This window comes from Eschrichtius robustus, chromosome 3, assembly GCF_028021215.1.
Source record: "Eschrichtius robustus isolate mEscRob2 chromosome 3, mEscRob2.pri, whole genome shotgun sequence".
Taxonomy (NCBI): domain Eukaryota; kingdom Metazoa; phylum Chordata; class Mammalia; order Artiodactyla; family Eschrichtiidae; genus Eschrichtius; species Eschrichtius robustus.
Genome location: NC_090826.1, coordinates 165,496,942 through 165,568,506, shown reverse-complemented (window position 1 = coordinate 165,568,506; position 71,565 = coordinate 165,496,942). Strand labels below are relative to the sequence as shown.

At 47.5% G+C, this 71,565-nt stretch overlaps 1 protein-coding gene and 1 pseudogene across 1 annotated transcript; both read right to left on the bottom strand.

Annotated features, from left to right (window-relative positions):
• Window positions 1-16,234: 16,234 nt before the first annotated feature.
• PARP1 (poly(ADP-ribose) polymerase 1) lies at window positions 16,235-58,323 on the bottom strand. The gene is made up of 23 exons (XM_068541737.1): window positions 58,024-58,323; window positions 53,417-53,582; window positions 45,640-45,755; window positions 44,114-44,328; window positions 42,412-42,511; window positions 40,441-40,557; window positions 39,635-39,811; window positions 37,091-37,235; window positions 35,290-35,430; window positions 34,358-34,600; window positions 33,985-34,053; window positions 33,664-33,796; window positions 31,588-31,783; window positions 27,380-27,508; window positions 24,278-24,361; window positions 22,679-22,801; window positions 21,992-22,120; window positions 20,398-20,496; window positions 19,747-19,899; window positions 18,648-18,775; window positions 17,803-17,864; window positions 17,101-17,215; window positions 16,235-16,800 (listed from the first exon to the last, which is right to left on the bottom strand). The coding sequence occupies exons 1-23, from the start codon at window positions 58,141-58,143 to the stop codon at window positions 16,719-16,721; spliced, it is 3,042 nt and encodes a 1,013-aa protein (XP_068397838.1). The 5' UTR covers window positions 58,144-58,323; the 3' UTR covers window positions 16,235-16,718.
• Window positions 58,324-60,382: 2,059 nt separating this feature from the next.
• On the bottom strand, window positions 60,383-60,940 carry LOC137761596 (putative high mobility group protein B1-like 1; annotated as a pseudogene).
• Window positions 60,941-71,565: the final 10,625 nt, after the last annotated feature.

Here is a 71,565-nt window from a genome sequence, read left to right as displayed (position 1 = left end):
TTCTTAACAGCGAGGACCTCTTTTCCAAAAGCTCTTGGCAGACTTCTTATGCCTCATTGGCCCGAATTGGGTCACATGCTCCTTCCTTGATGTGCCAGCAAGGGGAATGGGACCCCCGTAGTTGGCTTAGACCAGTGGCGTCAGTTATCAGCCAGGTGCCACGTGTATGTGGAATACCCTGGGGAGCTTTAAAAATCACTGATCCCTGATGCCCAGCCCCTCACCGTCCACTTTAATTGGTCTGGGCTGTATCCTTGGCATAGGGATTTTTAAACATCTTCCGAGGTGGTACTAATGTGTAGCCAAGATTGAGGACCACTGTCTTAGGCTCCTCAGGATTTACCCTGAGCTAAGTGGGGAGAGTTGGGGAGAAGTAGATATCAGAAAAAAAAAATGGGTCAGGAAGGAGGGGAATGATTGTTGGGCTGGCAAAGAAATAGTGTCTGCCTTGCCCATTCACCTCCTTTGAAAGCAAAGTATGTCCATTCATTCTTTCATTGATTTATTTCTTCTTTCAACAAACATTTATTGGGCTCCCACAATGATCAGGAGATGAGAAATCAAAGGGCACTGTTGAGGAATGAGAAAAAGTTATATATCAAATAAAATAGGAAAAGTATACCTCCTCTGGGTGGATACAACCCCACAAGGCATGGAGCTTGATTCAGGAAGAGCAGGCTGGATTTCAGCCCTCCATTACCTGCTTGGCTGGGCATCCTTGTGCAGTGTACAAACTCATTAACTGCACATGGAGGACTGAAGAAGCCAAAGATAAACCAGGCTTAGGTCCTACCTGCCAGGACCTCAGACTAGAAGAGCGAAACACACAAGTAAATATACCAACTGCTTTTGATAGTTTATCAAGTTTATAAGGGGTGGCCAAAGAAGGTAGAAGGCATCTAAAAGTTCTATCATTAGATTACATTTTTATGGCTTTTCAGGAGATGCATGCTTTTAATTTGGTCTATTTTCTTTAATTTTTAAATTTGTTATTTTATTTATTTTTGGCTGTGTTGGGTCTTCATTGCTGCATGCGGGCTTTCTCTAGTTGCGGCGAGCGGGGCTACTCTTCGTTGAGGTGCACGGGCTTCTCATTGTGGTGGCTTCTCTTGTTGCGGAGCATGGGCTCTAGGCACGCGGGCTTCAGTAGTTGTGGTTTGCGGGCTCTAGAGCACAGGCTCAGTAGTTGTGGCGCACGGGCTTAGTTGCTCCGCGGCACGTGGGATCTTCCCGGACCAGGGCTTGAACCCGTGTCCCCTGCATTGGCAGGCGGATTCTTATCCACTGCGCCACCAGGGAAGCCCTGGTCTATTTTCTAAGTAGAAGAGTGACTATAGGTGCACACCCTAATATAAGGCCATCTTGCATGGCAGTAATTCATTATGAGGTTATTTGTCTTTAGAAACATTTCTCTTAAAAAAAAAAAAATAAAGCCAGCACAATTCTTCACATAACTTTCCTCTGTTCTGAGAGTACCGTGCATGCATTTTTGGCCAATGAGAGCAGGCTGTGCTGTGCACCCTGAGCCTATGAGCACGAGCCTCCTATAGCACAAGCTCTCAGCAGTGAGTATCTCTGCATTCTCTTTGGTTGGGTGAGTTCTGCAAAGGGTGATGTCATTCCTCTGTGGCCTTTCTTTTTGCATCAATTTTGTTTCTGGCAAGTAATCCTGACCCACAATGGCTGGCTTTAGGAGTAATAAGGCTGGACCCGTTTCAAAGTAGCAAAGGAAAAGTGTCATATTGGATTTCAGTAAGGACTAAAGGGGCATTCAAGGCAGCAGTCCAGGAAAGGAGGACCAACAGGTGAGAAAGGATTGGTGGGAGTCCTCTGACTTGATGAAGGAAACCATAAACATCGCTGCAGACCAAGGCGATTGGCCGACAGGAGGAAACTATGGCTGAAGAAAGTCCATGATGTCAGGGAATTTGGAGAGAAAGGACCAGCAATTCACAGTTGCTAATGCCCTAAACGCAAGCGGGGACTTCCACCAGCAGGGACCACTCTTAGAACTGATTTGCCTGGCATTCTTTTTTTTTTTTTTTTTTTTTAATTTTATTTATTTATTTATTTATGGCTGTGTTGGGTCTTCGTTTCTGTGCGAGGGCTTTCTCCAGTTGCGGCAAGCGGGGGCCACTCTTCATCGTGGTGCGCGGGCCTCTCTTGTTGCGGAGCACAGGCTCAAGACGTGCAGGCTCAGTAATTGTGGCTCATGGGCCCAGTTGCTCCGCGGCATGTGGGATCCTCCCAGACCAGGGCCCGAACCCGTGTCCCCTGCATTGGCAGGCAGATTCTCAACCACTGTGCCACCAGGGAAGCCCCCTTGCCTGGCATTCTTATTTCCAGAAGTGCTACACGTAATATACACTGGAGCTGATACTTTCAGCGCAGCAAGAAATAGTTCACTAGTTAACAGGGGTCTTAAAAAAAAAAAAAAAAAGAAAAGAGGCAGGGCATAGACAAGCTAAGTTTTGATAGGGACTGAGGAGCTGGGAAGGAAATCTGAAAAAACGCAGGCCACCAGCCACATAGGCGGAAGCTCAGGTAGCAGATTTTGGCTCAGTGCAAGTCAATGTTTAAAAAAATGAACTGAGTGAGCTTATGAGGTAGGAATACTGGAAGTATTCAAGTAGTGTTGGTTTGACCAACACTCAAGGATGTTGTGGAAAGGATTTCTACATCGGTTAGGAGGCTGGGCTAGATCCGGGGTTCTTAAACCTTTTATGGTCAGGTGCCTCCGAGAACCTGAAGAAAGGTAAGGACCTTTGTTTTCCTCTGAAAATTCACATGTCCATTGAACTGATTATGTACAGCTGCATTATAAATCACTCCCAAGAACTTAGTGGCTTATTATCTCACAGTTTCTGTGGGTCAGGGATTCAGAAGCAGCTTAGCTGGGTGATTCTGGCTCATGAGGTTAAAGTCGAGAGGTCGACCAGAGCTGCAATCATCTAACACAGTGGCTCTCACCTGGGGGTGACTTTGCCCCCCGGGGACATTTGGCAATGTCTGGAGACATCTTTGATTATCACCAAGAGCGTGTTGTGTGTGCTATTGGCATCTAGTGAGCGGAGGTCAGAGATGTTGTTAAACCTCGCGTAGCACACAAGGGAGCTCTCCACACAGAAATGATCCCCAAATGTCAATAGTGTTGAAGCTGAGAAGCCCTGGTCCACAGGCCTGACTGGGTTTGGAGGAGCCCCTTCTGAGGTTGTGTCACTCTTGTGTCTGGTGAGGGCTGCGCTGTCCTCACGACATGGCGGCTGGCTTCCCCCAGGCGAACAGAGAGATGTCAAGGAGGGCCTGTATGAAGCGCCTTTTTGACTGTTTTTCTGGAAGTCTCTGAATACAGCCCACAAGGAAGGGGAGAGTAGTTAACTTTCACTGTTTGAGGGGAGAATTATCAAAGAATTTGTGGACATATCTTAAAATCAACACGCCCACATACAACAAAATTTTACATGTCAAAGTTGAGGTTTCACAGATTCCGCAGCCCCTGCATGGAATCCCTAAGTTAAAAACCCCTCAGACTCCTTCCAACTCCTACAGATACAATCTAACAACCCGTGATCAGGAAATCTGCAAGGACAGGTGAAACTGGCAAAACAACAAAACAAAACAAAACAAAAAAACCCTCAGTATTCTACACCCCCCAGCCATAGTTCAAGCTCCTGTTTTCACATTATGCCTTTTCTTACCTCCTTCTGGGCTTTCAGTCCAAGGTCCTTAAAATTTACTGTGTTACATTCCATTTCATTCTAAATATACTGTCACTCGATTTCATTCTAAAGCAGAACAGAGGTGCTGGGCCACTGGCATTTACAGATAGGAGAGTTGAGACTCCATTTCAAGAGAAAGCTGGGCTGGGATTTCAAGACCTTCCTCCCATGAGACATAAAACAAGTAGGACTATTAACGTTGCAAGTAAAGGTAGCTCTCATTGTCTATCAGAGAAAATGAAGGACAGTGGGTTAAGTGACACACTCAGGTCCATTCACGGATTTCCTGACACCTCAATTCCAGTCCATTAATTTATTTGCTTTCCATTAAATATGAGCAACTTCCAAGAGAGTGGTTCCAAGAGAATAATAAAGATTCCTTCGAATAAGAAAGAACAGAATATATTTTTTTTTACTAGATTTTTAAAAGATTTTCTGCAAAATCATTTCTTGGTAACAATTTTCTGTTTTCAGAACAGAGAGGCTTACAGGCTTCTGGATATAAAATGGCATTCTCAACCCAGTGCTTTGATAGATCAAAGGGGGGAAAACTCTAATATACTTGGTTGCCTGCCCTTGAAATACCTCAGCTGAGCCCCTTGGGGCAAAACATTAGTGGAGCAAAGGGGTTTTAACAACAGGGTCCAGGTGTTTTTCCTGGCCTGGAAATGCTGCCGATTTTGCTTCTTGCTGCCCCTTTGATCACCTTTGACCAGAACAGTCAGGCTCAGGCACTGCGGTTTCCTCAGAGATCTGAGTTTTAATGGGAGGTACTGGCAAAACCAGGTCTGTGGGAGGGGGCCTCCCTTTGTTGCAGGAAGGGGACCCCTTCCAGGGCCCGAGAGTTGGCTCTTGTCTAACGCTCGGAAATGAATTGTCCAAGGAGACACTCGTGCTGACAAAGCGAGAGACTTTATTGGGAAGGGGCGCCCGGGCGGAGAGCAGCAGGGTGAGGGACCGCAGGAGACCTGCTCTGCCACGCGGCTCGCAGCCTTGGGTTTCATGGTGATGCGATTAGTTTCGGGTTGTCTCTGGCCAATCACTCTGACTCAGGGTCCTTTCTGGTGGTGCGCACAACCGCTCAGCCAAGATGGATTCCAGCGAGGAGGATTCTGGGAGGCTGGTAAGACATGTGGACAGGTGTCTCCTCTCTCCTTTTGACCTTTCCCGATTCTTCTGGTTGGTAGTGGCTTGTTAGTTCTGCGTTCCTAACCAGGATCTCCTGTCGTAAAATAACTCATGCAAATTGTTGCTGTCTTTGCCTGGCCCGGGTGGGCGGTTTCAGTCAGTGTTTCCCCTAACACCTTCACAGGCCCTCTTGGGATGGAAGTGGACGGCGTTTGTGGCATGAAGGCACCATGGAAAATGGACAAGGAGCCCACTCCTCGGGCACCAGATCCCACCTGTTGATCTCTTGTACACGGGAAGTTAAGCCTCTGTGTGTCCTCGCCACGGGGGCACCCGCTGCTCCCCAACTGAATTGCGGGCACAATTCATCACCAAGCCCTGCAGGGCCCGGCAGGTTAACCGGACACACAGCATGGTAAAGGGGGCGGTCCCCATTGTTTCATATACTTCCTGAAATCTGTAGGATGATTGATAGATAAGTTGGCAGTGTTTCATGCATGCTGTAAAGAAATGACAACTACAAAGAGACACTGTCAACCTAGTTGAAAGTACCTATGGTCTTGAGTTTTGTATAAAAGCCAATCAGAAAGAAATATTTAGTTTTTTCTCTTAAAAATTACAAAAAAAAATGGAGTGAGATTTTAAAAAGTTAATTCTTTTCCTCTATTTTTAAACGAAATATAGTTGTTTCAATGTGTTGATTTTTTCTTTGAAGCACTTAGAATAGAACCAGGCAGATAAAACATACTATATCGTGTTTGTTAAATAAATGAGTAAACAATGAAGGCAACATAGACAAAAGATGACGTACTAGGAAGAAGTATCTTTGACCTCTAAAAATTCAACAAGTTACTATCTGGGTTTTAAACCAGCCTTCCTGAGCTTCACTTAGGACGTGGGATTTATAATGTGAAGGGGAGTTTTGCTGGGGACTCCACTCTGGACTTGCCGCTGCTCAGGCACAGAGTCCTCTGGGTCAGGACCACCGGCCCCCCCACCCGGCAGTCTTCCCCCCTCTGCAGGAGGCCTTGACCGGCCGCCCCCTTCTACCCCTTAGAGGGCTGAGGAGGGCCATCCAGACCTCCCTGCTTCCCTCTTTCTTGCTGCTATCAAAGGCAAGCATGCAGACCCGTTTCCATTTCAAGAGCTTTCCTGCTAATCATTATGGGAGCAGGTAACTGCTAATAGTCAGGGCCGATGTGGGGAAGTTCCCGAGGTTCTAGAACCTTACCAAGGGCTTACCTCCCCTCCACAGTTCCTCTCTCCCTTATCCTTTTTTTTTTTTTTTTAATTTATTTATTTTATTTATTTATTTTTGGCTGTGTTGGGTCTTTGTTGCTGCGTGCAGGCTTTCTCTAGTTGTGGCGAGCGGGGGCTACTCTTTGTTGTGGTGCGTGGGCTTCTCATTGCGGTGGATTCTGTTGTGGAGCATGGTCTCTAGGTGTGCGGGCTTCAGTAGTTGTGGCATGCGGGCTTCAGGAGCTGTGGCTCGTGGGCTGTAGAGCGCAGGCTCGGTAGTTGTGGCGCACGGGCTTAGTTGCTCCGCGGCGTGTGGGATCTTCCCCGACCAGGGCTCGAACCCGTGTCCCCTGCATTGGCAGGAGGATTCTTAACCACCGCGCCACCAGGGAAGCCCTCTCCCTTATCCTTAATCAGCCGGCAGAGCTCACCGATCCTCTCCCCTTGGAGTCCACCTTTGACCACGTGGACCTTTTCCTCTGTAAAACGCAACTTCCCAGCCAGAAAAGTGCAGAAAAAGGAGTGCCCCTTTGTCTCTCCCCAGTGGGCAGTTTTAACCCACCCGGGGGGGTGAGGCCTGGACAACGTTTTCTTAGAAAACAAGCCCTGCAGCAGTCCTGCAGGCCTGTGCTCTGGGAGTGAAGGCCCGAGCATCTTGGAGGTGAACAGCCCTGGCTGGGTGCCTGAGGAGCTGGCCTTGGAGGGGAGGCACCAGAAAGCCACCCACAGGTGCCCGCACACCTCAGCCACAGTGCCTGCTGTCTCGGGCTGAGGGCACCCAGGGTCTGTCAAGGGGAAAACGCAGAAAAGACTTAGGGGAACCAGGACCAGTGCTTATCTGTGGTAAAGAGCAGGGATAATGAGAGTGTGTCAGGAAGGTTGACTTCCCAAATATATTAAAAAAGTTTATTGTTTTTATTACCTGATTATAAAGGCTTATTTTGGGAAAATGTGAAAAACCCTGAAGATAAAAATTACCTGTAAGTCTACCACGTAGAGACTGCTACTTTTACATTTTGGGGTTTTCTTCTCAATCCTTTTTTTTCTAGGCATGTATATTTTCATTTTTTCTTATAGAACTGCATCATGTTGTAGAATATAGCTTTTAAAAATTTAATTTGTGAATTAAATTTTAAATCTAATTTCAATTTTAATGAGATGAATATATGTAGATAGTGTGATAAGCAAGTGAAATGTTTAAAGGCAAGTTTGTTTTAAAGTGAAATGTCTTTAAGCAAGTTGAAATGTTTAAAATTGGCAGAGGTGGCTGAGAGGAGGGAGTGTTGGGGGCTGGGGGGATGGGAAGTGCTCACTGTTGACTCTCAGGGGACTTTCCGAAGCCATGTGGTCCCTGCTGCTGTGGTTACACAAGTCACAACTATATCAGGCACTGATGTAAGTACACCACACCTCTAACTCGTGGAAACTAAAGAGATAAAAATTACCCCAAGCCCTGAGAACAACTCCATGAGTAGGTACCGTGATCCCTACCTACAGATGAGGAATATGAGGCCCAGAGAGGTTTAGTAACCTGTCTGAGGTCACTTCAAGCCCAGGCAGTGTGGCTGGAGACCATGCTCTCCTCCCCTGGGCTTGGGCTGTGGGCTCACCACGCCAGGCCCCCTGCCCTTCAAGCTACAGGGGTTCAGAACAGTCACAGTAACCTCCTACGTTTGGGCAAATCCAGTGCTTGCTTCATTTCAGGCATCAGTGGCTCCATCCCTCTTGTCCCCTCATGCAGAGAGCAGGCTCAGATGCTCCCTTTGCCTAACCTGCTTCGTTAGTCTCTATGGCTTCTCTCTGCCTCATTTCTCCAAGCAGGAGCCACACCAGCAGGGAGCAGACTGTGTCTGGCCTCACACAGTCATCATACATTTCACTGTTCATTGGCCCTTTTCCCAGAGAGGCCCTGGTGGCACTCTGTAGGGATGTGAGGGTGAGCTTGTCAGATATCAGGGTACCTGGATGAGTACGCAAGCCCCAGAAGGAGAGGGCCAGCCCAGCAGGAACGTGACAGTCGGGAACACAGGCAGGGAATTCGGGCCCAAGAGCCTGCACTTGGGTCCCCTTGGTGCACATGCTGGGGTGGGGAACAGTCGTCCACTTGTCCGGCTCAAGAAAAGAGGAAGGCTTACGATAAAGTTACAGAGGCCTTGGGAGTCCAAAGGAAGGAAACAGAGGGGATCTGGATCTGTGGGAAACAGGAAGTGGGAAGTAGAAAGTCAGGAGCTGAGGTCTTCTCTTCCCTTTTAGGTGTGGGTCCTGTGACTTCTCTGGAACTCTGCTGGGCACCTACCTTTCTTTTCATGACTTCCACTAGCTCTTCATGCAGAGTCCAAGTTGGTTCCCAGATCCACGTCTGCATAATGACATCTCAGCTCTAGTTTTCACCACTGAGGGGCAAGAGGTTATTATTATTATTTAATCGACTGCTATTTCAAAATCAACTTCACTGAGGTGTAACTTAATAACAATAAGATACATCTGTTTAAAGTGTGCAACTCAGTGGCTTTGACACCGCAGTCACGATACATAGCATTTCCATCACCTGAAAAGGATCCCGTGGAGGAGCAATCATTTTTTCCTTTGTACAAATTACTGAACACATTGGGCATCAGTTGCTGGCCTTGGGTTAGGTGAAGGGGGTTGTCACTTGGTCCACCCATTCAGCAGGATTTGTGTAGGGGTCAGGCAATGAAAGGCATGTGTAGAATAGTCATCTACTAGCTGTATGACCTTGGACAAGTCACTTAGCCTCACTCTGCCTGTTTCCCATCTGTAGACCATGGATAATATCTACCTCACAGGGTTGGTATGAGGATGAAATTAAACAGTGTGCAAGAGGATGTTAGGATTGAAGTTCAGGTGGAGGTTCCAAAATACAAAGTGCAAAGGAAACAGTCTGAGAAGAGTTTTATGACTCTTAGAACCTTCAGCCAGGTCGGGGATATAAAGGAAATCAGCGTGTGGAACGGGAGCATCTTGTAAGAAGGCTATCTTAGAAGAAAGCTGTGCTGAGAGCCCATCCTCCTCCCCCAGGAAGGGGAAGTGGGTGGTTTGTCTCCTCGGAAGGTTTATCTGGAACCCCTCTGCTGGGGGCTTGGTGGACTGGGGTCCGTCTCCCACCAGGTAAAGGTAAGACAGATTGAGTGCTTTGCAGGAGAGGTTGGGGAGTGCCACTGCAGTGGGATTGGCCAAGCTCCTAGAGACGGTCAGGGCAGGGGATGGTGGGGGACCGGGGGAGTGCAGTGGGGGGTCCTCTCGGGGCCTGTCCAGTGGGGCTGCCTGTGTGCGGGGAGGAGGCTGGCAGCAGGAAGCTGGAGGTGAGCGTCTGATTGCTAAGCCTGCCCAGGCGACCACAATAGACACGCACCCGGGGACCCCCTGCAAAGACAAAGAACGCACCCTAAGAAAGAGCCAGTGTCACATACCTGCCAGAGCCAGATTAAGCAGGTGCCAGCTTAGGGGAGACCTTTCCCAGCCCTCAGCCTTTGCTCCCCTTCACCTCCCTGGGGCCCTGAAACTGGCCAGAAACTCAGACAGGAAGAGGAGAGGCCGACAAATAGAGAACAACTGTGTCCCTTTCCCGCCACAGGCCTCCAGCCTGAAGTAGGCCCAACGGAGCCAAGGAAGGGAGAAATGGTAATGCGAAACCAAGTCCGGAGATTTGATTCTTATCTTGGACTCAGCATTCCAATTGCTGAGTTGAAACGGTTTGAATCTTGGAGTCACCATGGGGTGTAAAAGACCATCTGTCTTTATAGAGGGAAGCGTCAGAGGGCCTGCCTGCAGAATTTTCTTCTGGTGGCAGCAGAAAGCTTCCTTCACTGAACAATTTTAAAAGGGCAGTGGGAGAAAAAGAAATGGTTCTGATCACAAGCTGTGCTTGTTCAGTGTAATGTAGATAAGGTGTGTTTTGTTTGGCAGGGGCGTTAGGTGTGTTTTTGCAGTAGTTGCCACAAGCCAGGGCCTGCCAGGAGAAGGTCCCTGCACTGGGGATAATTTGGGGGTTAACCAAGGAGACCAGGCTGCAGTTCACCAGGTTCAATGCAGCTCTTGGTGCCTGTGGCCCACAGGCCCTTGTCCCTAGGGAGTCACTAACCCTGCCCTGAGAGATCTCCTCAGATTGTCACAGCCAGTTGGAGCTGTTTCCAGTGGCTGCCCCACCCCAAGAAGGAATGGAATCACCACTAGTACAATTGAAATCCAGTATCTGCTCAGATGAAGGATTTCAGCTCCAGACAAGCAGGGCAGGACCATCCTCTGGGCAAGGACACTGGGGTTCACAGCAAAAACAAAAATAAAGCTAAGGAGGAAAAGAAAAACTTGGTGGTCCCAGGGGTTTCTAACCATGACCTCCGTAGTGTCATCGAAGCCTGTCTTTGTCTGTGAGATGAACACTAAGTACTGCCATTTAAACTATTCTGGGCAACTGTGTCTATTTTCATGATGGTCTGCATCTTTCTTCACGAAAGTCACAGAATGTTAGAGCAGCTGAGTGAGCCTTAGTGATTCTCCACAGCTGCAGTTCTGGAAAAGCCTTGCGTTCACAGACTGCTGAGAATCTGGTGGGTTCTATGGACCCGCTGCCCAGAAAAAAGTGTGCCTGGGCCTCAACTCCCTTCCCATATACTTCCCAGGGACGGACATGCACTCGGCCACCATTCTTGACCCCCTTGGTCCTTGCTGGTAGAGCCCACTTCCCTCTAAACAGGCTGAAAATACCAGATATTCCGTGTCTAACCTCCCTTATAGCTGTGTCCCAACCCTTGCCAGTGAGACTGGTCTACTAGGAGCAATGGAGAAAAGTCTGTCTTTCTGGTAAAAAGAGAAGGATGAGGGGGCAACCCTCTCCTTTGGATGTTGATGTTAGGAGCCCAGCTGCCATCCTGCAACCGTGAAGGGAAAGCCAAGAGAAATACGGAGCTGAATTACCCAGTCCTGCCACTGACCGCTTCTTGACAGAGATTACGTATGTCCTTATGGTTGGAGCAGCTGTTAGCTGGGCTTTCCTTTTCTTGTCGCTGAAAGCAGCCGTTGACACAGTGGATTTCCTGATGACCATCCAGCATCTTCTAAGAGTTCACAGACCCAGCTTAGGAAGCCATGAACTAGAGTCTGGTCTCATCATTCTAGCGATGTCTTCTCAGGTCCTCAACTTCCTTCAGTGACCAAGCATCAGCCCACAGAGAGGCAAAGGCAGGCCGGATCACAGATCTCCAAGCCACACTGGGCTGTCTCTTAATTTTCTGAGGGAATTTGTATGCAAGGCAGTCTTCGTATATGGGGGATGATGTGTAAGAAACATCCTGCTGGAAAATACAGGTTCTCAACCTGCTCGATTCCAACCTTTGTTGGGAACTTGGGACAGTCTCACCTCTCTGACACTGTTTCCACATCTGCTACTTCAGGCTACCTTGTCTTAAGGGACAGTATGTGAAATTGCCAAAGTAGGTTCTTGTTTGCATCTGTGGTTAATTTCTTCCTGATCAGTCCTTCCACGGCATCAAAATGCAGCCCATCAACCAGAAGTGGTTCCAGAGATGAACCAGGAAGCTAAGGCTTTCTTCTTTCATTTGGACCACGAGAGCAGCCAGGGGTAAGTGTGCCCAGGGCAGGAGCTGGTGTCATCACCTGCTTCTCACCGTCCTCCTGGCTTGTCCCCAGCACCTCGCAGGCTGGACTGCCTGCTGGCTCTACAGTTTGGGGTCTTGTTGGTTTTCAGAGAAACAAAATCCTTTAAAAATTATATTTCTGGAACGCCTGTAAAGCGCTAGGCAGACACACAGATCACAACAACTCAAAGCTTTGTTATTGGCTCCAAACCAAAGTTGCACACTGGCTTATTCAAATCTAAAAAGCCTAGCCTGGTCTCTGGGTGAGCACCACACGGCTAAAATTAGCCTGGCCATCTGCTGAGACAGCAGCTGGGCTATTCTGAGCCCCAGCAGGCCTGGCTGGAAGTGGGGCTGGGCCTGGGGGGAACACTGTTGGAGAGTCTGTCCCTTTACAGTTAAGGTGGGTGACGGGGAGGGACGGGAAGATGAAGCCACACTGAGGGGAGGCCAGTGTCACTGCGAGGTTTCACAGGAGATTGAAAACGTGGGCATAAGGTCACCTTTACAGTCTTGGGCTCTTCCTCCTGACTGTCCCACGGCTCCCAACGAGCACAGGATTTGTTTTCTTTCTCCTGGTCCCTGGTTTCTCATGTTTTACCTGGAGCTTCCTGTTTTGACTCATACCCCAGCAAAGGCATTCTCTAGGATTTCAGCAATAATGGCCAAGATTTACTGAGGGCATATCAAGGTCAGGAAGCACGCTAAGTACTTTACAGGAATTAGCACACATTCTCAGAGCAACTCAGAGGTAGGTACCAAAAGATTGCAGGGATTCAGAATGGCTTGATTCATCTTTCTGTGGTGAAGAGAAAGAGCCCTGGTTGAAAGGGCTCAGATGACCCTGGGAATACAGGGGCTCTCTCCTTTGGGCCCTTACCCCAAGCTGAGCCCATCATCGGTTCTCTAGAGGGGGCAACAGTATCCCTCAGAGTTCAGGATCCACTGAACTACGTACGGGGTGGGGAGCTTGGGGTTACAAATGTAACCTATATTGACATTTATAGACACTTCATTAACAAGAGTCCAGTTTTATATTTATAGCCATTCTAACCCAACATCTCAAATCCTGGACTCAGGCCAGTTAGACCAGTTGTCTCCAGCCCCCTATCTGGTTGCTTCAACCATTTCTATACTTGGCCATAAAGCCACAGTTGTTACCTGTAGCTTCCTTCTTCAACTGTCCATTGCCTATTTCTTCTGCCCTCAGCCAGAACTGTAGCTGATCAGTTTTTTGACCTGGTGAAGTGCCCAAACCTTCGTTCCTGGGGGTCTGAGTCCTCAAAAGCCCCGCCACTGTCATGAGCTGCTGACTTCCACTGACCAGCCCCCATGGACGCGGTGATGCTGAAAAGCACCCGGGTTGCAGACACCATCCTCCCGCCTCTACGGTCCAGCATCCCAATTTCCCACTTGGTAATCAGTCACTCCAGCCAGTAGAGGAACCCCTTTCCCTGCTTGTGGGGATGGTGGCCTTTCAGGAGCCCCAAACAGCCAGGTGGCGGCCTTATCTTCCAATTCATTGGAACCACTGTTGTGGCCCCCAGGGAAGCATGTCTCCCTCAGGACCTTGGACTTCCAAACCAGCAGAGCTCCAGGGGAAGTCACATGTGCCAAGAGCCAGGAGCTACTCCCACGCCACCCCTTGCTTCCCAGACCATAGACTGGTCTCTGATCTTAAGCATATACTGGGATTGGGATTGACACATACACATGACTATATAGAAAATAGATAACGAAGGACCTACTGTATAGCACAGGGAACTCTACTCAATATTCTGTAATGGCCTATATGGGAAAAGAATCTAAAAAGAGTGGATATATGTATAACAGATTCACTGCACTGTACACGTGAAAACTAATACAGTGTTGTAAATCAACTCTACCCCAATAAAAATTATAAAGAAGAAAAAAAGCATATTCCGGGGCCTAGAAGCTCGAGCCCCATCCCGTCAGGGTGCTGCCTCACAGCCGAAACGTCAGAAGCCATTCCGCCTTCAGTCAGGCCACTTCCGAGGGACGGCGACTGTGGCAAAACACGGGGACTCACGGGCACGAGGCCACTGCTGCACGCACCACCTGTGCTGGGATGAGCCCCTCGCCCAGAAGCAAGGCTGCGCACACAGCATGGTGGTGGAGCGGGGCTAAAGTCCGGGTGTCCCCATCGCCAGCACCGCCCACCAGTCGGCAACCTCGTACCTGGGGAAAACGTTTGCAGGCCCTGTTTTCTTTTTACTTTTCAAAATGAGTCTCCCCAAATCTACCTGCTTATAACCTAGATCCTGGCTTGGCTCTGCTCTCTTAAGCCAGAGAAACGGGCAAACTGAGGCTGCTGTCCCATCTTCCAGGCAGAGGTTCAAAACTGGCTATTAACCCCCAGTAAGTCACAATATAAAAGGCCTTGTCTGAAGTGGTAGAAACACTATTCCTTAAAAAAAACAACTCCCGATCTTTGGGGAGTTGAAAGACAGAATTGAAGGGGAAGGGAAGTGAGGCCCCTTTGGAAATGTGAAATCCTTAAAGTAGCCGGGTGACAAGGAGCCCAACAGGTTGGAGATAACCGCTCCTGATACTCAGATCTCCGTGGAGAAAAGACACGAGGTGTCTGGAGCACCTTACACGAGGTCTAAGGGCTTTCAGCGTGAACACTGAACACACGGAGCACACGCTCTGCACACGCCACGGGCTTCACTCAGGGGACTCCCTAAAAGCACAGTGCTTTAGGGTTCACCCCAGAGCGAAGTTCCAGTCATGCCACTACAGCAGCTTCACAGGAGTCCTCCGGGCTGTTGGAGGAACTGTTCTCAGTCTCCAAGAGAGAGCGGCAAGAGAGAAGAGCCAATGCCAAACCCACTGGCTAACACATCGGATCAGTGGGGGGTGGGGGTGGGGGTGCTTCTGCTCAGAAAGTTTAAACCTCGGGCGTGCACTACACGGTGTGGAACGGTGTGGACTGAAACGTGAGCCACGTGCTGCCTTGGGCAGATGCGGCTGTCGTGCAAGGGCATTTCCAAGCCAAGGCAGGAGGGCTGGCAGCTCCCAGGAGAGGCCAAGGGCAGTACCTCGTCTCACCGGGCACCCTGTGCTTCTGTATGATTTAAATTTTAAACTAACTGCGCACATTTTCGCTGCTACCTGGAATTTTTATAAAGTGAAAAAAGAAAACCAAAATATGAATACTGAATCATAACATGGCAGGTTCCCTCTTTTACAAGAAAAATACGGCATCAGAGATGTGAATCTCTCTTTAAGAAAGAAATCAGTTTTGATTACAGAGAACCTATTAAGCAATCACTCCAACCTAAAAATACTGTCTAATCAGGTGGGGGTAATTGCCTTTCTCTGTGCTGATAAAAAAGGCGAAGAATACAGAATATTCAGGATCTATGGAGCCTGAGAGAATTACTGAATGGCTGGCTGATCGGGAGAGGGGCCCTCAGGTCAATGGTGCTAAGGATTTTCATCAAAATTTAAGGACACTGAAAAAACACAGAGACTGTTATCAAGTTGATTTGTCCGTATCTGAAATCTGACACCCTAACTTGGGGTTTGTGCGGCCCTCAAAGTTTGCTGACTGCAGAAAGTCACAAACATGCCTATGACGGGACACAGCCACAGTTCATAAACTGCACCTGCCATTATAATCACTAAAATGTAGCTCAGCTCAGAGAAAATGTGTTTTTCTTCTTTCCTGTCTAGAATGATGTCTGTCCTTTGTTTCTCTGACCAAAGATTCCGGTGCAACTTTGGGTTTGAGACAACAGCTCATTCTGCTGCCTTCTCTTGCCTGTGACTCTACCTTCCGGCCCACACTTCCTGTTCTCCTCTGTAAAAGGTCAAAAGTGTCATAAGATACCATCCTGGCTTTCAGGGAACTTAAATGTAAATATTTAATAAGCACCACACTCAAATATACAGTAGTAGTATGAGGCAATATAGTATATGTAAAATAGTACCCCACAGAATAGAACAACATGCTGACATGTGTTTTATCACCACTAAGTATCTGATAAACTGAAGAAAAAGAAGAATGCCCTCCTATGCTTGGTCTTCTGTCACTCAGACAGGGCATTCCTACTGGGCACTGCCATTTGTTGCCTGGCACATTCTGTGGTTTCATAGATACGGGTACAAACAATCCCCCTACAGTCTTTGTGGACCTTGCACTGTGAAGATGAAAAGATCTGCACTCAGAATGAGACCAGACACACAATACACAAGTACAGAAGCCATTTCAATTTTAATTCAGAATTACTATTAGCCCTTTGGTATTTTGGTGATATAGTTTTAAGTTAGAAGACAAAATTGTTGGGAGGGAAGTTGAGAATTTCAAATGCAACTTACAATTACTACACTACATATTCTGAGAGCTGCCACGTTCCAGCGTCTCTAGAAAAGGAAAGCACTTTTCGTTTCTAAGTATGAGAAATTGTTCATGTTCCTCCCTTTGGTCTCCTCACACTCCTCACCAAACACCACCAACAAAAAGCTAAAAGGATGACAACAAATGCAAAATAAAAAAGGAAATTTAAATAGTATGAAATTAGTTTTTATTTTAACCTCAAAATAAATGCTTAACATTTTTCCAAAACTAAAGATGAACACTTAGAAATAAGGGTGGAAGATTATTTTTTCCTTCCCTGGGGAAACCAGTAAGGCAGACGTTCTAACGTGGCTTGCAGGGTTCTTTCATTGGACTAGTCTAGACACACAGAAAAACCCTCCCCAACTTTTCCTCTATTGTTAGGTGTACCTACCAGGGTTATGGCTGGCAGGAGAAAAACCCAAAGCAACCCCCCGCCCCGCGCCCCGCCCCCCCCAGCAACACAAACAAGGGATTTGAAAAGTTGGGAGAATCATTTAACATGTGACCTAGTGTCGTATAAAATCCCTTCTAAAGAGGTTTAGTGAAGGTACTATCCCTCGGCAACTCAGCTGAAGTTTCTGCCTGGTCAGTCGGTGCAAAGCACGTCAGGCGAATTCACACCGCAGTCTCTGGGCTGCCACGCCTCACAGCTCACCACAGGGATGTCTTAAAGTTGAACTTCAGCTTCAGCAGATACTTCAGACTGACCTGAGCAATATCATAGACAATGTACCTGGAGGGGAAGCATGTCAAGGTACAAACGGTTCCACGCGGAGAGTGCGCTTGCTGCCCCTAAGCCGGCCTACTGGCCACACCCTGCAAACCCTCACAGGGTGGCGGCGGCGGGCGGGGGGGTGGGGTGGTCAGGTCTCTCACCCCGACCAGGGAGACCACTGAGAGGAACTCTTCACCATGAGACACACCACAGGATAGTCTCTAGCCAGCCCACCCCAGGTTAACTGGCTGCGTATCAGTGACTCCACAGCCCCAGAACATTCCTTTGGGCTCACACAGCACACTCGCAAAAGGATACTCGTTATACAGTAGACAGGTGTCGTTAACACCAGATGAAATCCCGGTCCCAAGAGGAACCTCCACACCGTCCATAGTAATACTAGCTGAAGGGTCAGGGGTAGTTTTGCCTAAACCTGCAAAACAGAAGGCAGAAGTGATATGATTTGTGGCAACAGATGTTGAAAATGCTCCAGAGAGATGAGATCTATGTGTTCATGTAAAAGACACACAAATCCCATCCTGTACTGCATCATCCTTCTTCCAGACATAAAGCTGTAGGTACATTATCAAGTTCCAGGGTATCAGCCTTAACTGATTTTCATAAGCATAGTAGTGCCCCGGCCCCTCTTTCTGTTGAGCAGAATTCCAAAGCCCTCGCTTCAACTAGGCAGTAGGAGGTCCTAATCATCACGGGCTACGAGCTGCATCAATTCAAGAAGCTCCAGGTACCACTATGCCACCAGAGGTCCCTCAATGCTGAAGCTAACAGTCAGGTTAAAACCCAGAGCCAGTGCCCCTGGTTACTGGAGCTCCAACCAGGACCCTTCCATGGCATTTGCGATACTAGTGGCAGCCACAGAGAGTCATTTTTTTTTTTTTTTTTTTAAATGAACCTGTAATAGCTAGCCACAGGAACTGTGGCTTTGGGGGAAAGAAAGCCCCCTCCCTGCGCCATCCAGGGTGCCTGGGGCTGCAGCAGCAAGCTTCTGAAACACATTACCTTTGACACTGTGCTTGCCCTTGGGTAACTTGCTGATATGCGAAGCGTGCTTCAGTTCATACCTATTTAAGAGAAGACAGGTTCAGAAGAGCCCCCAAGGTCACTGGGCTCTCAGACCAACAGTATGACTAGCCGAGCGAGGCCACGGGAGCTGCTGAGATAAACACTCAGAGAACCCAGTCCGCCTTCCCTGCTAGGAACTCCCTCCTTCTCTGGTTCTAGAAACTGACGGCGCAGCCCCTTTTGAATGGTTTATGCCCATGATCACGGCCATGGAGCCGCTTTCAGGAAAGGGCCCGTTTAGAGCTGTGGTGTGGCTGGCCGTTCTGGAGGTTTCTGTCCAGCTCATGAACCTGGGACCCCTCCTGGTCTGTTCCATAACCCCACTCTCTTTGGGTTATGGTTGATAGGACCAAGGTGGACAATCAATCCAAGCTGGGCCAATCAGACTTTCTCTGCAGGGAATCTGGAACTGGGATTGAGATGCCAGTTCAATCTGAGTTGGTCTCAGACAGAAAATGTACACATCAGCAGGGGGACAGGGGCCCTGAGGTGGCCATCCTTTGTGCAAGTCAACCTCTCTGTTTTGCAGTCCACAGAAAGAATGGACACTGCCAGTTCCTGAGGCCTGGCTGCATTCCTGTCCTTGGGCTTGTGAGGCGTTCCTGTATCTTGTTTGCTTAACATGCACTGGCATCTGATACCCACTGCCTAACTGGTGGGTCCTCTTAATCATGGTGGGGAATTTTCAGGATCAACCCCCAGCCAAGGGAAGCTCTCCTTCCTACAGCTCACCCCATCCACCCCCATCAAGTGCCACCAGCCCCAAAGCCAGGGTTACTCACATGTTTCCAAGGGCAACTTCTCCCAACAGGATTAAGCCTATTGGGTCTCCCTGGGATGTGTGGCAGTAGTTGGCACTCTTAGAGACCATGTCGGCGAAATAGATCCCCTTACCGAACATGTAGCCCGTCTGGAGGGATGGAAAAGGGACAGCTGAAAACCTTCTCAGGGGAAGTTAGCAGCACCACCTACTGACTGCGTGTCCCCACTTCCCACAGCGCCCCCGGCAGGCGGTAGAGGCCCATGCTCAGGAGCAGGCTGTTCAGACCCCAGCTCTGCCGGGTACCCAGGGGCTGGGAGAAGTTACCTAATCTCTCTGGACCCCACTTCCTTCTCTGAACTGGGGAAAAGTACCCCAGGGGGCTGCTGTGAAAATTAAATGAGTTAATAACAGCTTCTTAGACCAGGGCCTGGCACATGCGAACACCCAGTAAACATGGCTATTATATTTATTCCTTTTTGTAAGTGAAAAACGAGGTTCAGAGAGGTTAGGGCGTTTGCCACCTACCACACAGCACTCATGAGTCCGGTCATTAAGCCTCTTTGCTCCCCTCTTTTTACAAGTACAAAACGAGGGGCTTGGAAGACGAGGGGCTTGGAAGACTATTCCTAAGTCCCTGCCTGGTGGGTCACGTCTATAACCCAGCAGGTGACACAGCAATCGCTCAGGTCTGGGTCAGGCTCTACTCATTTATCAGCACATTTCACCGAGGCATATGCTGAAGCTCAAGGAGGTCCCCCGCTGGGAGGTGGCAGAGGCAGGTCTGAACTCAGCCTGGCCTGCGGCCAAAGTCTGCTCTCTGTCAGTCAACACACCCAATTAGCATTCAAAGCAGGGCCTGGACACTTTACTTCTTTTGTTCCAGAAACTGTGCTTGATACGTGTGCAGCTATGCTCTCGATAGTGAGGGTCAGGAGAGGGACATCTGGCAACATTCACCTTATCAACCATGGCTACACCTACATCTTTAAACAAGGCCCCTTATTCACCGGGGCATGTGCACTTCTCACGCAAGTACCCACAAAGCTCTGGTGGAGACAGCAGCAGAAACAGGCACTGCCCACCCCTCTCTCCCCACAGCTCCCGGGCCAGGCACGTACCACAGGTGCTTCAGGTGGGGCTATCCGGAGACCTTGGGACAGGATGCCAGCGAAGTTGGTGGTCCTGGACCCGTGCCACAGCAACCTTCGGTTATGCAGCTGCTTAAACGGCTTGTAACGCTGGCTCTCTCCTTCACGCTCTATCTTAAAGATCTGGTCGGAGTATTGAATAAAGGAGAGAGGCAGAAGGAGCCACTTGTCACTCTGGTTAACTGAAAGATCTGACTAGACACAGGAGAACCGACCAGCTGTCCCCAGAGCTGGAACACGTTAAGGCCTTTTGCAGTATGTAAGGTGCTTCAATCAGGCTGGGACGGAGCAACGCTGCTAGTCAAGGTCCCATTTAGCAGAGACTAGCTATTAAAATTAATGCTACGTGTAGATGCACACTTGAGGCTCTTTTGGATCTCTGATAACAGTTCTGATTGCAAAACTAGGTTTTGGGGTAGGAAATGTCTTTTAAAAACAGAATAAAAAGCCAACCCCAAACCATAGGACTATGAACTTTTGTGTTCTACAAACAACTGAGTCACTTCCTCTGGTGATTTAAAGCAAAGTTAACTGCTCCTTTCTACCCAGGCCCAGGTTGGAGGAATGAGCAGGGAAGAGCTGGCAGGACACAAAGGGGGCGGAGGGAGGAGAGAGCCTTACATCGACGACTTCCAAGTCATATGCGTTGTGTGTGGTCGCGTGAGTGTTCTTAACATACTTCCTAATGATCTCAGCCTCTTCAGAATCTTTGTCCACCACCTAGAAGAAAGGCGTCTGGAAATTAGAGCAAGGGAGACCCCAAGAGAGCCGCACAGAGGCAGGAGGAGCAATCACAGGCTCAGCTGATGCACAGGTAATAAACGGCCCACGTGGAGCCCGGGCGGGACAGAGCCAGCAGAGCCAGCCTGTGTTCCGAGCCCTACCACGCTTGCTCCGGGGCAGGCGCCAGGCCAGTGCCCCCACTTCCCCAGGCATCGGCTTCTGCATCACCTATTTGGATGAGCCCAGTGTTCCTTCCGCCTTAAAACCCTGTGCTTTGGGATATCAGGAAAGCTAGAAACATGGGGCTCACTGTCTGGGAACAGGGAACCTCGAGAACAAGGAGCTGGCTCCCAGGTAACGGTCCAGCTCACCATGAGTTAAAACACCGGGGCCAGGAGACACCCTGCAGTCATGACTTGCAATGAAGAGCAGCAGGGACCCGACAGACTACAGGGGTTTTGATGATGGGGATGAATGCTCCATCTCTTCTGAATCCTCAGGGCCATGCACATCATGGCTCAGAGCAAACACCCACCAAATAACCATCAAATAATGCAATCTCTGCCTAAATAAATGAGTGTGTTATGGGAAATACTACGTGTGTTCTCTTACATTTTCATATTCTTATCCAAAGTTAAGAGAATTCAGGAATTCTGGTCTTCCTCATTGCCTCTTAATTAAACGGCTTCAGAATCATAAATGGAGAGAATAACAATCCCTTCATGAGGAACCAGGCCATTTGGTGTCCTACCCTGCACACACCCACAGACTGATACTTTGTCCTAAGCACGAAGCAAAGACTCTTCTAGTGACGTAAACACACAACACCAGGCTCAACAGATCCTAGTGCACTTGAACCTCCTAACACTGCAGGGAAGGACACAGGGGCTGAGGAAGTGAGAGGCACACAGGAGATGTGAGACTAGGCTCAAGGCCAGGGCAAGCTCGGAGCTGAGGCAAAAATTTCTCCACCGGGTGGCCTAGGCAGGGTGATTGCTGCCCAAGCCTCCAGCACACCCAAGTTCAAGGACTATGTGCACCAACAGAGCCACTTCGACTCCAGACGACATGAACCCAGGCACCACAGTTTTATTACAGCTGCCATCAGGCGCTTCTACGTCTGAAGTAGGACACCAGTAACAGACCTTGCAGAGTTCACACCTCAACAACCTCCAAAAACAGAGACCCTCTCTAGATTAAGGGGAAAAACAAAACTTTAAGGCCCCACAAAAACAGGTCTTTACACTAAGTTGAGGCCTTGACTTGGAAGCCTGCCTCGCAAACAAGGTGCTTCTTTACAGGTGAAATGCTCTGAGGTTCTCAGAGTACCACAAGCAGCAACACCTGGGGACCTGTTAGGACGGTCAATCCTCGGACCCCAGCAATCTGTTTCAACAAGCTCTCCAGGAGATCCTGACGCACATTCAACTTTGGGGACCACTGCTCTTGGGACGAAGGGTTTGGATGCTTCAGAAAGGGCAGGCCCTGTTACCATAATGTCAGTTTTGAGCTTCTCATAGTTGACATCGATGGGGTCCTTGCTGCTGTCATCAGAACCACCCCTGAGCAGACTGTAGGCCACCTCGATGTCCAGCAGGTTGTCCAGCATTTCCACCTTGGCCTGGAGGAACACAAGAAAAACCCTGAGCTAAGGACCAAGGTGAGGGAGAAAGACTCACCCAGGTAACGTCCAACACAGACAGTGAAGAGGTGCCTCCTAGCTGCTCAGGGACAGCCCGTCATCCGTTCACAGTGAACACTCCTAAGGATTTCTGGAATGCTAAGGAGGCTGGCTCCCTGGGGGAGAAGAGGCAGAAGCCACACGGTGATGGTAAGAACGGTCTTTCCTCTTGCACGCACTGGTTGACAGGTGGGGGCTGATCACTGGCTCCCTTATGAAGCAGGCAGGGGAAGCAGGGAGGAAGACGCGCCCCCTCTCATAAGGCTCCTTTCCCCCAGACTGACGTGGTCCAGCAAGGGCAGGAAAAGCCAACCGTTCTACCCTTGGGCAGGCTCCCAATACGGGTAGAAACCCCACTTCAAAACGAGGGCCCAGTGGTGGGCCTCCGGCACTGGCCGCTGCCTTCAGGAATCAGGACACGGAGGGGCAGTGGCACGCGAGCGACACCCAGCCCTGCGGAGCGCGGAGCCCGGGGCCCCTGCTGAGCGTCGGCGCTACCTGCACGCTGTCTGGGCTGCTCAGGAGCGGAGGCTTCTTCATCCCGAAGTCGTGGGGGATCAGCGTGTAGAAGCGATTGGAGAGATCCAGGATCTGGGAGTCGCTGCTGCCCTGGGACACTGCCTTCAGGAGAGGGGACAGAGGGAACAGACTGAAGCAGCACTGAGTCCCCAGCACCTGGCTGGGCTTTCTCCTCTGGAAGCTGGGTGCTGCAGCCGAGTCCCGAGGCAGCCTGCGGTGCGCACAGGCCAGGAAACCTCCTTCCTGGGGTGTCACTCAACTGGGCGGTGGCAGGATCTCATCCTCAAACTGTGCGGCTTGGCACACACGGGGCTTCTCGTACACAACTTCATTTGTACAGAGAGCTGTGTAGTTATAGACACATAAACCTCCACCACTCCGCAAAACGTCACCTGCGGCATCTAGGTGGTGGGCTCATGGCTTTCAACTTTTTGTATGTTTGTAAACATTTCATAATAAAATGTTGAAAGGGAGAAAAAACCCCACTGCTATCAAATTCAGTCAGGCCCCTTTGGCCACTGACCTTCATCTGTAAGGTGGGGAATTCGTCTTTGGTGCCCCCGGAGGGCCAGGGCCAGGCACAGAAAGGCGAGCCCCTCCCTATGCTGCAATGCCAATCAGTGCTCTATGCAGAAGGTGCTCAGTAAATGCACAAAGCGGTGGAGGAGCTGCACTAGTCACTGCATACTTGGCAGGCACCCTAGGGGCCCACAGGACGGTAAAGGGGCAGTGACTCGGCACCCTGCAGGCACGAAGCTCCAAGTCTGCTTCTCACTGTGACACGGGCTTGTCCACACCATAAACCTCTGCCTGTGCTGCAGTTTGCTCTGTGCTATGGGCAAAGGACACCACCCCAGCCCCTCCACCTGAGCATTCTGGAACAGGAAAGAGCCTGGGCTGAGAAAAGCCTTTCAGGTCTCAGGCAGTGGGTAACGAGGAAAGGGGTCACTGCTCAGGACCGGCTGTAACCAGATTTAATTGCTACATTTCAGGGCCTCCTCTCCAGCACCAGCCAGAGCCCATCTCCCTGGTCCCACTTCAGCTTCCTGTGTGCTTTTCTTCTTTCACACGCCACTCCCAAATACAAGTGGAACCCTCCAGCCCCTTCAGGGCAGAGGCTTAAATCAGGCTCCGGGGACTGGGGGACGTTGGAGATGCTCAGCAAATTGATGGTGAATGAACATAAATGAAAGAAAGACAACATTTAACTTCCTATTTGATGATTTCCTAGTAACTGCAAAATAAACTCAGCTTCTCTTAAGGACACACAAAATAAAATCAGAACATTTTTATGAGGCAGGAGAATGAAATTCCTCATTAGGTGTATAGGGAGTTTACTGCATAGCTGATAACTGAAAACACCGCTAATTCATTAGTATTGCGACCATCTTTTTGCAAGTGGCAGGCACTTGTCATACTTGTTGAATTGAAAACATCTAAATCATCATGAATCAGTACGTCTATTTCAGGTAACCTTGAGTAAATGTACTGCTGCATGCTCTCCACCGCCCCCTGCCATGACAGGCCAGCCAGGAGACCCCCCCGGGCAGCTGGAGGAGAGGTTGGACCCTCGCTTACCTGCTGGACCTCACTAAGGATGGAGTACGCAGCCTGGATCTGCCTTTTGCTCAGCTTCCCCAAGGGCATCTTCTGAAGGTCAATCTGAGGAGACAGGGGTATTTTTCCCTTTGAAAGCACTGTGCAGCGAGATGACGGGAGAGCCAGACCAAGCAGCAGCCCAGGCCTCCTGGGCCCTTACAGAAGCAGTCACAAGTCCTTCCGGTCCTCCCGGGGAGACCCGGTGACCCAGCTCCACAGGCTCTGCAGCCTCGCCCCCAGTGCAGGGGACAGGAGTCTGTGAGGGAAGATTCCGGCTCACTGCATTTACGGCAGGGATAAGCCAAGCAGGGCTCGCCCACCCCTGCACTCAGCCTGAAACAGCCCCACGCTTCTGGAAGAAGGTGACACAGCAGGGCTCCCATCTAATTCCAAAGTGAGGACGAAGGTGCACCCTCCCTGGGGTCTCAGAGCCAAGGCCATTCCCACCCGGAAACTAAGAACCATAAAGCAGTGAAAATGATTTTTAAAAGGACACACTCCTGAACACACATGCTTATACCAAATCAACAGTGTGCCCTTCCAGTCAGTCACCCCACAGGTTAAACACCTGTCCCTACGACTGTGCTGCTCGCAATACCCTGGGAACCAGCATCCAGGGAGGCGGCAAGCGGGCTGCCGCGGCAGAAGCATGAACTCTGGGGGCCGAGGTCTGGTCGCCAGCTAGCGAGCGAGGCACCCGCTCCCTGTGGCCGTGACCTGCCCGAACGCTGGCTCGGCCCCTCTCCCGCCTCAGTGCCGCATGGGGCCCCTCACTCTGAAACCTGAGCCACTGTCTCCAGGACTGTTCCCAGTGGACCCTCTGAGCTCCCGGCCCCAGGACTGCACCTTGCCCATCTTGACATCTCCAGCACCTGCAGGGCCTGGAACAAAGACTGAGCTGGACAAGCACTTGAGAGATGAGACCACTATGCCGATTAAATGAAATAGGATGTGAAAGTGCTCACAGCCCATCAGGAACCAATCAGGGGCCAGTGGTGACAGCGTCCAATGACGACAAGCTATGGCACGTCAGCGTCTCTGTACCCTCCGTACTGTCCACCCCCAGGGGAGAGCCGGTTTCTGGGAGGAGTTAAACAGTTGGCGCTCAGTCCGGGGAAGAAGGTGGATAATGTATTTTGAGCCAAGACCACAGTAAAATAAAAGAACAGAGTGACCTTAGCATGGACCGTGAGTGGGCTCGAAAGCAATTCTAAAGAAAGAACTCCGGAAGATGCTCTGACCAAGGGCAGTGTGACCAGAGGGAGAGCACATGCTCTGAGGGGAGCGATTTCCCTGAGCTGTCTCATTTTGGTGTTTATTTAAAAAAAGACCTGGTCTCTCTAACCGACACCCTCAACACACACACAAAGGCCACAAGAACAGGAACAGGGCTCAACCAACACAAGCTGCCTCCACTCCCGACTGTGGGCTGGGGGCAGGGGCTCCACAGCAGCTGCGTTTAGGGAGAAAGTGAAAAGTGGGAGAGATGCCTTGGGGTCAGGGCCCTGAGAGCCACAGCTGCAGCCAGAGGGAGGCTTCTAGAGATGTAGCCCGGACTCTGGATACAGCACACACCCTCCCAGCCTCGGCTGGGACTCTGCTCTGGGCTCAGGACTCACCTGCCTCACAGGGAGCGCTCAGTTCCCCTGGGTACCATGTTTACTCATCTACCTGGCCACCCAATCCCACGTAGAGCCCATCAGGCTGGGAGTGGGCGCCCCCCCCTCCACATTCTCAACACAGCCTGCCTTCCAGCAGCAGGCCCCTGGCCCTCTGCTTCCTGCTAATCAACTAGTTCCCTGTCTTGAGTGTAAAACAAGCTAAAAAAAAAATGTCATTTTCACAGAAAGAGACTGGGTCTGATCACAGTTGAGAAATTCTATGAATCACAGATAAGCCACAGCACAGGAAGCCGGAAATGACACGTGGGACATTTCTTTTGAAACGTTAATGAAACGAAGATGCCTCCTGCCCTCCTCCCCGCCTCCCCGCACATCTCTCTGCCAGCATTCCTGGTGAGCCCACCCACAAGCTGTTCAAACTAGTCAGACCTCCCAGACAGAAGTCGGGTTGTTTATCTGTTTGAACAAGATGTCCGTACAAGCCCTGGCTATCTTCAAACCCATTAGGGGTTTCCTAGGAGGTGACCCAACACTCTGTTTTCTAACAACAGTGGAGCCTGAGCAGTCCTGCCAGGCTGAGCTCCAGACAGGGAGATACGGGCTGAGGAAGAGAGGCTGCCAGTGGTTTATACCACCCAGATTTGTCCCGCCCCCCTCCAAGGCTGCCTGGAGCCTCTGGGAAGGCCCTGGGAAGAAGCAGGGAGGGAGCAAGCGGCGAAGGGGCGTAATGCCCAAGGCCGATCTGCAATTCCTGCTCTCTCTGCTGGTCCCTGCTTGTTTTTCAGAGCAGCCTGAAGCTTCTGGGCTCGGTGGCTGGAGAAGAGGGGAGAGTCTGTTTGCCAGCCAGATACCAGCAGCGCCTGGATGACCTCTGTGGGAATTGCCCCTTGGGTCAGCACTCAAGAGCTCTGATGCCAGAGGCAGCAAGAACAAGGGGCCCTTCTGCACTCATTTCCCAGGGAAACAAACTGAAAACGCCTGGCCTTGGCCAGGGTCCCCGCCACTTTTCCTGGACAAAAACATTTCCATCACCCACATCCCACCCAGCCCAATCTCTTCTTAAAAACAGCTGGTATGAATTTTATCTGATGAAGCAAGTGCCAGAAGCTCTCTGCACTTCTGTCAGTGCTGGTTACAGCAGTTCTTTTACTGTAAGTGGGCCGTGTCTTGGACTTCCCATGACAGCTCCAGGTGGCCCGCTTGGTTGGGCCACAAAAGACCATGTCCACACTCCATCATGGCAACAAGGGGAAAAGTGCAAGTGGGTCTACGGACCCAGGGGACAACACACCATCTATTTCACAGCAGGCCAACGATCCTCTGCAAAAGAGCAAGCACCCCGGGCCTCAGAGCTCCTGCATGTCTCAGGCTGAAGACCAGCCACCAAACTCGTTGCCAACTCGGCACTCAAATCATCAACCCCAGCAAACGCTCACAAATAAAACGAAAGTGCAGTAACCTCATACTCCACCATGGCTTTCTTCATACTTTCCACATCAAAGATCATCTTAATGAGGTCTTGCACTGGCTTGGGGAGCTTGGACTTGGTGCCAGGGTTTACCGTCAACTTCTTTACTGCCTCTTCATCCTTTAGGGAAAAAGAAAATCAGGAAGGGCCACAATTAAACAACCCAAGCAAAGTGGTGGTGGTGTTTGGCAGAGAAAGGACACAGGACGGAGTGCCACCAGCCAAAAAAAAAAAAAAAAAAAAAGCTGTTCATCAAAAAGGTTTGGCATTAGTTGCCAGGAGAAGCATATATGAGTGTGTACAGGATCAGATACTTCCTGTGCACCCCTCCAAGTCCTCTTGGCTGCTCCAGATTCTTATTCTAGACGCCACTGAAGCATCCAGCTCTGTACAGGCAGACCCGCAGACACCCACACTCCCCTCATGCCCTCACCTCCTCCCTCACTGCCTCCCATGCCGGGGCTGCTGGTGCCCTGGGACTGGGAACCTGCCCGGGGCCCACTCATGCCCAACCTGGAAGTGCTGGGCAGCTATAAGGGTGATCTTGGACCCAGGGGACACTGGACTGATGGACAAATCTTGTCTCCTTTCTTCTCTTGCCCTGCCTCCCCCAAGACTGAATCCACACAGCCTTCTCTATAGTGCCAGAGGACCAAGCTAACAGTCCGACTTCCTGCCAGGCAGCTTCACAGTGTTAAAGCACATCCTAGCATCAACCCTCCCAAGTCTGCACCCCTCACCCCTGTTCCCTGGGATTGCTCTTCCTAATATTCTACTAGCACAGGCCTTTACCCCTGCCATCTGGGGAATCCAGGCTGAGCCAAGACCCGGCTATATGGAAAACGCCTTAACCCTTCTCACTTTTGAACCCACAAGGGCAGGGACTATGACCATCACGGTGTCCCTAACAGCTAACGGTGTTTGGTATTTGTTTCGAATGAAGGTAACTGGCATTGGGCCTTGAGCCTGGAATCTGCTTGGCTTAACAAAGCTGCAGAGAGGAACCTGTGTGCTAGTGTTCAGGGCTGCTGCTGTCAGGGGCACAATACATCTACTCTTAATGCTGAAACACAAGTTTTCAACACAAGTCTTAAATGCATTCTTATCCTCTAGCTCAGTGGTCCCCAATCTTTTTGGCACCAGGGACCGGTTTTGTGGAAGACAATTTTTCCACGGACTGGGGGTGGGGGGATGGTTTCAGGATGATTCAAGCGCATTACATTTATTGTGCACTTTATTTCTATTATTAGTACACTGTAATATATAATGAAATAATTATACAACTCACCATAATGCAGAATCAGTGGGAGCCCTGAGCTTGATTTCACTTGCCACTCATTGGTAGGGTTTTGATATGAGTCTGCAAGCAACTGATTTATTATTATGGTCTCGGGGCAGTCAAACCTCTCTGCTAATGATAATCTGTATTTGCAGCCGCTCCCCAGCAATATCATCACCGCCTCAGTTCCACCTCAGATCATCGCGCGTTAAGGAGCGCGCAACCTAGATCCCTCGCATGCACAGTTCACAGTAGGGTTCGCACTCCTATGAGAATCTAACGCTGTCGCTGATTTGATAGGGTGGAGCTCAGGCGGTAACGCGAGCGATGGGGAGCGGCTGTAAATAGAGATGAAGCTTGGCTCCCTCGCCTGACGCTTACCTCCTGCTGTGCGGCCCGGTTCCTAGTAGGTACTGGTCCGTGGCCCAGGGACTGGGGACCCCTGCTCTAGTTATAACTTCATTGAAGGCAAACTATCAGTATGCTAAAAAGCCTTATTTAAATACATATACTCTGTGACCTGGTAGCTCAATCTCTAATGATAACAAGCACAGAGATAAGTATATCAGCATCATTATAGCAAATACCTGGAAATAATCTAAATATCTAATTGGGGCATGGGAGAGTGTTGTTTGGTAAATTACAAATAATGGCCACCCACAGGATGGAATTCTATACAGACTTAAGAAATGATGCTCTAGTTCAGTGCAGTTTAATACAGTAGTCACTGGTTTTGACATGTGACCACTCTGAATTGAGCTGTGCTGTAAGAGCTAAAAATATACCAGCTATCAAATATTCAGTTAAAAAAAAAAAGGTACAAATATCTCAATGATATTAATATATCAAAATGATAGTATTTTGGACATTCTGGGTTAAATACATAACTAGTATTAATTTCACTGTTTCATTTTGCTTTTTAAAATGCAGCTACTAGAATATTTAAAATTGCCTAAGTGGCTGCCTATCTCTCTCTGTTGGACAGCATTGCTCTAGAAGACATGAGGAAATTCTCCTAGAACAGTAAGGCCAAAAGCTGGTGGTGGCAACACAGTATGTAAGGAAAGACTCCAGTGTTACAGTGGAGAAAAGTAGCTGTGAAGTGAAAGAAGTATATAAAGACATATACCATGATTTTAATTCTTTGTGCCTCTGTCTTTCTCAAAATTTTCTAAAACAAATACAGTTGACCCTTGAGCAACTCAGGGACTAAGGGCATTAACCTTCTGTGCAGTCGAAAATCCGAGAATAACAGAGTTGGTCCTCCATATTCCTGGCTTCTCCCTATCCTCAGTGCTGCATCCGTGGATTCAACCAACCACAGATTGTGTGGAACTGTAGTATTTGCTAATGAAAAAAATTCCACATATAAGTGGACCCATGCAGTTCAAACCTGTGCTGTTCAACTGTATATATTTTTGAAATGGGAAAAATAAACTCAGTAGGGGGCACTGCTGAGTTAGACCAAGTCTGTGCAACTCTAAACTCCAAGTTCTCCACCTCAACATTATATAAGAGCTAGTTTCTATTTTTAATGGTGTAGCTCATGACACTCTCTATAAACTAGAGAATTCCCCCTTTAAGACATGTTAGGGCTCAAAAATTTGGAATTAAATCTGCACCATCTACAAATCTCTTTCTTTCTGCAAAATAAGCGTGCACCACCCCCCATTATAAAAGCAGTAAGTTTTCATATAAAAACAAGGTGCGACTTCCCTGGTGGCACAATGGTTAAGAATTTGCCTGCCAATGCAGGGGACACGGGTTTGATCCCTGGTCCGGGAAGATCCCGCATGCCGCGGACCAACTAAGCCCGTGGGCCACAACCACTGAGCCTGCGCTCTAGAGCCTGCGAGCCACAACTACTGAAACCCACGTGCTGCAACTACTGAAGCCTGCGCACCTAGAGCCCGTGCTCTGCAACAAGAGAACCCACCTCAATGAGAAGCCCGCCCACCGCAAAGAAGAGTAGCCCCCGCTCGCTGCAGCTAGAGAAAGCCCACGTGCAGCAACGAAGACCCAACACAGCCAAAAATAAAAATAAATAAAATAAAATAAAAACAAGGTAAGCATTTTGTCAAAACCAATGGCCACAAGTATCAGCCAAGAGACAACGGAAGGCTGTCTGGTAATATATAGGCAGATGGTCAAGCAACAAATATAAATAATGGGAAATTATTAGGAAATAATTTGGGACTAAAAACTGGGACCTACTGGAGCACGTCAAATCACTATAATTCTATCTTGATGATAAAGCAAGTCACGTGATTTATGATTCAACATAGCTTCAGATAAGAAACCACCTGGAATCTGTGAATTACTCCCTGTTGTGTTTAGGGAGCAACTTCAAAGACTGTTCCTCCTTGACAGTCTTACAAATGCTCACACTGTTCTCATCTAAGCGCCATCTCATATTTCACAGTGTAGATTCTATTCATGAAAGGGTGCTGGATTTTATGAAATGCCTTTTCTATGTTTACTAGGATGACTGTGTGGCTTCTGTCCTTTATTCTATTCATGTTGTATTACATTGACTTGACTTGCACGTTGAACCAACCTTGCATTCCTGGGATAAATCCCACTCAGTCATGGTGCATAAATCCTCATGTGCTGCTAGATTCAGTTTGTTAGTATTTTGTTGAGGATTTTGCATCTATATTTATAAGGATATTGGACTGGAGTTTTCTCGTGATGTCTTTGTTCGTCTTTGGTATCAGGATAATACTGGTCTCACATAATGGTTTGAAGAGTGTTCCCTCTTCTTCTCTCTTTTTGAAAAGTTTATGAAGCACCAGTATTAATTCTTTAAACATTTGACAGGATTCACCAATGATGCCATCTGATCCATGGCATGTTTTTAAAAGAATAGTGTCCCTTCCTTTTACCAGAACTAGAAGGTGTAAGAGCATTAAGTGATTACCTGGCCATAGTCAATCTCCAGAGGGTAGAACTTTTTGGGATATTTTGTGAAGTTTTTGGAGTGCCAGGCATTCCCGGTTTTCTCTTCATATAATTTCGTAAACTGCTCAATGGCATCCTCCTTGGATGGCATCTGCTCCAGTTTGTTACTACCAATTACCGTGCCCACGCGGCCCCAGGACCTGAATATCCAATACCTGTGGGAGGAGGGGAGGAACATCAGATAGAAATTCATGGGTCAGCCTGTTGTATTTCAGAATGAGTTTCCCTTCCCTGCCATTCCCCTTGAGGGAGAAACAACTGCAAACACCCCAAAATGATGGTGACTGACAAAGAGGAACAAAAGGAACTGGTATTACAATGAAGGACCTTTATTTTACTCTTATTAAACTGAGCGTTGTAAGTTTAAAGTAATTAAAAAATGCCCTTCCAAATCATATTGGCAAATGGGCTATAAAAAGTACCAAAGAACAGGTTAACCTTGGATCTGGCAGCCTAAATTGAGGAGTAAATCCTGAGGCCTACAGACCTTCACGTAAGAATATCCAATTCTCTTCCCCAAAGAAACACGGCAAGTAACACTTGGAAGTCATGCGCTCAAGGTGATGCAACCATCAACGACATGTATTAAAAATAATGAAGAACCTTTGGCTCAGATCAGAGGCTGAGATGTGATGAAATGGGAGGGGGTGGGCCACTGGCCTGCAGGGTCAGCCACCTACAGACCCAGCTAGCATCTTCAGTCTCTATCTCAATCTAGGGCCAAGTCTTGGGTACCCTGCGGGCTGTGCTGCCTAGCTTTGGGCGAGGTCATTTTTCTTAGTGGAAATCATGCATAAGTTAAATTTTACATCACAATAAACACAGATATATCGGAAACCCAGAAAGATTCGGATGCATTTTAAAAATAAAACCAGAGATTTCAAAGAAGATTTGGGGCTTCCTGCTGTTTTTTTGGGCTACTGCCCAGAGAAATACAAATTCATTCTCTGCTGGGTTATTTCCCTCTGGAAATGTTTGGAAGACACCACGCTGACCTATCCTGAAAAAAACCTTCTGACTCTAACAGCCCACGTTGTCCTTTCCCTCTAAAAACCAATAAATCTAGGCCACCAGAGTAACGCCCATGTCCAAAATCACCATTAGAATTTGCTTGCTGGAGGTGGACAATTCTGTTCTCATTTGCCTGTTGTTTAACACACTCTGGCACTCAGCACATTTCCACAAAAACCCTATCCCTTCTCCTGCACTCCAATACACATCTAGCTTTTGGAAGGTATGTTTTACAAGCAAGATACCCTACTTTGACCTTCAAATCTCCAACAAGAGTAGGTAGTAAACTAAACGACACAGGATTTTATTTCTTCAGAAATTTTAAGTAGCCACACAGATACTGTGTGCTCTTTTAAGGGTCACTTCTGACATTCACATTTTCAATGCAAGGTTTGGTGAGAAGCTGAAGGGATGTGAAGAGCCTGAGCCTGCCACTGCCTACAACCTGCGGCTGGCCAAGATGCACCGGGCGCTGACTGTATCCCCCGGGGGCTGCCACTCTCACAGGGGTTTGCCTTTTAACGAGGAAAGCTTTTTCGATCTCCTGGAGTTCCAATGTGTAAACTGTTTTCATTTGCTAAAAAGGAAAGGTCAGTTTAATATATGAAAGGGCTTTCCCCACCACCCTTAGAACTTAACACACCTTCCCCACTTACATACAGCTCCTGTTCTGTGCTGGCTGCAATGAGGGCCCATCGACTTGGCAGAGAACTGCCCCTACTAGAAAAGTGTGCGTGGCCAAGCCAGCCCAGCCCCTCAGCACCCCAGAACTGGCTCTTACCTGCCTCCACTATGTTCAAAATAAAACATACAAACAGATGCAAACCCAAGCGCCTTTAGTAACTGGGGAGCCCGAGGTAACGCTGATGAGTGAGGACAGAAAGGCTGTTCGGGGCGAGGGCCTCTTCCCTCCCTCGCTGCAGGCCTCACGACGCACCCATGCCCTTCATGAGGCGGCTGGCTCCCCAGGAGCACTGAGAGCCTCTCAGCACAGCTCTGCTGGCCGCTCCCGCCCCCGGCGCACCTGCTCTCTCTGTCATCCTCCAGGAGCTGCAGCTTGTAATAGGAGTTGGTTCCCTTAACGATGTCCACCAGGCCGAGGGTGGCGCTGAAGACCTTCCCGCCTTTCTCCAGGACGTGTGCGCTGTGTTCCAGACCTGTCATGGACAGAGCTCCTGTGACGATTCCCACAGGGAGAAGGGGGCCTGCAGGTTCCCCACAAGACGTGTGCGCTCTCAGGACCGGGGAGCCTTGAGGCTGGGGGGCGAGGCGCGGCCCTGTCCCACGCGGTTTCCCTCACCAACGGGGTGCCCACAGCTCACTCTGCTCACTCCCGCTTCCTTACCAGAATCAGGGTCGACAGCTGCTCCTCCTTTAAGAGTTAATTTCATTCTCTTTTCAGATTTGTTGGTACCTTGGAAGGGGATAGGGAAATGCAAACATTAAATTAAAAATAAATAAAAAGTTAAGGGGAAGGTGGCAGGCAGGGCGAGTGGGTCACCTTCACCTGTGTCAGATGTCAACATGGCATCTGTACGCTGCCTGGCACCATCCTGCGCCCAGGGAAAACGAATGAGAAAACTGGTGTGGGCAGCGTTCAACAGACCATTCGGGCGCCAATGGAGAGGCTGTGCGCAGGCGGACCTGGCCAGCCTGGCAGAGGCCACGGCCCCCGGCGGGATGGGGCCACGGCAGGGCGGGGCAGCTCGGGGCCTCACCTTCCTCCTTGACGGGGCCCTTGCTCTTCTTGGAGAGCACAGCCCCCGACTTCCCTTTTGGGGCCACGGCTTCAACAGGCTCCGCCTTCACCTCGGCCCCCCAGGGGGACAAGAGGTGGGTTGAGAGCAACTCCTGAAGGCTCTTGGTTGAGGCGGAGATGTCCTGGAGGAAATCCTCAGACACGACGCGGACGTTAGCTTCTTTTACTTCCTCCATCTTTTTATTCATCTTGTCTACCTCCTCTGTTCAAATCGGAGGGAAAGAACTTTGAAATCTCAAATCACTACACAGTTATTACTTGCTGGGTACTTCCCTACCCTCGTCACCCACAGCTCTCCTCTCCTTCAAGATCTAGTGCTTGGGGCCTTGGTTCATTTCGACAATCGTCTCTCACCAGCAACATCCCCCTTCTTCTAAGGTGTGATGAGTGAGAGCTGCTTTCTCCAAACCCTTCTACAGAACGAGATGTTAACAGGTATTACACAGAGAAACGAAGTCAGATTCACATGGGAAGAGCGGTGCACTGTTTTCTGGCCCTGGAGACTTACAATGGTTGTTGGCATATTAAGCCTGCAAAGAAACCTGTTCACCTTTGTTTAACTCTGCATTTTCCAAACCTGCTTAAGCTGCGAACTTTTTGTCTGGAGGCAAACCTACCAACATCTTGTGAACAAGGTGAGAAGAGTAGGCTACAGTCTTTACTTGGGAGTTTTAGATACGTGAATATAGACCACAACACGGAGCAGCAATGCCAAGTACAAGTGCCCACATCCCTTTACAGAGAACCTGAACAATGCCAGCGATGATAAGAGACACATTTTTGGGGTCCCTCTGTGTGTCAGACACTGCGCTCGGCACTTCACCTCATTTAATTCTCAACACAACCACAAGAGACAGGGATCCCCCTGGTTCACAGGCAGATTGAACTCACTTTTGGTACTGATGCACAGGGAGGCCTTGTTGGCGGTCCCCGTCAACTTCCCCCCGAGTTTCTCGATTGTGGCCTTCACTTCGTCCTTGTTCTGGGACAGTTTCCCAAGAGTCAGGATCTTCATGTTGGATAACGGCTTGTCTGGGATGGGAGAAAAGGATCACTAGGCAGGGCTGCTGCCCGGGGTGGAGGGTGGGAGCAGGAGACCAGGCGGCAGCTCCCAGGGAAAAGCCAGACCGGCTGCAAGGCCCCCAAATGGCCTCAGCACCCTCTTTGATCAGGGAGAAAGGGATCTCCTTGAGGAGAAGTCTACGTAAACAGAAGAAAGGAGTAAGAGCAGCAGGAAAGCAGAGGACAGGACAGCAACCTGTACCCAGTCCTCAGCACTGAAAGGACCGGCCAGGGAGAAGCCCTGCACTGACACTTCTCCACAGCAGGCCTCGAGCAGAGGCGGCCGGGGGCGCCCTGGGTCTGCTCCACAGACAGACGAGGAAGGACCAGGAGGCTGGCCAGAGGGTGGGATGCCGGGGTCGTGTGAACTCCCAATTCCTTCTGTCATTCTGTTCCCACCCCATGCCTAAAAGCAAACTACAGTCCTCACAGGATGCTTATTAATCAACCCCATTAAAAAAACTAGCCTTGGGGAATTCCCTGGCAGTCCAGTGGTTAGGGCTCCGCGCTTCCACTGCAGGGGGCATGGGTTCGATCCCTGGTTGGAGAGCTAAGACCCTGCATGCCGTGCGGCGTGGCCAAAAAAAAAAATTAAAATAAAATAAAATAAAATAAAAAAGTAGCCTTGTCCACGGCAGTCACTGAAAGCTTTGGTCAGCTTGACCACACTGAGCTGACAGAACTGATTCAGGCACCAAGAACCCTGGCATTTTAGGTATTTAGCACTGACCACGGCCAGAAAGACCTGGGTCAGGGGTGTGCCTTCTGTTTGTTGCAAACGGGAACATACAGAGCTGGTTACACATTTCCACGAGAGATGCTGTGGGGAGGAGTCCTTTAAGCTGTCCCTGTGAGGGAGAACAACTAGAGATACCCGTAGGGTTTAACTGAAAGTTGGCCGAGGTCTCCGCAGGGAACGGAATCACTTAGCTGTGAACTGCAAGTGAGGGGAAAGCAGAAGGGACCCTCAGGGCAGGGCCCGGACGTCGACCCCGCCTGGCCCACCACACTTGCTCTTGGACCCAGGCTGCAAGCAGCAGGGTGAACTCGGGATGACCGCCCACACGTCCCCTCCCCAGAGGATGGAGGGAGGTCACTGCTGGGCTCACGTTCACGGAAGAATCCTCATCCTCCAGCCAGCACACGGTGGCCGTAACCATTAGACTACGCCACATGTCCCTGAGTAAACAAAGACAGCAGTATCTTCTGCCACAAAAACACAAACTCATCTCACTGTCTTTGTTGGTGTGGAGTATTTCTCGCTGACACTGATCACAACACGTACGGCAGGTCTCTGAAGGCGACAGAGACCCAGCATCACATCAGGCTCAGGATGACTGGTGAGAGCAGGGCTGCCCGGAAGCACGAAGCTGAGCCCTGGAATGCTGCTCTGTAGCGTAGCGCAGTCAGGCAGGAGGGTCTGAATGCCCCTCGCAGGTAACTGTCTCCCTGGCCTTTCTCAGAAGCCCCCTCCCCAACCTACCTCCTCCTGCTGGGGGTGGGATGGGGAGACCAAGGGCAGAGCTTCCCCCCAGGATCAGCCAGCAAAGAACCCAGACAGACACCCTCTCCACCCTAAGCTCAGGGCCCCAGTCCCCGCCCCCCGCCCGAGGCTGGCCCAGAGCTGCACCTGGGGGAGTGGAGTTCACAGTGGCGGGCGCTGAGGCTGCAGAGGGCAGGGGTGCTGCCGCCAGCGGGGCGCTGGTCTCTGGGGGGAATATACGGTCCTGCTTTCTGATCTTCAATTTCTTGAGGTAAGAGATTTCTCGGAATTCCTAAGGAGTGTAAGTTTTAGTTAAGAAACCAGTTCTCCCTTGAAATAACCACCCAATAGAGAAAAGAACTTAAGAATGTTTTTCTTCTTACGATAAAGAATAACACAAAATAAGAAAATTTGAGGCTTTTAGTATGAAACACAGTATTACTGCTGATATGGTGCTTATTTGCAGTACTTCTACATTTATAATACAGCTGGTATTGTGATGTTTGAAGAGAAAAAATATTTTCCTTAAAAAAACAAAAACAAAACAAACAAAAAAACCCAGTTGATAATCTGGTCAGGGAACCACTGCTGGAACCTGATTACAACCCCCAGGCCTCATTCTGGAGTTGTTCCCCTCAAGAATGAAGAGGCCTCTTCCTGGGGTCGTATGTCCATTCCATGACCAAAAGCCCCCCCAGACTCCTCAGAGCCTGGGAGAGAGATTATGACCCGAAAGGAAATCAGGGCAATTCCCTTCCCTTCCTAGAAGAAAGGACCGTGAATGCAGGGAGCCCATCAACAGTCAGTGTTCAATATTAACTCTGCCGCCAGCACGGTCCACCTGCATTCCAGGCGATTCACAATGGGCTGTGCTCTAAGTGGTCACTCAATAAACATCACATACACCAGGCTCAGGGACCAGGTCCCTACCCTCCTAAGCCTTCTTCCCATCAAGAAACAGCCCCTCCCTGCTAGATCCATGGTCAACGACTGCCTGCTGGATAAAACGTATGCTGGGCATCTAACACAGTGCCACACATCACAGTGAGTTTAGAAAAAGTTTCTGCCCTTGAGAAAGAAGCTCAGCCTTGACCGACAGTCAGATATACGAAGGCAACTTCTACATAGGAGCTAGCTTCTAAACCAGAGGCGTGCTGAAGCGATGCAATACTGGGAATGCTGGGAGGGCTCCTCGGAGGCAGTGACCTGCCAAGTCAGGGGCAGGGAGAGGGAGGGAGGGAGGGAGGGAGGGAGGGAGGGAGGGAGGGAGAGAGAGAGAGAGAGAGAGAGAGAGAGAGAGAGAGTGTGTGTGTGTGTATGTGTAGGGGTGGTGTGAGTGGTATGTGAGGAGAAAAAAGGTGGCAGAAAGAGGGGTTGCAGAAGGTAGCTGGAGCCAGATCATGGAGGGCTTTGGGGGAGGGGAGTTCAAGCTAAGGAGATGACCGTGATTCTGTGATCCAAGCCCCTGGGGGCAGCACAGTCCCTACCCATGGTCTGTAAATCCATGAATTTGCATGGGCAGCAAGCACTGTCCACCTGACAAAATGTCTTGCACCTGTAGGTACCGTTTTAAAATAACCCTTTAAAAATACACATAGATGCAGTGCAACTGACATATAAAATACTAAATAGTTCATATCACGATCTTACTTTTTCCTAACCTAAGATATTAAAAGGGATACAAATACCACAAACGGGCCTGTAACAATGGCATTCTCAGAAAAACTGGGAAAATATTTCTAGAAGAAATGGGGAATCACTCTAAGGTTTTAAGGGTGGGGAAAGGACAAGGTCAGACTTGTTGTAGAGCAACCGAGCAAGCAGAAGTATAGAGATACGTATACAGTAATTATGGTAGTGAACAGAGAAGGCAAGGAAAGAATGAGTGGAAGGGGCAAGCGGGAAAGTGGAGTTCAGCTCTGGATGCTGAGGTGGTAGTGCCACCAGGACCCACAAGCAACAATTATGGAGCGCTTACTATGTGCCACTGGTCCAAATGCTCAACCACCCGGGGAGAAGGCACGGGCGATGAGGGAACTTGACGGACATCAAATCCCAAGCCCAGGGAGCCCACGACAGCCCCAGGTGGTGGGGCGCCAGCTCGCACCGAGTCTGAGGGCACGGGCGAGTCCTTCCAGCAGCAAGCCCCCCAAGACACTGCTGGCTCCCCCAACAGCGCGGCTCCTAACAAGGTCCCCCAACTGAGGTTTTTTACATTCTGAGAATTCAAGAGAGAGAGAGAGATCAACAGGAGACGTGAACTCTGGACCCAACTCCCCATCTAGCTCCAAGGCAAGGAAATGTCTTGCTCTGAGAAACACTCTCCCATCATAAAGGCAGGAATTACCATTTGTTCACCACCATGTCCCTTGTGCCCAGAACAGTGCCTGGCAGGGGGTAGGCACTTGATAAACAGAAATAAAAGTAATTCACAGTCTTTGCAAGCAAGATTTTACACCAGTTGGACAAACCTGTGCTCCAGTTGGAAGTGCTTTGGTACTACATCTGTGTAGTTTGTAAATGTACAGAACCAAGGACATAATTCTATAATCTGATTATGACGATGGCCTCGATGTAAAGAGGTCTGAGAAACTCTGCTCTGCAGTCGTGGTGACCTGGCGTGTGGACAAGCCCAGAAGACGGGACCAGGTTTTTCTGCAAATATATCCCAGGATCCACACCCCCACTTACCTTTGGGGTCACCCACTCCTTCCGGTTGGGCGTCTGTGTCTTGACCATACACTTGGTCCAGGCAGTGACATCCCCGGTACAGTAATAGGCATCGCTCTTGAAGACCAGCTGGCCTGAGCATTCCTCGCAGGGAAGGAGGGCACCGAACACCATGCCGTCGGCCACTCGGTCCAAGATCTGAAGCCAGTGAAGAAGAGAAGCAAGTCAAGGAGGAAAGGAGCAGCTACAGGAGAGGACATTTACCAATGTGGGATGAAGAATCTGCAAGGACTCCACTCGCTAAAAAAGAAGGGAGGGACTGCCCTGAGGTTCCTAACATTCCCTGGAGAAGGTGGTTTACAGTTGGAGCTTGCATTTTTGTGCTTTATGAGACCTTATTTCCATGCCTGAGGGGTTCCTGCAGCTCCCCTTTCCCTCGGTGACTTAGAAATAAAGGGAGAACCCAGAACATCCACTGTTTCTGCGCCAGAGAGAAGGCAGGGCAGGGCCTGCAGGGGAGACAGCCCTCGCAGCCCTCGGGGAGTCTGTGAGACGAAGGCAGCAGAGAGGGCTCCTCGGGCCAAAGTTTGTGGCATGAACACACGAGGCAGATGTGCAGCCCGCCTCGGTCCTTGAGCGCCTGCCCCTTCCTGCCCCCGCAAACGGCGACCTCGATGGCGATGACCATGCAACATGACTATGGAATTTCACTCCCAATTAATACCAGCAGGTGTTCACCCGGAGGGCCTCCCACACTCCACCGGGACAGTCACCACGCACGGCCTGGCCGCTCGGCTCCCGGTGCCCGTAACACAAAGGCAGCTCACCGCCGACTCCCCGGAGGGCACTTGTTGCTTGTTGAAGATGAGCAGCTCTTTCAGGTCATTCGTCGAACACGCTTTCTTTAGCTCGTCCTTGATGTTCCAGATCAGGTTGTTCTGGGCCTGTGCACGAGAGCCAGCAGCTGAGAGACCAGCCCTTCTCAAAGGAAGAAACCCAACTGGAGGAAGACTCCACCCTGGCTCGCTTCTGCCTCTAGTCACAGCCCCGCGCTCAGCTGAGCTGCCCCGGGGCTGCCGCATCCCCAGGACTGTGCTCCCAGCTCGCGGCCGTGGTGTCGGCCTGGGGCGCGGGTGCTCAGGGAGGGCCGAGGCAGGTGGGGAGGCCACGGTCCAGGCGCCGGGGTCCCCGGAACCAGCCCCCCAGAGACAAATCCCAGGACACACAGGAACGCGCCCGAAGCACCAGGTTCATCTGCCCCAGCACCTGGCCCCCAAGGGAGGAAGGGGCGGCTCCTCGACAACCTGAAAGCGAGCAGCAGGGGCAATCCCCAAACACCTCCCACCTCCTCAATCCTCAGAATCGCGGAGGAACAGACTTAAGCTCCTCTGAAGACGGAACTTTAAACCTCAGTGGTAATATTCATGCAGCGCCTACTCTGCGTGGGACACTTTTCACGCCATCGCACGCACTCTCACGACCACCTTGGCCAGCAAGGCAGTAGCCTCCCGACGTCAGAGGCAGGGCAGGGAAGAGCTTCCTCCTGTCTGAGGGTGGTGGGCGAGTTACTCACGACTCAGTCTCAGACCCCACCACCTCTGCAAAACATGAAAATGCCGGCCCTCTCTGCACCGAGCGAGGAGGAGTTTAACTCGCTTGACAACAACTGTCATCACACACACGCGCCCTTTCCCAGCCTCTGTAAGGGCCTCTCAATAACATCCTTGCCTGCAGCGCCACGTGCTGGGCCACTGGTGACGGAGATGAGGGAGCACGAGGCAAAAGTCTAAGGGTATAAGGTTAGATCAGAGAAGCAGAACTATCTCATCTGCGCGACCAAGGATGGGAGGCCAGCACAAATGGGTGTGCCAGGGTGGGGACCATGGGCAGCGTTCCCAGCTTCTGACCTTCTTTTTACCTCTGACAACTCTGGAGACAGGGAAGATGGGCACGAAGGGCAAATGCAAAAGAGCACCCCAGCTCCACTGCAGCTGGGGTTGGCACCAAACTGACACATTTTTAATGGAAGGACAACCACACCGAATCTGTGATTCTTATCAAGCAGCTGGAACCACACCAGAACATGCTTCTAATGTTTTACACCACCGGCAAAAACGGAATACTCACGTAAGAGCGCAGCAGAGGGCTCATGGAAATCACATTCCCAAGAAGAGACTGACTGCTCTCCCCTAGTTTCCCGAACACTCACCTTTCTCTGGTTAACAATTTTTACTTCGTTTCGACACACACGTAACCAACACAGTGACAAATTTCTCTGGTCTATGACCGCTGATCTAACGGGCAGTTTGCTCCTCTTAATACATGCCTTTTATTATTATTTTTTTTAACAAGAGATTTTCATTAAAAAACATGGAACTTCATCTCTTCCAGCCATTGTCTGTGCCAAGAACCTGTGGCATCCTTGAATTCAATACGCAGTTTCCAACGTGCTACAGGCCCGGGAGGCACAGTGACGCACAGTGTGGCTGAAGCATGACGTGCCCACCCCAGCGTGAGGCCGCCGAGCGGGAAGCGACAGCTCAGCTCCTGCCGAGCCCGCCTACTGCTGCTCTGGCGCCTAGAGCCCACTGTGGGTGCTTTCGCATAAGAACTGTTGCTTTGGGAGGAGGGAAGAAAACCTGGGGGAAAAGCCAGGCTATTTAACAACAGCTATCAAGTTGGGAATTTTTAAGGCTCTCATTAAAGCAGGACACACGCACCTCCTTGAACTTTCTTCCCAGAATGAGGAAGAGAGTTGAGACTGAATGGCGAGAGGAGACGCCCAGCTCGGGACTCACCTTGAGGGCCTTTTCAAGCTTACTCTCCTTGTCTTTTTCTTTTCTAGATTTCTTCTTGGCCACTTCCTCCATTCCATCCACCTCGTCGCCTTTTCTCTTTCTGAAAGAGAGGAAGGATGTAAGGGAAAGAACCAGAGCCATTAAAGCCCTGAAAGCCAACAGCTCTGGCGACACAGCATCCTAAGGCCATTCTCCTGCGGCTCAGCCAGGCGCTGCCCACTGAGGAGCTCGCCCTCTGCTCAGGCAGTGTCTGTGGCTGAGGTCATCCATTTCAGGAAGCACAGCTGCCAGGAGGGGCCAGCGGTCCCTCCAGGGCCTTGGAACAACCCGGCGCAGCACAGATGAGATGGCCTGGAAGGTTCTGGCAGGGACTATGCCAGAGGTAAGACCACAGCTGAGGGCAGGGAAAGCAGAAAGACAAAGCACCAGTGCCAGGCGCTGAGCCTTTCAATCTAAGACACAGGGCTGCTCCTGAGGCCAAGAGGCTGCTCTCAGACCGGGGAGGCTGTGCTGCCACTTAAAGCCCAACAAGAAGCGGTGGTCTAGGCGCTGCCAACCAGTCTGCCTCAGCCGGGTCAGCAAACGCTGCCGACCAAGTTCAGCAGCATCACTCCTGACCTAAGAGAGGGCACTGAGGGTCATCAGTAGGCCCTAGAAACAGGGCAGGTCAGCCACGGTGGTTAATACTCACTTTCAGCCATCACACAGGCCTGGGATCAAACCCTTGCATTTTTCCTCATCCGTAAAAACAGGGAAAAGAATACCATCTACTCTGTAGGATCGTGGTGATGGTTAAATGAAATATCCTCTGTAAAAGGCTTAGCATAGTGCCCGGCACACCAAAAGTGCTCAACCAATTCTGGTTGTTACAGCATGTGAGCTTGTTCACTCCTACACCTACACCCCATGTCAAAGCACCCTGAGGCTTTTTAAATCTGTGGGTCCGACTTTCCAGTTTTCTTTCACATTCCAGAGCCACGTGTGCGGTGCAATAAACTTGTGCGTTTTGAACTGGAAAACTGCGCGAAGGCCGCTTGATGATGGGGAGGTGGGGTCACCCCGACCCTACACTGTCCAAGGAGCACAGTGTACACCACAGCCCTGCCACACCCCCCTCAGTGGGCTCGTCACCAAGCAACTAGACTGCGGCCGAGGGACCAGCAGAGGGAACACAGGAAGGAAGTGTCCACAGGATCAACATAGACCTAAATGTTAGCACCGTATGAAACCCATACCATTCTGAACTCTCAACCAGATAACTTATCGACTGCCCACCACCCCCCTATTTAAAAATAGTCAAGATTCTCCCAGCGCCGTTCTCAAGAGAGACCCAGACACACAGGGACACATCCACACACAAGGACATGAGGGGGATGTGAAAGTGGGTCATGCAGGGGTCAGAGGAAAGGTGGTGGTGGACTCCCGCTTAGGGGAACGCTCAGACGGAGCAGGGGGAAGTGGGATGTGCTCTCTGCCTGTCCATGCAGGTCAGATGCGGGACAGGGAACAGACCACCAGGAGCGGCAGGAACCCGCACTGCAGGCTCCCCAGTCCTTCCCTGCTCTGTCCCCCGCCGCCTCAGCTGGGGAAGGGGCGGAGCTCTGCTGCCCCCCAGCTTTCTGACGGGCAGCAAGGGGAACACAGGAGCGATATGGACTCTGGGCCTGTGTGAAGCCTCCACCCTGCCAGCCCCTGCACCCACCCTTCACTCTTGATGCCCGGGAGCTGCTTCTTCAGGGCTTCTTTGTCCTCTGCGGTGAGGAGGCTGAAGCCCTTGAGCTGGCTCGCGCTGTACTCAGGCCGGAAGCCCAGCTCCTCCCTGTTCTGAACAAAGCAGTTCGGGTGGTACCAGCGGTCGATCATGCCTAGCTGGGGCTTCTCAGGGTCCAGCATCTTCTTGGACAGGCGCACCTGGCCCTGTAGGAGAATCCACATGTGTTACCGAAGACAGACAAGGAAGGACGGTCAAACATCGGGGGGCCAGGGGTGACCAGGTCCACACCGAAGGCAATGGGAGGGGTGCTGGGAGGTTTTGGCTCTTTTATGCCACCAAGGATTGTGTTACCCTCAAGCCTCAGCACCCCATTTAAGAAGGGGTTAAGTCCAACCAGCTACCCACCTACCTAGCTGCCTGTGCAAGTGAGGAAGTAACAGCATTACCCTGAGGACGTTCTGCTGACCTGGTGCAGACCTAAGAACAACGCCTGGGTTGCTATATTGCAGGCTCAGAAGGAGCCAGTGCAGGCCCCAATTCTAGCAGGGACTTTCTGCAATCCCCCCACCCAGACTCTTCAGTCTCTTTACACATATGAGGACCCCCTAAAATGCAGTAATAAACTATCTATAAGCTAGAATCTAGTCCTGCCATCCTCCCCAGGTTTACAATTCCCAGGCCTGACATTCCGAGTGAGTTTCACGCCTGTGAGCCCAGACTGGAAACCTCGGAACAAGGAGCACTGACATTACTCCACTTCAGGCCAAGCAACACTCAGCAGCACGCAGCCTCAGGCATTCCCTTTGGAACCTTAACTTTTGCCTCAAATTCTTGTGGTTGAAGGTAGCTGGAAAAGATCTAGCAATTTCACGTTTTTCCTTTCTAAACACCCACTGACTCACCTCAATTTCCTGTATAATACCAAGGAGGTAGAAACCTTTAATCGATGCCTTGAATTAATCAACCAGCATGTTTACCTAAGATCAGAGCATCGTGGGTAATGAGGCTAAAGGGCACAGGCCGACCCCTCCACCTGTGTCCCTGCTACTCAGATAGCCGTCATTCTGCCAGACCAGCTGTCATTCTTCAGGGATCAGAGTTGGTAGGGAAGGGTGGTTAATGAAGTTCCTGATTAAGGGGAAGAAACCTGGAGGCTCATACCAGGGAACAAACACACTCCTTAAACTTAATCCTACCATAAAACACAGCTTTCCCCCAGCCACTGCAGAGCCCAGGAGAGAGCCCCTGTGTAAATGTTTTTCAAACTCTCCCAGGTCTCCTAAAAGCAGGTGCAGAGACGTACATGGACTGGACCATGAATAATCAGGGCCAGACCTGCCTGGAAGAAAAGTCACTGTCATCTCCTGTCTCTACTAAGATCTTCACTTTATTTTTTAACCACTAGTATTGAGCCAGCACCTAAAGCCCCTATTTTTTCTTTTCTTTTGAGATATCCAATGACATCCAACACAAGAAATCCAGAAAGTCAGACAGGTGAAGTCCAAAGCTCTCACCTTTTCGATCTTCTCCATGCAGCCCTTGCACGTGCTTCTGTTGGACTTGGCGTACTCTGCCGCAAAGTCACCCAGTGTCTTCTCCGTCTTGCTGCCAACTCCACCTTGGCCTTTGCCTGAAGCATGAAACACAGCCACGCTCATTTCAGCAGCCTCCACGCAGCTCCAAGGAGCCCCTGTCCTCCTCCTCTACCTCTTGGGATTCCTCTACCAGGACACCTTGTGTTCTGGGTGACCACAGCTGGTCCAGCTCATCTACACTTGTTTCTAACCACTGTGGTTGGTTAACAGAGCTTCTTTTCTGGCAATAAAATAAAAAAATTTCTCAGACAGCCTCCTGGAAACAGCACAATGTTAGCTGGTGGTGGTCTCACTGTCCCCCAATCTCTATTTCCTCTGTAGCCCCCTTCTTCACTTTGGAAAGAACTTAAGTGCTTACTATGAAAACCTTGTACCATACTAAATTCCAACACTGCCTTCTAATTTCCATTACACTTTCATTATCAAAGTTGAGTGTTGAGTTAAAGGGACTATCTTGATATAGGAACAGATAAAAGTATATGTAAGAATTAAATATGTGGAGCTACAAGGATATATTGTACAACACGGGGAATATAACCAATATTTTATAAATATAAATGTAATATATTACATGAGTCACTCTATTGTACACCTGTAATTTATACACTATTGTACATCAGCTATACGTCAATAAAAAAAAAAAAGAGAGCTGACAAAAAACAACAAAAAACCAAAAAAACCTCCATAATCAAGAGAAAAAAAAAATTAAATATGTGGTAAGGTGGCATTCCTAATTAGCGGGGAAAGACTGAATCATTCAATAAAGAATCTTGGGGTAAAATGGCCAACCATTTGGGACAAAAACTAGATTCTTTTCTTATATAAAAATAAACTCCAAGACTGAATGTTTCTCTCCTAAGATCAGGAATAAAGCAAGGCTGTCTTCTCTTACCACAGACAACACCGTACTAGAGGCTCTAATACGTGCAGTAGGCAAGAAAAAGAAACAAAACGCGTAAGTGTAGAAAAGAACAAGTAAAGCCATCTCTATTTGTAGATGACATGATTGTACCTGGGATTAGTCTTAAGAATCTACAAAAAAGCTACTAGCACTATTAAGTGAATTTAGCAAATTTGCAGAGCACAAGGTCAATATAAAACATTTCTATATATTAGCAATAAACATACTGGAAAAAGAAATTTTTAACCACACTAAAGAAAAGCACACTACTATTTAAACAGCATTAAAATACACAGAATACTTAGATAAATTTACTAAGACAATAAGACATACAAGATCTCTCTCTACACTGAATCTACAAGATTTTGCTGAAATTAAAGAAGAACTGAGTATCATGTTTATGGACCGAAAGACTCTATTTACTAAGATGTCAATAATCCCCAATTTGATCTACAGATTTGATGCAATGCCAATCAAAATCCTAGCAAGCTTTTCTGAGGGAGAAATTGACAAGTTTACCAAAAAATTTGTAAGGCGATGACAAAGGACCTAGAAAGGTCAAAATACCATTGGAAAAAAAACAAATTTAGGGGGCTTCCCTGGTGGCACAGTGGTTGAGAATCTGCCTGCCAATGCAGGGGACACGAGTTCGAGCCCTGGTCTGGGAAGATTCCACATGCCGTGGAGCAACTTGGCCCGTGAGCCACAATTACTGAGCCTGTGCGTCTGGAGCCTGTGCTCCGCAACAAGAGAGGCCGCGATAGTGAGAGGCCCGCGCACCTCGATGAAGAGTGGTCCCCGCTTGCCACAACTAGAGAAAGCCCTCGCACAGAAACGAAGACCCAACACAGCCATAAATAAAATAAATAAATAAAATTAAAAAAACAAAAAACAAAAAACAAATTTAGAGGAATTACACTATAAGACTTCATGACTTACTCTAAGGTTACAATCATTAAGACAGTGGAGTAGTATAAATCAATGGAACCAAATAGAGACCAGATACAGACCTATCATCAACTGATTTTGATAAGGAAGCCAAAGTCTTTTCAGCAAATGGTGCTGGAACAAAATAACAGCCACATGGGGAAAAAAACAAAAAACGTGTGCCTCACACCTAACACAAAAGTTAATTTAAGATAAATAAAATTAAATAATTTAAGATAAGCTAAAACTACAAAACTCCCAGTAGTTCTGGAGTATATCCTTCAATGACCTTAAAGAGTAGGCAAAGATTTCTTAGGAGACAGAAAGTACTACCCAAAAAAGGAGAAAAAAACCCACAAAAAAACAACAAATTGGACTTCATCAAAACGAAAAACTATTGCTCTTCAGAAAATGTCAGTAGGGCTTCCCTGGTGGCGCAGTGGTTAAGAATCCGCCTGCCAATGCAGGGGACACGGGTTTGAGCCCTGGTCTGCAAAGATCCCACATGCCGTGGAGCAACTAAGCCCATGCGCCAACAACTACTGAGCCTGCGCTCTAGAGCCCGAGAGCCTCAACTACTGAGCCTGCGAGCCACAACTACTGAAGACCACGTGCCTAGAGCCCCTGCTCCGCAACAAGAGAAGCCACTGCAATGAGAAGCCTGCGCACCGCAATGAAGAGTAGCCCCCGCTGGCCGCAACTAGAGAAAGCCCGCGCGCAGCAACGAAGACCCAATGCAGCCAAAAATAAATAAATTTAAAAAAAAAAGTCAGTAAATAAATGAAAAGACAAACCTCTGACTGGGAGAAGGTATTTGCATTATTTATATCTAATAGAGGACACGCACCTAGAATATTCTAAGAACTCTTACAACTCAATAATAAAGACATGCAAATTAAAACCATGATATCACTACACACTTATTGGAATGGCTAGTATCAAAAAGAGTGACCACACCAAGTGCTGATGAGGATGTGGAGGAACTCTCAAACAGTGCTGGTGGCAACGTAAAATGGTACGACCGCTTTGGAAAACTGTTTGGCACTTTCTTTAAAAGGCTGAACGTACATCTAACGTATGATCTACCACTCCATTCCTAGGTATATACCCAAGAGAAATGAGAGCACGTGTACGTACAGAGCTTGTACACCAGTGTTCGTAGCAGCTGTATTTGTAATGGCCCTAATCTGTCAACAACTTAAAAGTTACCAACAGGAGAATGGATAAACCAAGTGTGATATACTAAAAGACTACTCCTCAGTAATAAAAAAAGAACTGATAACACATGAGACAACCTGGGTAAGTCTCACAGACATTATGCTGAGCGAAAGCAGCTTACGAGAGAAAAAGACACTATTCCTTTTTCCCTGAAACTCTAAATCACACAAAATTAATCCAAAGGGATAGAAATCAGAACAGTGGTTACCTTGCTGAGGGGGAGGATGACTCGGAAGGGCATAAGGGACCTTGCTGGGGGTGGCGGGTACAGAAATTTGATGGGGTGAATATTAGATGTGTGTATGCATTTGTCAAAACTCACTGAACTGTACACGTAAAGTCTGTGCATATAACTGTATGTACGTTATTTTTAAAATTCCGGATGAAAGATTTCGAAATACCAAAAACCGATACTTTATTCAAAATACCAAAAACAGATACTTTAAGTGAGAAAACAGACATGACAACAAGAACATTTAGTCAAAGATGAAGCTTCAATACGATGAAACAGAAAATAAACCTATCTAAAAGAAAAATGTCAAACCAGGAAAAATATTTGCAAAACATGAGACCAAGAATTAGTATCTTTTGTACTTCACTAAGGAAAAGAAAAATACCCTAAGAGAAAAATGAGGAAAAGACACACACAACTATTAAAGTAACACAAATGACTGATCAACACATGACAAAATGTTCCATGTCACTAGGAGCAAAATGAAAAGGAATGAGAATACTTAGGGATGGTGTGGAAGTGGAGAAATGGGTACATCTCATATTGTTGGTACAAGTGGAACTGATACAACCTTTCTGAAAGGCAAGTTGGCACACACACAGAAGGCCTTCAAATACTTCATCTCTTTCAGCAGTATTTCCCCCTTTTGGAATTAAAGAAAAAAATGGACAGGTGCCCAGGATATACCAGAAATCTGCGGCAGCTCTATGTGTAATAGAGCCAAATGGTTTAAAGTCTGGTTTCAAAAGCAAGAGAGTCTGGACTTGAATCTCAGCTCGAGCATTTACCACCAGCGTAACCTTGGGCCACTTACCTAACCTCTAGGTGTCTCAGCTCCTCAACTGGAAAAACTGGTAAAGGGCTGGGGCAAGGATTCAATGAAATTAATATATGTCAGATACTTGAATGATGCACAAAATTTAGCAAGACCTCAAGAAATGAATACTACGTACCTTTAACAATAACGATGGAAATCTGTAACTTTTAACATGAAGAGTAAATATTAAGTTGTAAAATGCAATAGGTAGGTACAGGGAAATACAAATCAAGATCGCAGTGAAATACCACTTCAAATCATTAGGAAGAGTATTACTAAAAAAAAAAAAAATCCTGAAAAACCAACCCCCCGCCCCCACCCGCCAAAATCCAGGAAATAAAAGTGTTGATACGGATGTGGAGAAATCAGAACCCCATGTATTACTGGTGGGGATGTATAATCCCGCAGCTGCTGTGGCAAATAGTACTGCAGTTTACACAAAAAATTGAATATAGAATAACCATACGATCCAGCAATTCCACTTCTGGGTATATACACAGGAGGACAGAAGGCAGGGTCTGGAACAGATATTTGTATACCAATGTTCGCCTATCACCAAAAGGCAGAAACAACACACGTGTCCATCAACGAATGAATGGATAAACAAAATCTGGTATGGCCATGTAACACAATATTATTCAGCCTTAAAAAGGAAGGAAATTCTGACACACACCACATGAATGAACCCTGAAGACATTATGTGGAGTGAAATAAGTCAGACACAAACGGACAAATATAGTATAAGCCAAACACAAAAGGACAAATACTGTATGATTCCACCCATATGAGGTACTTAGTAATTAGAAGTAGTCAAATTCACAGAGACAGAAATAAGAGTGGTTGTCAGAGACTGGGGGGAGGTAAATGAGGAATTACTGTTTAATGGGTATGGAGTATTAGTTTGGGAAGATGGCAAAGTTTTGGAGATGAATGGTGGTGATGACTGCATAACAACGTGAATGCACTTAATACCACTGAAACGTACACTTAAAAATGGTTAAGATGGTAAATATTGTGTTATGTATACTTTATCACAAGAAAAGGTGACTGAACATTAAAAAAAGTTAATACTTAAGGTAGAATCCCACTTCTGCAGGAATGAGAACACACAAACACACACGCATCAATATTTGAATAGAAAATAATTTTCTAATAAGACACCTGCAACATTAATGATAGTTCTTTCTGAATTACAGGATCTGGGACGATTTAACTTTTTGTTCTCATCAACAGCCTGGAGTCACAACAACAGGTTAAACTGGGTCAGTTCACAGCAAGGCAGAGAAATGAGAATGCAGTCTCAGGAGATCTCCTTCAAATGGGGACAAAAAAAAAAAAAAAACTGTTTAAAATTTAAAGGCATCTCAGCAAGTTTGCGGATGCTGACAAACTGACCAAGGCCTATATGGAGAGGCAGAGGACCCAGAATAGCCAATACAATATTGAAGAGGAACAAAGTCAGGGGACTGACACTGCCTGACTGCAAGACTTGCTATAAAGCTATATAATCAAGACAGTGTGGTACTGGTGAAATACACAAATTGACAAATATGCCAGAATACAGCCCAGGAGTACACCCACACAGATACAATCAACTGATGTATGAGGAGCAAAGGCAACACAGTGGAGAACAGCCTTTTCAACAAGTGGTGCGGGGACAACTGGGCATCCGCGTGCAAAAAAAAAAAATTTAATCTAGACAACAGATTAAACCTGTCGCAAATATAAACTCAAAATGGATCACAGACTTAAATGTATTGATAAAACACAAAACTATAAAACTCCTAGAAGATAACACAGGAGAAAATCTAGATTACCTTGGGTATGGTGATGACTTTTTAGACACAATACCAGACCTAGTACATTAAAGAAATAATTGAGAAGCTAGACTTTATTAAAATCAAAAATGTCAAAAAAAAAAAAAATCAAAAATGTCTACTCTGTGAAAGACAGTGCCAAGAGAATAAAAAAGACAAGCCACAGACCGGGAGAAAATACTTGCAAAAGACACATCTGATCAAGGACTGTTGTCCAAACTATATGAGGAACTCAGTAAAACGAACCTGACTAAAATTGGGAAAATATCTGAACAGACCCTTTACCAAAGAACATATACAGATGGCAAATAGACATGTGAAAAGATGCTCAACATCATATGGTACTAAGGAACTGCAAATTAAAATGAGATATCACTACGAACATTTTAGATTGCCAAAATCCAAAACATTGGTAAAAAATGCTGGTAAGAACGTGGAGTAACAGGAACTCTCATCCATTGCTGGTGGTAATGTAAACGGTTTGGCCACTTTAGAAGACAGCTCGCAGTCTAAACACACTCTTACCATACAATCCAGCAATTGTGTGCCTTGGTATTTACCCAAATGAGTTGAAAACTTAAGTCTACCCAAAACCCTGCACATGGATGTTTATAGCAGTTTTATTCATAATTGCCAAAACTTGGAAGCACCCACGGTGTCCTTAAATAGGTGAATGGATAAACTGTGGTACCTCCAGACAATGGAATATTATTCAGTGCCCAAAAGAAGTAAGTTATTGAGCTGTGAAAAGATATGCAGGAACCTTAAATGCATTATTACTAAATGAAATAAGCCAATTTGAAAAGGTTGCATACTGTTTGATTCTAACTATGTGACATTCTAGAAAAGATGAAACTATGCAGATAGGAAAAATGTCAGTGGTTGGGAGAGGGAAGGATTAACAGGTGGAACACAGAGGAATTTTATAAGAGAGTGGAAATACTCTGTACGACGTTATAATGATTGATATATGTCATTATACATTTGCCCAAACCCATATGAGACGTACAACACCACGAGTGATGACTAATATAAACTATGGACTTTGGGTGATGATGTATCAGTACAGGTTCAGTGACTGTAACAAGTGGACCATCTGCTGGGGGATGTTGATGGTGGCGGAGGTCATGCCTCTGTGGGTACATGGGAACTCTCCGTACTTTCTGCTTAATTTTGATGTGAACCTAAAACTACTTTAAAAACAAGGTCTAGGGCTTCCCTGGTGGCGCAGTGGTTGAGAATCTGCCTGCCAATGCAGGGGACACGGGTTCGAGCCCTGGTCTGGGAAGATCCCACATGCCGCGGAGCGGCTGGGCCCATGAGCCACAATTACTGAGCTTGCGCGTCTGGAGCCTGTGCTCCGCAACAAGAGAGGCCGCGATAATGAGAGGCCCGCGCACCGCGATGAAGAGCGGCCCCCGCTTGCCACAACTAGAGAGAGCCCTCGCACAGAAACGAAGACCCAACATAGCCATAAATAAATAAATTAAAAAAATTAAAAAAAAAAAAGTTTATAAAAAAAAAAAAACAAAAAAAATAAAAATAAAAACAAGGTCTATTAAAGACAACAACTGCAACAAATTCAAAGGCTACATTTCAAGCATCTGGAGAAATAATATCCTGCACCAAACAGAACACTGGGTCACTGAGGCGCTGCTGAAATAACAGAGGGGTAAGCTGAAGGACCTTTCCTTTGCTCCCACAGAAAAGCTCCCCCTCCCCCCGACAACCCAGGAAGCTTCCGGGGTTGGGGTGACCCCCCAACCTCCCCGGTGTGCACGCACCCGTCACTCCTCCAGCCTCGGCCGTCTTCTTGACCTTCTGCTGGTCGTCCCAGCGGAGCTCGGAGAACCCATCCACCTCGACGTCAGGGTGCCGTATGGAGTGGCCGACCTTCCAGAAGCAGGAGAAGTGGTACCAGTGCGGGACCTTCCCATCGAACATGGGCGACTAGAGGGGCGGAACCGGAGGAGGAAAAGAGCAGTGAGCCTCAGGCCCGGCCCTCAGCACCTGGCATCCTAGCCCCCGCTTGCTTACCCGTAAACCAAGGGTAGCCTCCTCTCCACTCCCCGACGTCGCAGGGGAAAAGCTGCAAACGGATGGGCAATCAGCACCCACCCCTCAGCTATGAAAGCTGCTGCGCCTGCTGCCGAGCCCGCCGTGGGGACAGGGACCAGGATGTCCCTCGGGACTGACCGGCGTTTCGGCTAAGAGTGCAGCGTACTGTTACCAAAGTCGCAGCCACGCTTCAGTCACAGGCTCAGCCCAGAGCTCAGTGAGGGCACAGGAGACGCAAGTCCTGCGTCCTGCACGCCTACATGAGGACAGGCCCCACCTCCAGGCCCGGCCGCCAGGCCCAAAGGGCTCTGTGCACTTAGAACAATGCGGAACAAGGCCCAGCTCAGGCGCCAGGCCGAGCAAATGTGTCAGAGAAGTGTCACGCCGGCAGCGAGCCATGCAGATGTGCGTGCGATGGAGAACTTCTACGAGGGAGAGTGAGAGGGACGGGGGGGGGGGGTCACCTCACCCCCAGCAGCTGGGAGGTCCCTCCTGCCCCTCACCAGCCACCAGGGGACACCCTGCAGTTGCCTCTGGGGAGCCAGCGCCCTTATTTCACAGTTGCATGGGGGTGGGGGTCAGACAGGCAGCAAGTGACTCAGCCTCAACTTGAAACAGTGACCACGGTTGGTTCTCTCCACTACACTGCTCGGCAGGAAGAGGTACTTAAAAATATACAAACGGTCTGACCGGAGCAAGAGAGGCCCCAAACATCTGCTTTGATAGAACATAAATCTAAATGTCAAGCAGATGGCATAAAACAGCATTAAAAATAAATACCATGCAGAACTTTCAGGATGGAGTCGTGCGGACAGGGGAAGTACTCTGAAAAAGCAGTGACAAGATCTCCCAACTGGCCCTCTCCTACTAGGTGAGCGGCCTCTCTCTGGATTTAATATACGGTATTAAATAAAGTGTAGGGTTAATAAGGCTGGGGCACAAGGACTCTTCAGCATCAAGCAGCTTGGGTTTACAGCAGCACCGGCCGTTCGCTGGGCCCAGAATGTGCCCCAGCCCTACCTGGGGCGAACGGCACTTCCTCAGGTCCCATAACACCCCTTCCCATGGCCCCCCAGAGTCAAGATCCATTTGGGTTATTATCTGATCAATGTCTGTGTCCTGCGTCGGGTTAGAAGCTCCCAGAGAGGCACGATGCCTGTCTTGCTAGCAACCGGCAACGCCCGCTCCCGGCAGGCACTCAAACAGTGTCTGTGGAGTGCCCCAAGTCTGGAGGGAAGAGGGAAGAAAGGTGGGATGGAGGAACTCCTGCCGTGGAAAAGACGCTCCCTCCAAACCTAAGACAGCTCTCCCCACCCCCAACCAGACAACAAACGGCATTTCAGAGAGTAGACTTGTGCCCTGGCTCTCAAACTTTCACCAAGGCAGCCGACACATCGTTAAGCGTCTGGACGTCTTGCTACAACATCTGTGGTGGCCTCGACCTGGGTCTTCCTGCCCTGGGACCCCTGTCTAAGCCTGCTCTAAGAGCAAAGGGGGGCACGTGGCTCAGTGGCTTTGCCCCCCACTGGAACTCATGGCCGTGACATTTCTTCCTGGCTCTGCTGGGGCCTGACACTTGCCCCTTAAACTTCGGTCTGGGTGCCATGCCCCCAACCACTGGCGCACTGCCAGGCACCAGAGAGGAGGCCTGCACAAGGGTGTACTCACAGCACAGGCGTGGGGGACTGTTAGGGCTCCCGTCCTCCCCCAAAAGAGGAAAGACCCCTTAACCAAGGCAAGGCTTTACTTTAGAACTCAGGACTGAGAATGATACAGCCGGAAGGGAACTGGACCAAGGGCACAAGACGACTGGCTCCACTCGGCAGCTACCAGGCTCGAGCAAGCAGCAGAATCCTTGGCTGTACACTCAGCAAACATGAGCGCCTACCACACACCGGGGTCCTCACCCAGCCACTCTCAGTCTGTTTCCAGAGAAACGGGCCATAAAAGGAGGGAATGACCACTATAACGAAGAAAGTCACCATGCAGTTTGCTGCAGGCCCTCCCAAGAACACCAACAAGTCAAAAGGCTGGAAGGCCCAGTTCATCCCCTCGAGGCTGCCCCAGGGCATGCCAGCTAAAGTATCAGGTATTTGATACTCAGAGAACAATCCTCCCATACAAAATGTAAAAGAAGGTATTTAAATCCAAGGGAAGTGGGGCGGGGCGGGGTGGGGCGGGCAGGCGGGGAAGAATGGCTTCTTTCTTTCTGGCCTTCGCCAGCGCAGCCTACAAGACCAATGTTACATTCTAAGTTAAAACTCCATCCCCAATGACAGAGAAAACCACACTTAATTTTAATGATAATTTCCTTCACTATCGCAGAGGGAGGATCCAGAATGTTAGACTTTCTTGCCGCCTGGACTCCGATAGAGAGAGCCAACCCACCTCTTCATTCCTCACCAGTGTCCTCGTCTCCACACACTGGCTGGACTGAGGTTTTCTGTCTGTCTTTCCCAATAGAACAGGGTCATCTTGGCTGTCCGGTGAAGGCTATGCATGTCCCTTTCTCAGACTAACATTTTAAAATGCATGATAAAATACATAGGCTCACAAAGGAAATCAACTATATTGAAATAATTATCAAAACATTTAAAACATTTACTGGGATACAGTCATCTACAAGCTTTAAAGCATTAAATAACAAGACACAGTACCCACTTTAGTAACTACTGTGATCTTGTAGCGATGTGTGTAAATGGTTATTTTAAGAAATCCCCAACAACTGTAAAGTGATGTGAAAATAACAGTAACTACTACTGATGACAAAAATCACAGGTACTGCTAATGCGCCTTTGCTTTGCAGGTTACATTCATAATTGTAGGAAGTAATGAATTGTAACTTAAGTCTAGTGAAGATAGGGATGCATATTTTTTCTCACTGAAACTCATGGACCTCTTGAGTTCTATCTGCCATCCCACAGACTCCAGGTTAAGAGCCCCGGCAATAATGGCAACTTCATACGATCGGCGGCCCAAACATTAGGGTGAAAAGATGCTCTGCGGGAGATATAGCGCCTCAAATGGTAGGCCTTTCCCACTTCTCCATCCTCAACTTCCTGCCACTTCTGTGGTGAGCTCCCACCTTGGGCACATCATGCCTAGGGCACAGCTCCATCAGGTGGCACCCACCCCTGTACAGCAATGTTTACCAGTCATCACCCCTTTAACCAAACTGGAAGCTCCCAGGGGTGGAGTCTCTCCTTGTGCCCCTAGTACCTAACACAGTGCCCAGAACCTAGCAGCTGCTCAGCGAGTGTATACTGAACGAATAAGTATTGTGTGCCAGGTACTGAGCTAGATGGTGCTGAGGCTGATTCCAAGATGACAACCTCAGTCCCTGCCATAGTACGAAATGAGACAGCCTGAGTACACTATGGTACCCACTCCCCTCCACCCAGTAACTGCTGCAAATCCAGCAGTACCATCTGGTCATTCATAAAACACATACTGCCTCACCGCCCGGAGGGAAAAGGAAAATCAAGTTACCTTGACCATGAGCACTAAGCTTGGATAAAAGCTTTCTATTGGGGGTGGGGAAGACAGGGCAGGTGGGAACCCTGATTAGGCAGGCAGGCAGACAGGAGGCAGGAACCTCCAGACACACTACCTCACTCCAACACCCCTCCCGCCATCTGGCAAGCCTCAGGGACCACCGGAGGGAAATCCCGACTCTGTCAAGAAGCCCAGTTGAGGAACCCCAGGAGCCACTCTTACTCAAACCAGATAGCTGCAAAGGCATCAGGAGGACGTGTCTGTGAACTTGGAAAGTTTGAGGAAAATGTTAAACCATAAATTAAGCCAAAAGTGAATGCACTGTACTGAAATGACACCAACTTGCATAGTTTTGCATAATTAAAAAAAAATGAGAGTGAGCGGGTGTTGAAATGATAACCAAAAATAGATTAAAAAAAAAAAAGAAAACCCTCACTTGCCAGTCGCCACCATCAATGTAGGACAAAGATCTTCCAGAATAAGGTAGGTCAAAACCAGACTAGCTTCAAAAGACCACGCGTACGTTTTCTTCCCAAGGCGAATGGCAATAAAGCAAACCCAGAAATGAGGACAGAAGCGGCTGCTTATTTTTACAAAGTAAAAGGCATCACCAGCTCCTGACCGTATTTCCCGGGCTTTTGCTGCAAGATCAGCAAAACCTTCCAGAAGGGTCCACCCGGCGGGCCATACACGGGACGAGAGGAAGCAGCTGCGCCCGCAGGCCCCGCGCGGGCTCGGAGGGGCCGGCCCGGCCTGCAGCTCCCGACCAGCCCTCCCCCCACCCTCCCCGGACGCGCGGAAGCCCCAGTCTCGCACAAAGCGGCCTCTCCGCCCGCACCTGCACCATGATGGCCATCCGGAGCGAGTCCTTGGGGATGCTCTCGCTGCATTTCTTGCAAGAGGCGCGCCCGCTCTTGGCGTACTCGACCCGGTAGAGCTTGTCCGATGACTCCGCCATCCTCCTCCTCGAGCTGCTGCAGCTCCGGGAGCCCGACGCCGCTACCTGGAGACCCGCTGCTGCTATCGCCGCCTCGCCCGCCGGTCCGCTCGCCGCTGGCGCCCGAGCGTCTAGAGACGCATCCGCCGCCGCCTCCGAGCACGCCGCGTAGGCCAACCGCCGCTCCGGATAGATTGCTGATGCCTGGCGGCGGGCACGCCCCGGCGCCCGCGCTTACGGGGCGGGGCCGCCGGCGCGCGCGCCCCCTGCCGGCAGTGGGGCGGCGTTTCCCCTGCGCCTGAGGCTTCGGGAGCTCAACCCTGGCTGCTGCGAACCGAAGCCGGGCTTATCCAGCGCCTGTAGCTCTTTGAAGGACGAAGCGCCACCCCTTTAACCATTTGCCCCCAGGAGGGCTTACATGCTCTCACAATTAATTCCACCCTCATCCCTTTTTAATACGTGTATCCTCTCTCCCCTGAGGGCGGACAGGTCTGGAAGGCGCTGGGCTGGCTCGGGAATGCGATTGATCTGCCAAAGAGAGGTCAACCTGGGCTGGCCCTCGGCGGACGTTCTAACTGCAGTCCGCAGACCGTTGGGACCCAATACTAACTGAAATCTAGCATCGCCTTCATTATGAATTTTAATGCATGGATACAGATTCCGGGAGTCTTAGCAATACCTGACTTTGTCAGCAATAGTTACCACAGGTGCTTTCGTATCACTTTACGATTGTTGGAGAGAACTCAGTATTAAGCTCATCACTACTTAAATTGCGGTAGTTAAGAGACCTGCTGTGGGGCTTCCCTGGTGGCGCAGTGGTTGAGAGTCTGCCTGCCAGTGCAGGGGACACGGGTTCGAGCCCTGGTCTGGGAAGATCCCACATGCCGCGGAGCAACTGGGCCTGTGAGCCACAATTACTGAGCCTGCGCGTCTGGAGCCTGTGCTCCGCAACAAGAGAGGCCGCGATAATGAGAGGCCCGCGCACCGCGATGAAGAGTGGCCCCCACTTGCCACAACTAGAGAAAGCCCTCGCACAGAAACGAAGACCCAACACAGCCAAAAATAAATAAATAAATAAAAAACAAAACAAAACAAAAAACCTTTCAAAGGCTTCTCATCACACTTGGAATAAAAGCCAGAATTCTTCCTGTGGTTGAATCTGAGCCCTGTCTGCTACCCTGACTTCATGGCCACCGTCTTCATGGCCACCCTCTCCTGAGGGCTCCAGCTGCCCCAGCCACACCGGCTTCCTGCCTGTTCCTCAAACGCCACAAATTCACTCCCACCTTGGAGATTCGGAGATCTGCATTTACGTTTCCTGGAACAGTCGTTACCAGTGAGTGCAGGGCTCACTCCCTCTCTTCGTTCAGCTTCTGCTCACACATCACTGTGATGATCCCAGCTAAGATGCTTCGTCTGCATGCTATCTTCAACTTCTTGCCCTGCTTGTGTTCTTCTTTGCACTTATTACTCCTAAGCATATTTCATACACATGTATATGTTTATTGTCTGTCTCTTTCACCAAAATGTAAGCTCCACCAGGGCAGGGGTTTTTATCAGTTTTGCATGTAGTAATATTCTCAGTGCCTGGAACAGTGCCAAGCACTCAAAATATTTTGTTGAATGAATGAATGAATCCACATTTGGCACTTCCTCTGCACAGCCCACCTGCTTAATAATAAGGTTCCTTCACACTTATATAGATTTTCGTGTTTTACAATGGGCCTTCCCAAACATTATTTTGTTTGCTTATCATTATAATGTTGTAAAATAGTTTTCTTTTTTCAAAAAACTAATAAACTATTATATTTACTTAGAAGCATTCAGGCTGTCACAAAACCGTTACAACTCCCCCGACCCCTAATTACAGAGTAGAATTCAGTAACAGAACAATTATTTCGTATAAGCTGCATGAAAGACAACTGAAAAAATGACAGTGCCCCTATATAATTAATTTGTCCTGTGCACCTACAAGAACCTGCTTTGAATTCCCATGCTGGGTCACAACCCGTATACAATACCAGGTAAGGTTAGTGGCCTTGGAAAATATCACCAGGACAGGGTTGTATAAAAAATTATTTGGGAATTCTTGTTAACAATAACCCCCCACCCCAAAAAGGGGCAGTTTAAAAGAAAATCTTACCCAGCTTTACATTTCAATTTTTTTTTTTAATTTAAAAAGAATGAAAAAAAAATGAATTGTGTCCAGGGAGGTTAAATGCTTAATAGACAAGAAAAAAAATGCTGCCCTAGAACCACTTCATTCATCATCATCATCTTCAACTTTGTTGTCTTTATCTTCCTCTTCCTCATCTTTCCTTCTTTCTCTTTCTCCTCTACCTTTTTATTCTTGTCTGGATCAGCCTTGACAGCCTCCTTTTTTTTTTTTTGCCACATCAGCTTTCCTTTGGCTCAGGATGCAGCAAGATCCTTTCGGTACTTTTCCTTCCTCTGAACAGCCTTCTTTTCAGGCTGCCTGCCATCCTCAGCACTGTCACTCACATCTCTCCCAGTTTCTTTGCATCATTGCCAATAGACAGACCAGGATCTCCTGTGGTTTGGGGGTGGTACTCAGAAGATGAGAAAGAGGCCAAAGGAGGCTTTTTGGGTGGTTGAAATCCCTGAACTTCTTTTGGTTTCCATTTTGGGAGGAATAAAAGTTTTCATTTCTGTTTTATAAGGGGCCTTGTCCACTCTTGACATTTCTCCAATTTCCTTTCTCTTTGGCAGACAAGGCTTTCCACCTTTCCGAGCACTTTAAAGAACGTCTTGAGAAGTTGACCGAAGCATCTGGATGGTTTTTCCTGAGCTCCTCCCAGCAAGTTTACCCAGAGTGCCTATGATGCCATTTGGCCTCAGGCTTTTTAGGACCTCCTCTGCCCCTGTTTAGTTATTTTTCCTCAGGGAGGCACAGAGCTGCTCGGCGCCCCTTGCTCTCACTTGCCTTGGCAGTGTCTCTAGGTATTTTTAATCCCCGTTTTCACATAAGAACATGAACCCGACAGGTCTGGAGACTTGCTCATCCCTTGGGCATTTAAGCCTTGTCTGCTGCCTCTCCTAACTCTTTCCTCTCCCTCCCTCTGCCATTGTCTTCACCACCTCGCCCCGCAGCATTATTCTTCTCACCCTCTTTCAACATGTCCATTGCCAAAGTTATCTTTTTTAAAAACAAGTTTGGTCATGACTTCTACCCTGCTCAAACCCCTCTGTTGAATCCCTGTATTAAAACTTTCTGATTATATGTGACAGAAACCCGGCTTGAAAAAAAATAGGCCAAAAGGGGGATTTGGGGAGGGGGTATACTGGGGTATCTACAGAACAGAAGGAAGAATTAACCAGACCATGGGAAGGACGAAATGCAGATGGACAGCAGAGATGGTGGGATCTAGGGACTGAGATGCCTCTGGGACTCTGTCTGCTTCTTGTCTCTGCTTCTCCAGAGCATCTTTCTCGTAGGAGACCGGCTTCTGCCACATACGGCAGAGATCAAGGCCACCGATGTCTCTTGACCTCTCTTTTTTTATGGCTCCTACCACGAGGAGGAGGGTCTTTTTTCCTCTGTTTTGCATAAGACATTCCGGTTGAGAATTCTGATGAAACCATTGTGGGTCAGATGCCCACCCCTGGACCAATGAACAGGGACCCAGAGGTACAGTCATGTAAGAACATGGGGGCTTTCCTAAAGCCATGTGGATGGGGTGAGGGATGTCCCCAGAGAAAGAAGGGGCTAGGCGGACAATAGTCACTCCACTTTGCCGAACCAGACCCAGACAGCTGGTGGCCTGAAGGCCGCATTCGGCCTACGACATTGTCTTGAATAGGCTTAAAATTGTTTTGAACTATTTGTCAACATTTCAAAACCTGGATATTTCTCATAAAAGCCTGGATTTCAACATATTCCTTGAAAATGTTGAAATGTGGGATCACTGGGCCCTTACATTCTCACGTGGCAACAATTGGCTGGAGCTGAATGGAGGTTGCTCATTTAAATGGGGTATTCAATTGTTGCTGTCCTCTGACCTCTTGCTACTTCCCTGTTGTAGTTATCTATTGCTGCATAATCAACCACTCAAAACTAAGAGGTGAAAAACAATAAAAGTCATTTATGATCATTACCTGTCATGTTTCCGGGGGTTTGCTGGGTTCAGCTAGGTGGGTCTCACCCAGGGTCTCAGGTGGTCGCAGTCAGAGGGGGATGAGGCTGAAGTCTTCTCAGAGGCTTCCTTTGGTGGCTGCCGCTGGCTCTTGGCTGAGATGTCAGCTGGGGCTCTCAGCTGAAACACCTCCACGTGGCCTGGGCTCCCTCGCAGCGTGGCAGCTGCCCTCCCCTCTCAGGGCAGACTCAATCCTGTGCTCAGTGCTCTGGGTTCACTTTTTAAGTTACATGCTTTCATTTTCAGGTAAGAAAACGAGGACACAGAGAGATGAATGGATGTGCTTAAGGTCACCTGGTATTCAAGCCAGGAAGAGAACTGAACCTCTGCCTTTTCCCTCTCAGTTTACAGGTTAAGCTGCTGTCTCCTCCATCCTCCTCTCTGTGCTGAAAGCTCTGTTGTCTTAGGCCCTTCCTCGTACTGCAGCCAGCTGTGGCCAGAGCTGGCCCCTCGCTAGGTTTCAGCTCTTCCTTAGCAGAGACTCTGTTTTGCTCAACTCTTTTTCTCTATGCCAGCTTGATGCCTGGCATTTAGTAGCCCTCAGAAGATGTTTATTTAATCAGATCCCTGTTTTTCAAGCACCCTCAATTTTCTCTTAGTTGTCTAGCCAGCTCCAAAGGAACCCCAGTTCCTGGTGTGTGTGGGGATGGGCAACGGAGTAGGAGCAAGGAAATGTGTCCCCACCTGCTCACCACCTCTCAGGACCTCCAGAGATGCCGGAGGAGCCCCTGAGGCCACGTATTGTTGTCTTGTGGGGGAAGGGTGTGTGTGTGTGAGGGACTGAGCTTAAGGGATTTATTGTGGTTTTCCTTTGATAAAACTAAACAACAAAAACAAACAACAAATTAACTAATACAGGCATAAATAGAATAAAGAGTGAAAGCCTTTAATCAATCCCTCCCTGTTCCTGTTCCCACACTTCGGAGGTCATCACTCATCACTGTTTACAGTTCCTCCTATATCCTGCCAGATTCTTTCTCTATACACACACACACACACACACACACACACACGCACACACATGAGATCATATTATGTACGTATCGTACTCTACATTTTTTTTAATATCCCAGAGATACTTCTTTCAATGGCTGCAGGCAAATTTATAAAATAGATGAACCATACTTTTGTTGGTTTGTTTGGAGAGATGACAATGTTATTTATATTTATTTTATCTATATTGTAAAATATTTAGACCTGTGTTCAATACAGCAGCCACTAGCCGCATGTGACTACCGAGCACCTGAAATGCAGTGCGTTGGAATTGAGATGTGTTGTACGTGTAAATGCACATTGGATTTTGGAGACTTAGTATGAAAAAAATATCTCATTAGTAATTGTTTATATTGATTACATGTTGAATTGATACTATTTTGGAATATTGGGTTAAATAAAATATATTATTAAAATTAATTTTATGTTTCTTTTTCTAAAGTGTGGCTAGTAGTCACAGGGAACTATAGTCAATGTTCTGCGATAAACCATAATGGAAAAGAAATTTAAAAAGAATGTATACAGTATATGTATAGCTGAATCACTTTGCTGTACAGCAGAACTTAACACAATGTTTTAAATCAACTATATTTCAATAAAACAATAAAATGTGGCTAGTAGAAAATTAAAAATTGCATACGTGTCTTGCATTATATTTCTTTTGGGCAGAGTTGATTTAGAGAATACAAACATGTACAGAACAAAAGATGAAAGTTCTACTTCATCATCAAACCTCCTTCCCTCCCTGAGTTGTCACTTATTTTTATCTTTTTTCCAATGTGTATTTAAGGCTATATACTTTATCCTGAGTTATGTTTTTGCTATATTTTTCAGATTTTGTATGTATATTGTGCTTTTGTTTGTTTTTGAAAAAGTTTATTCTCTTATTTTCCATAAATACTTTAATTGCAAATAGAGTTGCTTTAAATTAAACAAGTAATACAAGACTTTTAAAATAAAGACAGTGAACTCTTCCTGTTTTTCCACAACCCTGATCCTTCTCCAGAATGCATTGTTTTGGATATTGGCATTGCCACCTACCAAATTAAAGACAGAAGTAGAAATGCTAATATCTGAATAATAGGAATCCCAGAAAGAGAAGAATGGAAATGGAGAGAAGGAAATATTTCAAGAAATAATGCAACAAGGTCCTACTGTATAGCACAGGGAACTATATTCAATATCCTGTGATAAACCATGATGGAAAAGAATATTTAAAAAAAAGAACGTCTATATGTGTATAATTGAGTCACTTTGCTGTACAACAGAGATTGGCACATCATTGTAAATCAACTCTACTTCAATAAAAAAAATAAAATTAAAGAAAGGAAAAAAGACATAATGAAGGTAATTCCTCAAAATTAAAAAAAAAAAAAGGCAACAAACATGAAAGACATTCAGTTGCAAGATCCACAGAATTCCAGAGAGAAAAGAAAAGGAAAAACCCACCCATAGACTCATACAGAAGTGTAAGAATACCAAAAATAAAGAGAAAATTGTAAAAACCTTTGTAAAGAAAGAGAAGATCACACAAAGAAACAAGAATCAATTTGCCATCAGATTTTCCAACAGCAAAATGGTGTAGTATTGATCAGAGAGAGACTTCAGAGGGAAAGCTTTCTTTCATAGGAGAAGATACGGACATCAAGATTAACTAGCAAATTAACACATTCACCATAAACCGTAGACGTTAGTCAGACCTTATGAGGAAAAAGAGACAAAATAGGGAGAAAACAGGCAAGGCCTCAGAGGGCTTTCCACATTTTGATCACACAAAAAAAGAAGGCAAGAACACAGAGAGAGTTGAGGTGTCAGTGGAAGTGGAAACTGCACATCCTGTTGGGTCTGGCAAAGGAACCCTCTTGTGATAATACTACTATACTTAAAAACCCACATGCTAGTGAAAAAAGCACCAATTTGAAGGAGCCACCCATGATTTAGTGTGCTTCAACTTGGAGAAACATCTGAGGTAGAGTTTGGGGAGGGTCTGAACACAGACAAAGATGTGAGGACATAGAGAAAGAACGTGAGTTATGTTTTAAAAGTATCAGTCTATATGATCAAGAGAGCTTCCGTAAAAGAAAACACTGATAAGTTGTACTTCATCAAAATTTAAAACTTGTGCTTTTCAAATGACACTATTAAGACGCCAAAGAAACAAGTTATAGAATATATTTGCAACAGGTGTATCTGACGAGGAATTTGAAATCAGACTATATATCAATAAAAAGCTTCTATATGTTAATATTAAACAAGCAAGCAACCTAATACAGATGAGCAAAAGACTTGAATAGACATCTCAGGAAAGCAGATGTATGGATGGGACTTCCCTGGTGGCACAGTGGTTAAGAATCTGACTGCCAATGCAGGGGACACAGGTTCGAGCCCTGGTCCGGGAAGATTCCACATGCTGCGGAGCTACTGAGTCCGTGCGCCACAACTACTGAGCCTGCACTCTAGAGCCAGTGAGCCACAACTACAGAAGCCCGCGCACCTAGAGCCCGTGCTGCGCAACAGGAGAAGCCACTGAAATGAGAAGCCCGTGCACCGCAACAAAGAGTAGCCCCTGCTCGCTGCAACTAGAGGAAGCCTGAGCGCAGCAACGAAGACCCAATGCAGCCTAAATAAATAAATAACTTAATTAATTAATTAAAAAAAAAGAAAATGTGTGGATGTCTTATAAGCACATGTGAGGAGCTCAGGAGCATGAGTCAGCAGGAAGTGCAAATTAAAATCATAATGAGATACTATTGCATACCCAACGGAACAGCTACTATTAAAAAGGCTGACAATTCCAAGTGTTGGTGAGGATGTAGAGGAAGTGGAGCTCCTCTACATTGCTGGTGGGATTATAAAGGGAACAACTACTTTGGAGAACTCTTTGACGGTTTCTTATAAATTATATATGTACATCTATGGCATGATCCAGGAATACCATTCCTATATTCTCAAGAATAATGAAAACATGTGCCGTAAAAAGACTGAAAGAATCATATCAACTTTATTTACAGTAGCCAAACACTAGAAACCACCCAACGCCCTTCAATAGGTTAATAGATAACAAATTATACTATATTCTTACAAAGGACTATGTCTCAGCAGTAAAAAGCAATAAACTACTGATAACAATAAAGACAAATATTAAAAACATCATATTGAGTAAAAGAAGCCAACTACAAAGTATTAATACTATATGATTCTGGTGATAGAAATAAGAACAGTAATTGCAGCAGGAGTGGGTGGGCAGGTATTGACTGGAAGGGGCATGTGGCATCTTTCTGGGGTGATGGAAATGTTTTGCATCTTGTTTTGAGTTTTAATAACTTGGGGGTTTACAGCTGCTGAAACTCACCAAACTGAACACTTAAGATCTGTGTAGTTTATTGTGTGTAAATTATACTTTGATTTTTAAAATTAATTAATTAATTAATTAGGTCTCGTTGGGACTTAGTTGTGGCAGATGGCTTCTTAGTTGTGGCATGGGAACTCTTAGCTGTGGCATGCATGTGGGATCTAGTTCCCGGACCAGGGATTGAACCTGGGCCCCCTGCATTGGGAGCCCAGAGTCTTAACCACTGAGCCACCAGGGAAGTCCCTACCTTGATTTTTTAAAAAATGGTTATTCTTTTAAAAAAAGACTAAATAAAAAATTAAAATGCTCACAACTGAATGATAGTGAAAACATTTTGTTTCAGAGTTGTGGAATCCAGCAAGATTGACCTTCTAAGGGCAATTTATAGTCTTAAATACTTATATTAGAAAAGAAGAAAGCCTCAAAACGAGTGAGCTAATGTCCATATTTAAGAAGTGATAATAAATGTCCATCAACAGATGAATGGATAAAGAAGATGGGGTATATATAACAGTGGAATATTACTCAGCCATAAAAAAGAATGAAAAAATGCCATTTGCAGCAACATGGATGGATCTAGAGATTACCACACTAAGTAAAGTAAGTCAGACAGAGAAAGACAAATATATGATATCGCTTATATGTGGAATCTAAAAATGATACAAATGAACTTATTTACAAAACAGAAATAGAGTCACAGAAGTAGAAAACAAACTTATGTTACCAGGGAGGAAAGAGAGGGAGGGATAAATTGGGAGATTGGGATTGACATATACACACTACTATATATAAAATAGGTAACTAATAAGGACCTACTGTATAGCACAGGGAAGTCTACTCAATACTCTGTAATGACCTATATGGGAAAAGAATCTAAAAGAGTGGATATATGTATGTGTATAACTGATTCACCTTACTGTACAGCAGAAACTAACACAGCATTGTAAATCAACTATACTCCAATAAAGATTTTTAAAAGTAATAATAAACAACAAGGATTTACTGTATAGTACAGGGTGCTAGATTCAATATCTTATAATATCCTATAATGGAAAAGAATTGAAAAAAAATAATATATATATCTGAATTGCTTTGCTGTACACCTGAAACTAACATAATATTGTAAATCAACTGTACTTCAATTTAAAAAAATAGGTAAAAAAAGGGAAGTGACAAAAAACAATAGAATAAACTCAAGGTAAGTATAAAGACAGAGTAAAATAAACAAGAGCAGAAATCAGTGATCAGTGAAATAAAAAATGAAGGTAAAATAGAAAATATCAGCTAGCCAAAAGTTGGTTTTTTTAAATTTATTTTAACTGTGATGAAATACACATAACATTTACCATCTTAATCATTTTTAAGCATATGAACCATTTTTAAGAGAATGTATTAGATGTGGATGGACCTAGAGAGTATCATACTTACTGCATGAAGTAAGTAAGAGAAAAGCAAATATCATATAATAATGCATATATGTGGAATCTAGAAAAATGGTATAGATGATCTTATTTGCAAAGCACAAATAGAGACACATGTAGAGAACAAATGTATGGATACTAAAGGGAAAGAGGTGGGGGGAGAGGAATTGGGAGACTGGTATTGACACATATACATTATTGATACTATGTATAAAATAGACAACTGATGGGAACATACTGTACAGCACAGGGAACTCTACCTAATGCACTGTGGTAAGCTAAATGGGAAGGAAGTCCAAAGGGAGGGGATATCTGTATGTGTATGGCTGATTCATTTTGTTGTGCAGTGGAGGCTAACACAACATTGTAAAGCAACCACACTCCAATAAAAATTAATAAAAAAAAGAGAATGTATTCAGCTGTAGTGTTAAATTCATGTTGTTGTGCAATCAATCTCCAGATCTCTTGCTGTCTCGTAAAACTGAAAGTCTATACCCATTAAACAACAACTTCCCATTTGTTCCTCCCTCTAGCCCTCTAGCCCCTGGCAACTACCATGCTACTTTCTGTCTCTGTGAATTGGAGGTATGTTCTAGGTACCTCATATAAGTGTGGAATCATATAGTATTTGTCCTTTTGTGTCTGGCTTATTTCACTCAGCATATTGTCCTCAAGGTTCAACCTTGTTGTAATGTAGTATGTGTCAGAATTTCCTTCATTTTTAAGACTGAATAATATACCGTTGTATGTATATACCACATTTTGTTTATCTGTCCATGGACACTTGTGTTGCTTCCTCCTTTTGGCTATTGTGAATAATGCTGCTATGAACATGGGTGTACAAATATCTGTTCAAGGTCCTATGTTCAATTATTTTGGGTATATACCCAGAATATATATTGATATTTTGGGTATATATGGTAATTCTATTTTAAAAAATTTGAGGAACAACCATACTGTTTTTCACAGCAGCTGTACCATTTTACATTCTCATCAACAATGCTTAAGGATTTCAATTTCTCCACATCCTCATCAACACTTGTTATTTTCTGTGGGTTTTTTTTTTTTTATAGTAGTCATCCTAAAGGGTGTGAGATGGTATCTCAGCGTGGTTTTGATTTGTATTTCCCTAAATGATTAGTAATGTTGAGCATCCTTTAATATGTTTGTCAGCATTTGTATGTCTGGAGAAATGTCTATTCAAGTCCTTTGCCCATTTTGTAGTTGAGTCGTTTTCTTATTGTTGAGTTGTAAGACTTCTATATATATTTTGAATATTATCTCCCTTATTAGATATATGATTTGCAAATATTTTCTCCCTTTCTATAGGTTTCCAACTCTGTTGGATGTGTCCTCAATGCACAGAAGTTTTTAATTTTGATGTAGTCTAATTTATCTCTTTTTACTTTTGTTGCCTGTGTTTTTGGTCATAACCAAAAAATCATTCTTAAATCCAGTTTCATGAAGCTTTTCCCCTATGTTTTCTCTGAAGAGTTTTATAGTTTTTGCTCTTATGGTTAGGCCTGTGATCCATTTTGAGTTAATTTTTGTATATGGTATAAGGGAAGGGTTCAACTTTATTCTTTTGCATGTGGATACCCAGCATCATGTGTTGAAGAGACTGTTCTTTTCCCATTGAATGGTCTTGACATCCTTGTTGAAAATCATTGGGCCATACATGCGAGGATTTATTTGTGGGCTCTATATTCTATTCTTTGCTCTGTATGTCTGCTTTCAAGCTGGTACCACACAGTTTTGATTACTGTAGCTTTGTAATACGTATTGAAATCAAGAAGTGTGAGAACTTCAACTTTATTCTTCTTTTTCATAAGTTGTTTTTTAAAAAATCAAACACTCTGTCAGAATTGATTAAGAGATGAAAGAAGACACACAGAAACACAATTAAAATTTTTTTTAATTTAAATTTTTGATTTTTCTGTTGAAGTATGGTTGATTTATAATGTTTCAGGTGTACAGAAAAGTGATTCAATTATATATATACATATATATATCTATTCCTTTTCAGATTCTTTTCCATTGTAGGTTATTATAAGATATTGAATATAGTTCCCTGTGCTATAGTAGGTCCTTGTTGTTTAGATATTTTGTATATAGTGGTGTGGATTTTGACTGCAAAGGGGGCCCAAAGCCCACCCAGGGATTTCCTATCAAGCAAGTGAGGCAGAGGTTGCACATATGCACTTGGTTCCCATTCCACTAGTCACATGTCATGTTAGGTACAAGGGAGGTGGGGATGCAGTCTAGCCTGGGTCCCAAAAGAAGGCCGGAACAGATTTCTGTGGACAACCGGCAGTGTCTGCTACAGTTTCGTTCTGAATCATTCTTCTTAGTACGAAGTGGCCATTGCATCTAAAAAGTTGGGTCTTCAGTTCTGGGAAAATATTTTCCCTATCATTGCTTTGACTATTTACCTTTTTCCATTTTGGAAATATCCTCTCAATTGCAAAACTTTCTGTTTATTTCCTTAACCTGTTGCAGGTTGGTGAGAGATTTTCTTAGCTCAGTTTCCCAGCTCACTAATGAGTGCTTCAGCTGTGTCCTCTCTGCTCTCCACTCCACCTTTTATTGGCTTTTTCATTTTAGCCATTACATGTTTTACTTTTTAGTATCTCTAGTTGGTGTTTTTATGGATATACTCTTGCATTTATTGCTTTTTAAATAGTGTTTCTTTAGGTGTTAGTTCTTCTGCTAAGTTTGGTACTTATAGACCCCAGGAAGGGTCCCCCCAAAAAAACACAAGTGGTAAAACGTTGAGGTTGTATAATCGTGAGATTAATAAAAGGACTGCTCTGAGCCTTTCAACTATAGCCAGCTGGTGGCAATTGTCCTCTCTGGCTTACACATTGATAGGGCAGTTTCGGGTCCTGCAACTGCCTGGGATTTCTGGACAGCTGCAGCATTTCCAGGAATCTCCTCTTTTGTCAGTCTGATCCAGAAATCTGGATTTGAAGAATACTTGGGACAGAGGGATCCAACCTCTGCCTTCCACTTCTGAAGAGGGTCACTTGCCATTTCCTTACCTGGCTGCTCTTTCCTCCATGACCCCGACCTCCATCTCCTCCAAAGATTAAGATTTATCTTGCCCCTATTAGAGAATCAAGGCATGGGGAAGAAGGGCACCATGACCAATCACCTGAACTCTGAGCCAGAGCTGTCACTGGGTTTTCCTGTGTGTGGCTTTCGTAGTGTCGGCAGTCTTCAAACATTTAATGGTTCTTGGTCATCTGCTGATTTGTGTATTTGAGGTTATATATATGTTCATCTCCAGTTTTGTCTTCCATGGCCCATGACTGGTGATTTTGTGTGTGGGAAGCAGGTGGGGGAGGTGAGGGTGGGTGCATGCTCCTGCGATGGGGGTGCTCATGGGATGTCTTCTGCCTTCAGGAGTTCCCACACCCCTCCTGGGGTCAGCAGAAGCCTGGAGCCATGAGAGTCTCTCCAGTCCCCACATCTACCCTAGATGTGCCCTCATAGCCTTGACTAATGCCCCTGAACCCCTCTT

What these genes read in the sequence shown, in the direction of transcription:
- PARP1 (XM_068541737.1), bottom strand. Translation starts at nt 58,143, where the DNA reads ATGGCGGAGTCATCGGACAAGCTCTACCGGGTCGAGTACGCCAAGAGC. An exon ending in AAGCCATGGTGGAGTATGAG is followed by an intron (nt 24,362 to 27,379) that starts GTTACTGCACTT and finishes CTGTCTCCTCAG; the next exon opens with ATTGACCTTCAGAAGATGCC. An exon ending in ACCTGTCTACTGTATAACGA is followed by an intron (nt 16,801 to 17,100) that starts GTATCCTTTTGC and finishes CTTCCCCTCCAG; the next exon opens with GTACATTGTCTATGATATTG.